Raw genomic sequence first — 72,089 nt, 5'->3', positions numbered from 1 at the left:
CCCACAAAATATTCGTACATACATAACATAGATTTGACATCCATACTTAGATTTGGCATCCATACCTATTGACATACAAAAGTCACACAAAAGAGCAATGAGTAGTTTCATCGCTATCCACGAATGTCATGCATAAGTCATGCAAAAGAGTGTAATGTTATAGGATTATAAGCAAATATCAGTCGCCTTTCCCCAAAAGACACATGCAATATTGATATATACAATCTTATGGAGCAGAAAGGAACAAATCGATCTTATAAACATCTCTAAATAAAGCCTCAGCTACCTTAACACGGTCACTAAGATTTAGACCAGGCATCTCTTAAAGTTTGTCAAGTGCTTGTCATCGAAGGACCTCCACCTCTTTCTCATCCTTATGCCAGGAAGAAATTCGTCGAAGCTCATTGGTTTGCATACTCATAAACTTCACCATATTAACAAAATCTGTTGAACTAGATTGCTTCCTCTTGCTCCTTTAGAGGATGATCCTACTCCATCGATCTTACTCGTAGGTGTGGTTGGTGACTCCTCCCCCAATATATTTTCACTTACTATTAGATTTGGGCCTTCAAACTCATCAAATTGGAATTGCATGTTTAGATCCGTCTCGTTTAAATCAAATGTTATGTTAGTAGGTGTCTCCACACCTACTCCAGTAGTCCGATCTTTTGCAAATATTACTGCTAACTCCTCAAAATGGGAGAAAGCCTTCTATCGTAAACCTTTCACATTATGGTGACTTTGCATGTTAATCATAAGAAATATATAGTTATTACATATAAGTAAAATTTTTTTAATTTAATATTTCACAAACACGTCCTTACCTTTACCCACTCATAAAAAATGTGTTGTTCAACATTGACACACTTTAACTCCTCATTCCATCCAAATCCACTACATGTTGGACCCAACATTTTAACTATTGCTTTGTATTGTCTCTTTAGAACCTTTATTCTAGACTCAAGGCGTGGGATTGCTCTTAGTTTGCATCCTGAAATTTTCTCACTCATAATCTTTTCCAATTGTTGCAAATACCCGGCCTAAACGTGCCATTATTAGCTCACCAACCTCCATTTTGTACAAGTTCTGTTAGAGACTCCACAAGTTTACTATCCTCAAACTTGCTCCACACATGCTTGTTGTTTTTCCTACCGCTTTCTGACATATCTGCATGCATATGTGTATTAGAAATTAATGTTTACTATTTTATGGAATATACAATATCATAGAAATGCGATAACGATGTTTTTCCATTGTATAATGAGTAGTCAAAATGCCTAAACAAAATTTACTCAACAAAAGCAAATTAGAACTATATCTATAATCTACTTTGTCATTCACTGAACATTTTTTGAGTTAGATCATCTCTTCAAGAGTTCCATTAAGCCAATGTTTCAACAAAGTTTATTTGATCGTTGCCCAATGAATCGGTTTCACGGGGTAGTTCATCCATTTTCTCCAATAATGGATCTATGCTCATTTCTCTACCGATGAGGTTGTAGAGTAGATAACACGTCATTATTGTCTGACACTGTATTTTAACTGGATAGAAAGATTTTCCCCTAAGAATGGCCCATCTCCCTTTAACACACCATATGCCCTCTCAATCACATTCCTAGTCGAGGAATGTTTCATGTTAAAATATTCTTTAGGGTTAGTTGGTTGATTCCCTTCTCACCATTCAGTAAGATGGTAACGTTGTCTTCTATTTGGAGTCAAGAATCCTCAGTATTAGGATACCCAACATCACATAGATAGTAATATCTTGTTCCAAGTAAAGCAATCTTATGAGATTTTCAATTATGATAGAATAGGTATGAAATGGTAAATATATATACCCCTTGGAACATTCAATCCATTAGGTCTTGAGATTGCATCCCTTAGAACTCTAGAATCAGTTGTAGACCCTTCCCACCTAGGGTGGACATAGATAAACTCTCCGTCTTTAAAGCATACTCCTAGTACGTTGGTTGCAATCTCACCTTTTCTTGTCTTGTACCTTAAGGGATATGTAACACCTACATTCAACTTAATGTAGGTGTCATCCAATGCCCCTAGACAATTTTAAGATGAAAAGTTGATAGGTTTGGTCAATTTACTAATGCCTATAAAATAAATGGCTTCAATGCTAACAACATAGGAAAAGTCAAATAAGTTTTTGCTTGAAACCATTTCCAACGCTCATCAGAACATGATGACACAATTGACTATGGTTTCTTTAATAACACCTCGTGAAGCCTAAGGACGGCTTGGAAGACTAAGTGAAAATATCTAGATACTGTCTCACCCGACGTTACAAATTGTTTACGTAATACTCTATTTTTAACATCATGAGCTATAATATGCATAAATATAACAACCATCTCCTCCACATCAACCAATTGTGTTTCTCTAAAGCCACTAATTGTCCTTAGCATGTGACACAAAATTGTGAAACACCTTCTATCCATTCCTGTGCTCTCATAGCATGTTGTGCCATCTTTGTTAATTAAACGAAAAAATTTTAGCTGCCTAATTTGATGTCTATAGAAGGGTGATTGATTGTTTGATATCCGTTGTTGATTAGAACATAATATTGTTAATAATCGACATTGATTGGTGAGAAAGAATGTAAGAATGGCAACTGTTGAACGAGAAATTTTGGACCAATCACAAACTGCCACGTCATTTACTAAATTAATGACAAAATTCCAGATAATTGAATTTTGGACTAATTAGAAGTCGCCATGTGTCCCAAATGAAAGTCAAAGACAAATTTCGATGATGCAATGTGGTTTCATCATGACTGTTGAATCATATAAGATTAATTTGACCTAATTTGATATTATTGTATGGGTTAAAGTAGCCAAAAAAAAAGGGCTGAATTTGATCGAAATGTCAAATCAAACCCAAATCCAACTAATTGGGCCCAAAGACTAGGTACATGGACCAACCAAACCCAAGCCCATGAAGCACACCTATGAACTCTATAAATAGAGAAGCTTTACTCATTTGGAGAGGTCGGCAATTCTACACTCCAGAGAGCTTAGGGAATTCTCTACAATCAGAAGACTCCTTGACTTCTGAAGCTGACCATGCTTGAAGACTAAAGTCCTTTGGAGATACAAGCATTCTGAAGACCAAAGTCCTTTAAAGATACAAGCATTCTGACCACGCTTGAAGACTGAAGTCCTTTGAAGATACAAGCATTCTGAAGGCTAAAAAAGATACAAGCATTCTGAATACGCTTGAAGACTGAAGTCCTTTGAAGATACAAGCATTCTAAAGGCTGAAAAAGATACAAGCATTCTGAACACGCTTGAAGACTGAAGTCCTTTGAAGAGACAAGCATTCTTCCAAGACTCGAAGCTCAAGAACATTCACACGCCCCGCTTCTATACATTAAGCATATGCATTCAACCGAGAGAGAATCATAGGATCAAGTACTAGAGATCAAACCACATCGCATCAAATCAACATCAACATCAACACCAACTCAAGTTCAACTCTACGAAACAAGTATCTTCGGAAGCCTCGTGCGAACACTAATCCTCCAAGAAGATCAACAAGCCCGAAGGCCGATCATCCAAGAAGATCAACAAGCCCAAAGGCCGATCATTCAGAAGATCAACAAACCCAAAAGGTCAATCATCCAAGAAGATTAACAAACCAAAAGGCCGATCATCGAAGAAATCAATAAGCCCAAAGGTCGATCATCCAAGAAGATCATCAAGTCCAAAGGTCGGTCATCCAAGAAGATCAACAAGTCCAAAGGCCGATCATCCAAGAAGATCAACCAGCTTAAAGACTATAGTTTATTTTGAAAGCATCAAAATATTATGTATTAGAGATTGTTACTCACTTTCCACAAAATTAATACAAATACAAAGTTCAAGTTCCACGAAATAAATTTTGGTTGAAATCTCGTGCGAACAAATTGGCACGTCCAGTGGGACGTCTCTACCTCTCATCTCTCTCTCGTCATCCAAGTCAACAAATCTATAAATGGCACCAAAGAAAGTTGTATCCAAAGCTACCTTCGCAAGCGATACTTACATAAGCTCTGTCATCACGGAAAAACTAATGGAATCTACTAAATGTGAGATCGTTATTAGAGAAAATCCCTTGTCGACGGCTATGTTTCTGTTACTGATCCATCAGATAAAGAATCGTACTTTGATGTAGTATCTGTCATGGTGACTGACGTAACGGCTGAGTCAGCCATGGCAAAGATGGAAAGAAAGATAAATTTCCTAACAAAAGTTGCTGGAGAGCAAGATCATGAAATCGCTGCTTTCAGAGATCAAATACAGGCTCGATAAACCGCTGAGTCGAGTCAATCTCCAACTACAAAAGCCAATGACAAAGGAAAGATTGTCTTGCAGAAAGACCAGCCGCAACAATCTACCTCTGTTGCCACCCTGTCAATTCAACAGCTATAGGATATGATTACAAACTCCATACATGTTCAATACGGAAGACCATCACAGTCCTCCTTTATGTACTCCAAGCCGTACACCAAGAGAATCGATAACCTAAGAATGCCAGCTGGGTATCAACCTCCAAAGTTCCAACAGTTCGATGGAAAGGGCAATCCAAAATAACATGTTGCACACTTTATTGAAACCTGCGAAAATGCAGGAACCAAAGGAGACCAGCTAGTCAAGCAGTTCATCCGTACCTTGAAAGGAAATGCTTTCGATTGATTTGGAGCCAGAAGTGATTGACAGTTGGGAACAGCTAGAAAGGGAGTTTCTAAACCGATTCTACAGTATAAGGCCCACTGTAAGCATGATGGAGCTAACGAACACCAAACAGTGGAAGGGAGAGAAATTCATCGATTGCAAAGATAGACTCATTGAATTATCTGCAGTAGAGATGTGCACTCAAGGCATACATTGAGAGCTTTTGTATGTCCTACAAGGGATAAAACCTCGTACATTTTAGGAATTGACAATACGCACTCATGATATGGAGCTGAGCATCACCAACAGGGGAACTAAAGATTTCCTAGTCCCAGAAGAGAGAAAATACAAGAATGAATCCAAGGGCACCGAGAAGATCATGGATAGTGCCACAAAAGAATCTATGGTCGTTCATGTGACCCCGTAGAAATTTTCCTCCAAAGGAAAACAAATAAAATTTGAAAGAAGGCACAATAAGGGCGAGAAGCGTCGTCCAACTCTTAAAGAAAGACAAGAGAAATTTTATCCATTCCCTGACTCTTATGTAGTAGATATGTTGGAAAAACTGCTAGAGAAGCAACTTATTCAGCCGTCGGAATGCAAGCGACAGGAACAAGCAGGAAAAGTAGATGATCCTAACTACTGCAAGTACCATCAGGTCGTTAGTCACCTAGTTGAAAGGTGCTTCGTGTTGAAGGAACGAATTCTGAAGTTGGCTCGTGAAAAGAAGATTGAGTTAGGTTTGGATGAAATAGCTTAGACAAATCACGCTATAGTAGCGGCAATTTCAAGTGTTTCAACATTGAATATGTCCCATGCTCAAAGACAAAGCCTGATCCAGTTCGGAGCCTTCGAGCCTATAGTTGTTTGGTTTCAGCAAGAGATTCAAACAGCAAATTCCAAAAAGAAAGATGAGCTCATTGGAGATGGCAACGAAGGGTGGATAGTTGTGACTCGTCAAAAAAGAAGACAACCAAACTCCACCCAAAAAAAGTCACATTTCTATCAAAGCTATAGAAAAAGAAACAAGACTCATAAAAAAAAGGTAAAAAGATGACACGGTAGCCTAAGCCTGCTAAGAAAGAAGATAAGAACTTTTCTCAATTCCGACAGCCAGCAACTTCAGCAGAATTTCTCCCAATAAGCTTACTCAATAATCATCCAGAGAAAGTATTATAAGTTATTGCATATCACATTGTCGGCATAGTGGAAGTCGTCATATAACTGTCGAAGAAGTCAACGACTCAGAAGAAATGAAGTAAAAAACTTCTGTCTTTGATCATATTAAGCCTTCAAGTGCTCGATCTTCAGTCTTTTAAAGATTGAGTATGGCCACGGTAGGAGAAGAATACCAATGTCCAAGAACTACTTCTACTCGAACTTCAGCCTTCAAAAGGCTAAGTATATCCACATCAAAGAAAGATCGACCTTCAGCATCTGCTTTTGATCATCTCAAGACAACAAACGATCAACATAAAGGAAGGATGAAAATCTTAAAGGCGACGTCATTCCATGAAGAAAACAACAATGAAAATATTCACAGTCGTGTCCCTTCATGCATGAAGAGGAAATTTTTTATTGACATAAGTATAGAAGGTTCCTTGATAGTGAAGTCAAAACTCATCATATTCCTACAAATGAAGAGGGTGATCAAAACCATGATGAAATAAGAGCTTCTAAAGTTTAAATGAAAAAGCTCCTCATCGTAGGAGCCTAAACTACATGATGCTCCTAGCCCGCATGAGCTTAAAATGTGACCCTCCCCCTCCCAAAAAAAAAAAAAAAAATCTTTGTTTGAACTACAATATGACTTGATCCCTATCATTATGAAGGGTATGTAGGTAGTTTGAAAGAAACTTCAAGTTCAATCCAGTTAAAAAAAAAAAAGACTTGAACTACATCTTCATAATTTGATCTCTTTCTTTAAGGGTATGAGGGCAACTTAAAGAAAATTAAGTTTAGTTCATCAGAAAGTGTACCACAACCACCTAAGTATAATACTACAAGATTGAATCGTCCCCGTAAAAGAATGACACTCCAGATTGAAGATGTTCATCCCTATTGGGGGCAACACAACGGAATAAAGAAGTCCATCCCTCGTAAGGAGCTAGCACAGTAAATAAAAGGCATACACTTGGAATGCGCTTCGCTTCCTCTTCTAAATCAAACCTGGATGCTCCTCCATCTTCAAGTTCAGAGGCTTCGTCGATGCTCTTCAATCTTCAAGTTCAAAGGCTTCATCGATGCTCCTCCATCTTCAAGTTCAGAGGTTTCATCGATGCTTCATTTTCATGCTCAAGTTTGGAGGCTTTGCAATGCCATCTTCATACTCAAAGTCGCGAAGTTGAGCTTAATGCGAAGATTCATCAATGCTTCGTCAAACTCAAGTGCAGAGGATTCGTCGATTCTTCAAGCTCAAGTGCAGAGGATTCACCGATGCTTCATCAAACTCAAATACGGAGGATTTGCCGATGCTTTGTCAAACTCAAATGGGAAGGTCTCATCAATGCTTCTCCATCTTCAAGTTTAAGATCAGTATGCATGGCCCCACTTCCACCTTCAAGTTCAAGATCGGTGTGCATAGTTCTGCTTCCATCTTCAAGTTTAAGATTGGTGAGCATGGCTCCACTTCCATCTTCAAGTTCAAGGTTGGTGTGCATGGCTTTGCTCCATCTTCAAGTTCAAGGTCGACGTGCATGGCTTCGCTCCATCTTCAAGTTCAAGGTTGGTGTGCATGGCTCCACTCCATCTTCAAGTTCAAGGTCAGTGTGCATGGCCCCGCTTCATCTTCAAGTACATGGTCGGTGTGCATCACTCGGCTCCATCTTCAATGTCCCCATCTACAAAATCATGACGCATCTTCGCTTCATTTCTAAGGTCTGGCGTGCTTCACTTCATCTCCACAATTCTGGCGTGGTTTCGCTTCATCTCCACAAGTCTGGCGTGGCTTCGCTTCATCTCCATAAGTCTGGTGTGGCTTCGCAAAGTGTAGCTTCGCTTCATCTCCAAAATTTAAGTGCAGCTTCGCTTCACCTCCAAAATTCAAGTGTGGCTTCGCTTCATCTCCAAAATTAAAATGCGGCTTCGCTTGGAAGAAAAAAAAGGAAGTTAAAAAAAACAAAACAAAAAAGATCAAAAGAAAGAAAAAAAAAAAGAAAAGAAAAGAAAGAAAGAACAAAAAAGAAAGGAAAATTGAAAAAGAAAAAAAGAAAAAGAAAAAAACATGTGGAAAAAAAAGAAGAAAAGTGTTGAAAAAAAGAAAAAGAAAAGAAAAAGCAAAAAAAAAAAAAAACTTCTTAAAAAAATGAAGAAAACATTGAAAGAAGAAGAGGGAAATGAGAGAAAGAGAAAGGAAAGATTAGAAGAAGAGGAGGGGATGAGGATAATGGTGGGGTCTAGGATCCTATTTATAGAGGTTCCTCCTAGGTTCCATAACAAATTAGGAAATCCAAATCAAATAAATATTTGACTCAAAATATTATATTTTTTTATTAGATTTTCTAATTTGTTTCTATCCTAATTTCAAATTAAATTAAACAAATTCCCTATCTAATTTGATTTTATTAGATTTTGTCCTAAATTTACCTCCAACTAAGATTTGGACATATTCCAAATTTTATTCAAAATCAAATTGTTGATTAAATTGTAAATAAAATTTCAAATTAAAATTTGGGCATATTCCAAATTTTATCCCAAATTTAAATCACCAAATCACCCGACTTTTATCCTCATGCTCAAGCCAAGTTATTAAGCGTCTTCCAAATTTTATATCAAATTCACCCAAATTTAGGTTCTTATCCTATTTCCAAATCAAAATATGGGAAAGATCTAAAATTCATCCCAAATTAAAATTTGGTCATATTCCAAATTTTATTACAAATTCAATTATCATATTGAGTTTTTATCTTCAATCAAAATAAGTTGGAAAAAAAAAAATCTCAATTAATCTCTCATCAAAATTTGGGCATATTCCAAATTTTATCCTAAGTTCAAATCATGAAATTTAGCCTTTACCCTCGAAACAAAATTAAATTAGAGGATAAAGTCTAAAATTTATCTCAAATTAAAATTTGGTCATATTCTAAATTTTATTCCAAATTCAAATTATCCAATGTTGAGCTTTTTTTCTCCAAATCAAATTAAATTTAGGATAAAATTCAAAGTTTTTCGTAAATTAAAAATTTGGGCATATTCCAAATTTTATCCCAAATACAAGTTAAACTTACATTAAATTCATAGTTTGACTAACAGATCAGTTGAGATCAAATTTAAGAATAGATATATTTGGATTTTGATTCCAACCTTACATTTTTCGAGATTCATCCACCCATATATGTGCATAAATCTCGAAATGGGCATTTGTTGAATGAGAAATTTTGTTGAAGACAAATTTCGATGATGCAACGTGGTTTCATCATGACCGTTGAATCATATAAGATTAATTTGACCTAATTTGATATTATTGTATGGGTTAAAGTAGCAAAAAAAGGGGTTGAATTTGACAAAAATGTCAAATCAAGCCCAAATCCAACTAATTGGGCCCAAAGGTCAGGTACATGGACCAACCAAGCCCATGAAGCGCACCTATGAACTCTATAAATAGAGAAGCTCTCCTCATTTGGAGAGGTCGACAATTCTACACTCCAGAGAGCTTAGAGAGAATTCTCTACACTCTTTGACTCTTGAAGCTGACCATGCTTGAAAATTGAAGTTCTTTGGAGATACAAGTATCCTGAAGACCGAAGTCCTTTGAAGATACAAGTATTTTGACCACACTTGAAGACTGAAGTCCTTTGAAGATACAAAAAGGCTGGAAAAAATACAAGTATTCGAAGTCCTTTGAAGAGACAAGCATTCTTCCAAGACTCAAAGCTCAAGAACATCCACACGCCCCGCTTCTATACATCAAGCGTAAAGCGTATGCATTCAAAGAAAATAAGCCCAAAGGTCGATCATCCAAGAAGATCATCAAGTCCAAAGGCCGATCATCCTCATCCAAGAAGATCAACAAGCCCAAAGATCGATAGACTACAACTTATTTTGAAAGCAACAAAATATTATGTATTAGAGATTGTACTCACTTTCTACAAAATTCCACGAAATAAATTTAGCTTGAAATCTCGTGCGAATAGCAACCAACTCAAAATCATCCATTTTTAAGGAGGTATGTTGCTTTTTAACTACATGAATCATTATAAATTTTCATATTAAAAATAAAGTAGTCCAAAATGATAGATGCAATCCTTCAATTGAGCACACAAACATGTTTTGTCTACATAGTATGTACATTACGTTCGTGGTTCTATCTAAACAACTACCAATCTAACTAAAAAAATAATATAAAATAAGATCTTGTTCTCATGTTCTAAATTAAAAATCAAGGTACTTCTATTATAGAAATTATGTATTTTTTCGTAAGTTTATAGCACAAAATTAATTTCAACCAAATGTTCAAAAAAAAAAAAAACTTGAAAATTTATTTTTGACAAAATAAAAAATAAATATTTTTAAGATTTACAATTTTTTGTACCGTTGCCGATATATTTTAAATTTATAAATCTATAATACAAACTTAATATATAATTAATCTATATTTTTCACATTCCAATTTCAATTTAGAAACAAAAATGAAAGTTGCTTTTGCTATAATGTACACTGGTGCATTTAAGCTTAGAAAATACTTTAATAACTGGTTAAATTGGCTAACCAAACAACACTTGTGATAATTGATATTTTCTAATTTAATAGTAGAAATTAGATACATAATACCTTACACATGATTTAAATTAAACACTTATGCCAAACAAATGAGAGTTAAAATTACTTTACTGAGAAGAAAAATTATTTTAAAAAATTATTTTAAAAAACAATAAATAAAAATAAAAAAATAGACAAAGTACATCTAATATATATAAATATGTTTAAAATAAGAAATCAAAAAAAAATATATATATCATAATGTGTTTTTCTAACCTCCAAATCTAAGACATATCTATATATTTTTTTCTCTTTCGATTCTAAATATGTAAAAAAGATTTATATTCATGGTTTTAAATTAGATAAAAACAGCGCTATACTATTTCGAACAAAATAACTAGACGATATGATTGTTAACAAATGAAAAACTTAACCATCCAAAACAAATAACACTCAAATATTATAAAATAGATCTGTACTGAAACAATTAAAAATAAAAATGGGTAACAGTATAAGACATTACAAACATTATTTTGGTGATTATCAAACCTCAACAAAAGGTTCAACCCTACAAATAAAGAAAAACAAATACATAAACCTTAATACAAATCTAGATTAAATATAAAGATCAGGAAGAGAACCATGCCTTAGGATGAAACCTAAATTCTTCTATAGTGGGTGTGGTTGCAATCAAATACCTAAAAAATCAAAACAACAAAGTGAATAAATAGAAGACATTCAAATTGTCAATCAACAGAAATGGAAAAGATTGAAGAAGAGGTGAGTTCAGATTCATTCGTGATGTTATTATATAGAAGAAAAAAAGAGGGGTGGTTAGTGGGGATCTTTGATAATAAATTGAAATGACAATGTAGTTGGGTAAAACTAAAAACAAACCAGGGTTGAAGCAAAACTAAACTAAACAAGGAAGAAACTAGATAATTATTAACCATCAATAAATGACCAACTACAAATAATATATACAATAATAACTAAGGAGGAAACATTTTCTTTGAAAAAAGAAAAAAAAATCTATAAAAACATATTTGCAATTTTATTTTTGAAAAAAAAAAAAAGAACATAGACTATATTTTCATTAATGAATACAAATTGATTTTAAAAGACAAAAAAAGAAATCTAAAGGAGAACATAGTTTCATTAAGAACCCTAAATCAAACAGAAATTAGTGAGAAAAAAAATTAAAATAAGAGGGGATGAAAAAAAAGATTCTAGTAACCAATTTTTTAAAAAAGATATAAGTTTTAGATATGGATAAATTCTAAATCATCCTAGATCATCCAAATTATTTACAAAAAAAAACATAAAACCAATTTTGAAACAAAAAAGGATGATGATGCATGAGAGATTAGATGAAGAAAAAGTAAAAAATAAAATATAAATAAACAAATAACTCACCTTAAAAATTGGTCGTAAATAACTATGGGCCAATGAATACAAGATGGAGAAGATGCAGAAGCAAATAGGTCGGATAAACCAAAAACACGTCTTCTTAGACGGAAAAGAGAGGATGGAAAAGCGAGAAGATGGAAAACTTCTGAGACGATGGAAAAGAGACGATGAAAAAGAGAGAAGATGTAAAAGAGAGAGGAAAATAATAAAATTTTGAAGCCCACAATTAATTCTAATGAGACCCATCAATGCTTTAAAATTTTCCTTTTTCTAAAAAAAACCACATGTCAATATTTAATGGAAAAACGCACAAATACGGACACAAATACGATATACGTTAATTTCTAAAAAACTAAGATACGGATACGTTGTATATATATATATATATAATGTCTAATTGATTACTATAATACATATTTTAAGTTAGATGATTATTGAGTGACTATGAAGTTGAGGATGAAGGAGACTAAATAATGAGAGAGTAGGGAAGACGTTTCAGGTTTTTTTTAAGTAATTTTAAAATGGTTGAAATCACTTTTTTCATTTTCAAAATCACCATGAAACTTATTTAATTCTTCAAAACTAATTTTGATGATATAAAAATTGCATTTAAAAGTGTAAAATTGAAAATTAAATTAATTTTAAGTAATTAAAATTGTGTTTTCGAGTGACTTTAAAAATGAAAAAAAAAAAATTTAATGATTTTAAAATCACTCCTAAACATGCACTAAAATAAAATGGGTTGTAGGTTGGGTTTTTAAATGGTTGAACTTAAATTTGAAACAAAAATTGACCCACGCATCTGAAAATTAAAAATAAAAATAAAAAAATCAGATGCGTATCTGCACAATTAGAAGTAAATGTACTTCCTAGGAAAAACGTTATCTTATTGTTGTAGCCCTGGATTCTCCCTAAAACCTCCCTCAAAATTGCCTATTTCCCAGTTTAATAAAACCAAGCTTCAAACACAGTTTGGGCTTAAGAAGCCAAACTGGCCCACTTAGGAGTATAGTAACTGAAGCTACAACTGGAGCCATTGTTTCACTAGTAGCACCACACAATGAAAAAAAATTCAGTGAGTGAAGTGATTGGTTTGTGCAGAGGTTTAAGAACAAAACGACCATCAATTCTCCTCCATGTTTTTTTTTTTTCTAATTTGAAACTATACAAAACAATAGTCCATCCTCCCATTCATCGGTTTCCATGAGCTCCTCAGGTACTTGTTTGTGAACTGTGATAAATTTGCTAGGCCACATCATATAATTCTTGCAGCAGTAATTTAGAGCATGAGCCTTATAATTTTAATGAGGCTATAAAAGATGTTGGATGAAGAAAAGTCATGCATAAGGAAATTAGTGAAGGGATCGAATCCTAGTGGAAGAGTTTGATCACCTTTTGCTTTTATTCTTTTAGATGAAAAAATTCAGAGAAATAAAAACTAAAATACAGAACAATCAACATGTTGTATTATCAAAGTTACACATAAAATAGGGGAAAAAAATACTTTTGAAGAACTATTCTTTCCAACAATTTGCAGTAATCTCCTCTATGAATCTCCTCTGTGTAGTCTTCCTTACTATGACTCTTTGGACAAAGATCTATTTATGGGAGTCTCCTTGAAACAGTGATTGAATTGGGAGAAAGAGATAAACACATGACAACTTTCTTTGTGTTTTTGGGAGAATGGAGAGAAGAGAAATATGTTTATAAAATGAGGGTTCTCTCTCTACTGTATATAAAGTTCCTTTTATATGGTCAAATTAGGTTAAACTTAATTTTATTTAATTAATTATTAAATAATTCATTGTTTGAATCATATTCAAATTTTATTATTCTCCCATAACCTATAACCTTAATATGAATCTCATTCATATTAAATTATTAATTATTTTAATATCACATATTAAAATAATTAATTATTTGAATCATATTCAGATGCATTAATTTCTACATTATATAGTTTTAATCTGAATCTAACTCATAATTTATTATATAATAATATATCTAAATACATTACTATTAATATTAGTTGTATCTAATACAATAAATATTTTTTTTCTTTAATTCATCACATTAATTTAAACGCTTCAAATTATTCTTTCAATACATTGATTCTTGTTGGTTTATTATGAGCTACCTTATGGATCTACAAATTTATTGGTCCATTATGAGCTACCAATGGGACCTTATGAATCTATAGATTATAAGTTCCAATGATATGATATTAATTAATTACCCTCAATTAATTAACTATGGGGCAAACCATTATAGACCCATAGATGCACTCTTATGCACTGTAGGACAAATTGTGTCTATGGATATAATCACTATCGATCCTTCACGAGTTATTCGTAATTACAGTTAGGTCAAATGTACCATAAGAGATGTCCTTAAGTACCATAAGAGATGTCCATTTAATTTATGGGCCCCAATGAATCCCCAAATACACGGGAATGGGGGAAGGAGTGGATATTTTTCCTTATTTACAAATTGGGGTAGGGGACGGGAAATATATTTCTCGTTGTCGGCCCTACCCCTTGAGTCCTCTCCCTGCCCGACTATTAGTCTAAACTAAATTTTTATAATATATTATATACATATCTATATTTATTTATTTAAATTAATATTCATATAAAGAATACATATATATGTAACAACAACAAAAAACAAAAAAAAAAAAAAAAAAAAAAAAACCAACAATTTTTTACCCACATAGTCGCAACCCCCATATCTTCTCTCATTTTGCCTCTCCCCACGTCTCACCAACCGAGCGCCCATCGGCCAACGTCGTCAGCTATAGGTAGTATAGTTCGCCGGCTTTTGAAGGTTTTGAAGAGATTCAGAGATGGAAAAGCGTATTTGGGAGATCTTTTTGTTGGAAATTACTTGTTTCTCAGGTTAATTCAAGCTTCATCAAATGTCCGAAGAACATCACCGATTTCCTCTTTAAAATTTCCCTCAAACTTATCCTTCCCAAGCTTTACCTAATTAGTATATTGTTTCCCCCCTTTTAAGCTTTTTTTTCCTTCTTTATCTCTCTTAAATTGTTGTGTTTGATGGGAATTCTCTAGTTTTGAATGTTAATAATCAATAACTGACCACATATCTTCCCTGATATCACCTAAAAGTTTTTATATATCTTCTCCTTTTAAGCTTTTGATCCTATTGTTTTAGCTTGTACTTTAAACTTTTTAAATCATTGCCCATATATGTATTATTAGCTGAACCTGATTTAAAGTTAGTTTGAATATTAGATTGAAATCAAATAAAAGAATTTTTAGAAAATACGAATAATTTTTCCCACGGGGAACCCGATCCCTGCGGGGAATCTCCATTTCGTTCCCCGTGGGGAAATTCATGAGAATGGGAAAGCCTTCCCCGTCTCTGGCCCGTCCCATGAACATCCCTAAGTACCACTGATCCCTAAGTCTCTCTCAAGGTAGTGAGAAGGAACTACTCATCTACTTTCCCTATACTCGAAGGAGTAAGTTCCATCTTGTGAAATTATGTTTTCAGCTCCCTATTTGACCAAGTCCCTAAAATGGAAGACATATTAAGCTCGTGGCTCAGACCACTCTCACCCATGCAAATTAAAAGACGAGTCCTCAGAGACAGGAGTCATAACTCTCTTAGGATTAAGATCGAGTCACATATGATCATCCTATGAAATATTAATCTCTTCAATTAACAGATTTACAAAGAGAAATTAATTATTTCGTGTTGCGATCCATTCTTGTCCAAACTCTTTATATAGGATACTCTGACTTACATGCTTCCACATGAACTATTTGGATCAAACCGCTTATAATAAATACAAAGTGGGTTGTATCCATAGTATCACCAGAATAAGGCACTTAATCTCATCCATATACTATAGACCCTTTAGGTTATTACTTAAACATGATCCACTTGTATGTCAATCACATATTGTTTAAGATTACATATAATAACCTTGGATTTTTACTATAATGGATAAATGATTATTGCATATTTAATAAGAATTGTTTTCAAATATAGTAAAATGAGTAAACTTATTTGCAAATATAGTAAAATATCACTATCTATAAGTGATAGATATTGATAGACATCTATTAATGTCAGTGATAGACACTAATAGATATCTATCATTGTTTATCACTAATAGATATTGATATTTTGCTATATTTGAAAATATTCTTGACAGTTTTGTCATTTAAAATAATTACCCATTTAATAATTAAATTAAATAGTATATTAAATAACTAGTTAACTACGAGACTTTAGGGCACGAATACTTAGGTAAAATAAAATAGAGGTAAGTAAACTTCTCTATGTATTCCAATATATTTTGATTTAAAGTGAGCACTCATTTATAATAGGACGAGAAAGTTTTACAAAACAAATTAAACATAAAAATATGAGAGTATAACAAGAATTGAAAAGTTGCTTCAACAGAATAATGGATCTAATACACCTAACTCAAACCCTCTGAAAAGAAGCTTGGATTTTCGAAAGATAAGGGTATCCAGATGAAGAAAAAGGGAAAAAGGAAGAAACAGTCTCCTGCTACTAAAAGTAAGATGAAAGTTGCAAAAGAAAAATGTTTCCATTGTAACATCTACGGACATTGGAAGTGCAACTGCCTTAAATATCTTACGGAAAAGAAAGCTGAGAAGGCAAGTCGAGGTAAATTCGATTTACTTGTAATAGAAAAATGTTTAGTGGAAAGTTCTCACTTAACTTGGATATTGAATTCAGGTGCCGCTAATCAAATTTGCACTTTCTTATAGAAAACTAGTTCTTGGAAGCAACTATCAGAAAATAAAATGACTTTCAAGGTGGAAACAGGTGAAGTCATTTCAGTAGAAGCAGTGGGATACATCAAGTTATTTTTTGGAGATTCTTACATTTTACTTGAAAATGTATATTATGTACCTAAAATGAAAATGAACTTAATATCTGAATCTTGTTTGCTGGAACATATGTATAAAGTTACTTTTGATATAAATGAAGTGTTCGTTAGTTCAAAAGATGTATAAATGTGTACAGCTACACTTAAAAATAACTTGTATGTGTTAAAACCAACTGAGGCAAAAGCCATTTTGAATATAGGGATGTTTAAAATGGCAGAAACTCAAAATAAGAAAAGAAAGATTTCTCCTAATGTCTATCTTTGGCACTTAAGACTTGGTCACATAAATCTCAATAGGATTGAGAGATTGGTTTAAAATGGTCATCTAAATCAGTTAGAAGACAGATATTTGCCTCCATTTGAATCATGTCTTGAGGAAAAAATGATTAAAAGATCTCTTTTAGAAAAAGGTCTTAGAGCCAAAGAACCTCTACAACTTATACATTCAGACCTTTGTGGTCCAAGGAATGTTAAAGCTCAGGGAGGATCTGAATATTATGTCAATTTCATTGATGATTATTTTAGATATGGCTATGTTTACCTAATGCATCATAAGTTTGAGACTCTTGAAAAGTTCAAAGAATATAAGACTGAGGTTGAGAATCTATTTAGTAAAAGGATAAAAACACTTTGATCAGATCGGGGTGGTGAATATATGGATTTACAATTTCAGAACTCTTTAGTAGAACATAGAATTCAATCCTAACTCACAGTACTTGGTATACCACAACAGTATGGTATAGCAGAAAGGAGAAATTGAACCTTGTTGGACGTGGTTCATTCAATGATGAGTTACGCCCAGTTACCTCAGGCTTTTTAAGGGTATGCAGTACAAGTTGCTATACACATACTGAACATGATTCCTTCAAAAAGTGTTTCAGAAACACCGTATGAGTTATGGAGAGGATGTAAAGGTAGTTTACGTCACTTCAGGATTTAGGGATGTCCAGCACACGTGTTGGCGCAAAACCCTAAGAAGTTGGAATGACGTTAAAAAATATGTCTATTTGCAGGATACCCTAAAGAAACAAAAGGTGATCTATTTTATGATCCTCAAGAAGATAAGGTATTTGTATCGATAAATGCTACATTCTTAGAAGAGGATCACAATCATCAACCTCACAGTAAACTAGTATTAGATGAGATGTCCAGAGTATCTACAGATAAATCGCAAGAGTTGTTGATCAAGTTGGTCCTTCAACAAGAATTGTTACTCCATCACATCCTTCTCATGAGATGAGAATTCCTAGACGTAGTGGGAAGGTTGTTCAACAGCCTGACCGCTATATGGATTTAAGAGAAACTCATGTCTGAAAGATCTCAAAACGAGAGTTCCATGAGCGTGTTCAGATCGCTCCGATCTCATTGTGACCGAAATACAAATGATATACATTCTACATATACAGTTATGCACATAAATCTAATTATCAACATAACAAAATAAATAACAGGGAAAGGATTCCATACCAGTTGAAGACTGTCTTCGAACTTTAGAACCCCAACGTAGCGGATCCCTCCAATAGATCTACTAACACCCAGCAGGAATGTCGACTGCAACAGCACGACCAACGCAAACACGAACGCTGTAGCGGGGACGACACCACCACTAATGAACCCCGGGTATTCTCTGAGTGAAAACCCAAAGGGTAGGCTTTGGTGAATTTAGTAGAGGACGGAGGACAACGAGTCGTGTAGACGATAAGCAAATGGGAGATAAAACAGTGCTATCGTATAGTTGAAGTGCTTATCGCATAAAGGAGTTACACGATCATGTAGGAAAAGCTGAACGATCGTTTAGGAAAAACATATACGATCGTTTAGATAAATCGTGAGGTAGGCGATCGTTTAGATGGAGAAACAACTATCATATAGGCTCTCGGGCGATCGTTTCACGAATTCTTTTGGGCGGTCGAAGAAATATTGAATGCACACTCCAAAATGAAAACTCTTTTCATTTTTAACCCGTCGGTTACCATAACTGAAGCTGCCCACTACCCACGTCCGAACGTGAAAAAAATGGATTAATTATCGTATAATTAATCAATTAATTAATTAATAAATAAATCATATTATATTTATATCCTATAGTTTGATATCACATATCTACTATAGTATTTTTCTCTCTACTTGATATAAATCATATTTATATCTAATTTCCTCCGAATAATGTATCTCATAACATTTGGCCAATTATATCATATATAATTAACCAATCCAATTATATCATATATAATTGAACTTCCTCTGTTCAATTTGAACATTCAAACTAACCCAAACACTAGTTCTTGACTTTATCCAAGCTACCTAGGGGACCTAATGGACCTGTAACTCGAAGCTCCAACAGTACGTGAATAGCTAACTAAACTCTTTAGTCACGAGATCCACCATCCGTTAACTGTCAGTGATTCCACTAAAGACCAATAGTTGAACTCTTCTTACCACAGATATATTTTTTGTCCATCAAATATAACCAATCATGAGTACGATGATCCTTCACAGATGCTCGCAAGTATAGTTGGACCAATTTACCGTTTTGTCCCTGTAGTTACATCTCACTCCTTAAGTACCACCGATGCCTTTAATGAACAATACAATATAGTCCAACTATGTGTGAACACCTCTCGGCCAAAGAAGGTGTGTGGTGTCACATCCTTCAAGCCTCGGAATCAACCCTTAAAGAAGCCATCTATTCTACTTACCCCTACTCGGGGAAGGAGTGAATTCCATCTTTATAGTTGAGTTCTCATCTCCCAAATCAGACGAATCCCCAAAATGGTAGGTTTGAATCGGCGACCTAGCCACTCGCACCCATACAAATCAAAAGGACCGCCCTCAATGGCAAGAGTTCCCAACTCACTCAGGATTGAGGTCACGTTAATTGGTCATCCTAGTGAAGTGAAGTCTCTGTCATAACGGTGTTATATAACGAGATGTTAACACTTCGTGGTCAGGTCTATATACAAACTCTTTGTATAGGACGCCCTCGCTCGCATGTCCCCAACACGAATGATCAGGATCAGAATCATCTGTGACAAGTCATTAACGCTTGTGACCATTCTATAAAGCGGGCCGCGTCCATAGCGTTACAAGGATAAAGTTTCCTTCCTTTATCCATTTACTACAGACCATTTTGGTTATCACTCAAGACATGATCCTCTTGTATGTCACCACATACATGCTTGAGTCACATACAGATAACCAGGGATTTTATGTTTATTGGTTTGTGGTAAAGAAAATAAAAGAATTAATCGAGCAAAATACAAGATGGGAAGTAAATATCATATATTAACAACACAAGTATTCATATATACTGTTTACAAACTACAGGACACGAGACTTTTAGGCATCAACCCCAATAATGTCATCATACCTGATGACAGCTTAGAGGATCCATTGACCTTTAAACAGGTAATAGAAGATGTAGACAGAGATCAATGGATAGAGCCTTTGAGCTAGAAATGAAGTCGATGTACTTCAATTCTATTTGAAAACTTATAGATCAACCAAATGGGATAAAACCTATTGGTTGCGAGTAGATCTACAAGAGAAAACAAGGCCAAACCGGTAAGGTGCAAACCTACAAAGCCAAACTCATGGCAAAAGATTTTTCCTAAAGAGAAAGGGTAGACTATGAAGAAACATTCTCTCCTATTGCCATGATTAGGCTATGAAGAAATATTCTCTCCTATTGCCATGATTAAATTGATTAGAATACTTTTATTCATTGCTGCTTACTATGATTATGATATTTGGCAAATGAATGTCAAGACAGCCTTTTTGAATGGTCATCTTTACGAAAGTATTTACATGTCTTAACCAGAAGGGTTCATTGAACAGGATCAAGAGCGAAAAGTTTGCAAGCTTAATATATCTATTTATGGATTAAAACAGGCATCTCGATCCTAGAATATAAGGTTTGACACTGCAATAAAATCTTATAGCTTTAAATAGAATGTTGACAAACTTTGTGTTTATAAGAAGATAGTCAACAAGACTATAGCTTTCTTGGTCCTTTATGTTGATGATATCCTACTTATTGGGAATGAGACATGATTCTTTGCTGACGTAAAGAGATGGCTAGCATCGCAATTTCAAATGAAAGATTTTGGAGATGCTCAATATGTTCTTGGAATCTAAATTGTTCAGAATTACAAGAACAGAACGGTAGCACTATCTCAAGTATCTTATATTGACAAGATGTTGTCAAGATATAACATGCAAAATTCCAAAAAGGGTATGTTACCTTTTAGACACATAATTCATTTGTCTAAAGAACAGTGTCCTAAGATACCTCAAGAAGTTGAGGAAATGAAAAGAATTCATTATGCATCAGCAGTCGGAAGCTTAATGTACGTTATGTTATGTACACGTCCCGACATATGCTTTGTAGTTGGAATCGTTAGCAGGTTTCAATCCAACCCTAGACATAACCATTGGACTGTTGTTAAGAATATCCTCAAGTATCTTCGGAGAACAAGGGACTATATATTTGTGTATGATCCTAAGGATTTGATCCTTACGGGATACACTGATTCTAATTGTCAAACTGATGTAGATTCTAGGAAATCTACTTCAGGATCAGTATTCACTCTTAACACAGGAGCAATAGTGTGGAGAAGCATCAAGGTATTTATAACGCTTATAAATTTAACCTATGTGTTATGCTTCATGCAATGTCCGGTCATTACTATACACAACTTTTATATACCAGTAACAACCAACACATGCTTTCTATACACCCTTATACTATAACAATTATAATATAAAGATGATGCATGTCAATGCTTTTATGCATGCATAAATATAACTCTTATATTATATGATGCATGAGCATGCTCTTATGTAATTTAAATCATGCTTCTCTAATCATAACATTTATAATAAAGAGATGAGCATGACAAATGCAAACCTAAGGTGGGATTTTTCTATATGTGTATACCATATGACATATAAATTAAATCATACATCTCATTATAAACTCACAGATTAATGGATCGGAATGAATTGCCTCAAAAACCGGAATGAAAAATTCTATCCATTACATTTTTCCACCGAGCAAACTGGTTCACAAGCGAACCGGGTCTTGAACCGCCGGGCGAAGCTCTTATCGTGTAGTAAACGACTCCAGATAAACAAGCATGCAGCACAGTAGATGATAACGTGTGGAGGCTAAACAATCCCTTAGACAAGAACGAGGTTGCGAAGCTTGATCGTCTAGACGATCGCTTAACACGTGATAGGTAAACGATTTACCATGTGAATTACTTCGTGATCGTATAGTTAGTAACAAAGCGATGAAGTTTGTTGAGCTATATAATTGTCTAGTGCATGCGCGTTAAATGACACCTGAGCATCTAATACTTTGCGATCGTCTACCCTACGCCTGTACGACTCGACCGATGCTTGGTCGTCTTCATCCTCGAAGAACAGTAACCCTTGCTATGAAGCTTCTTCACGAACGACTCAAAACTCAAACTAACTTTGAAATTTCAGATTCGATAGCAATTAATTATGCCCAATAATGTAGGGGCCTTTACAATTAACTAGAAATGTAAAAGAATTTAACAAACCGAGGTTTCATCCCAGAAAACTCCATTAATCAACACATCAACAAATGATTTAATACTTAAAATAGAGAGTAGATACGATTTTACCCACCGAGAATGTAAATGCAATTCTTTGCAGCAATGAATTTGGAATATCAGAAACCTGGCTCTGATACCAATTGTAGGAACTCTTATACAAGAGTACCTCTGAGCGGAAGTGGATCTTTCCAAAACTTTGTGACAGAATTTCCATATTTAAATTCACACATACAGATATGCATTAAACAACTAAACTACTGGTATGATTTCAGATACATACACAAGAGAACGAGGACTTACCAGTTGAAGACTCTCTTCATAACAAAACTCGTTCTCTCCATGAACGGACTCCTTGTGCTCTCACTAGAACAATAAAAAATCGTTCAACAACACCCTGGTCGTCGACCACGAACGGTTTCGCACAAACAGTAGGAAATGGGGATGACACTACCACTCGGAGCCCTCAGTATTCTCGGAGTGAGAATCCAAAGGGTGAGCTTTGTTCGGTTTGGTAGAGGTGAGGAGGAAAAGAGATCATGTAGAACGATCAAGCAAGTGAGAGAAGACAACGAATATCGTATAGTCAGGATGCTTGATCGTTTAGGCAAGGTATACGATCGTGTAGGAAAAGCTAGGCGATCATCTATACGATCATTTAGAAGGTTGGGGCGCTAAGCGGTTGTTTAGGTAAATGTGGACGATCGTTTAGAAAAAGCGCGCATGGGTGTACAATCGTTTAGTAAATGATGCGCTATCTATAGGCTCTGAATTACTATGCGATCGATTGCTAATCACACCATGAGAAATTATGCGTCTATTTCATGCAAAATGAAAACCATTTTCATTTTATTCTTCAGTTACGAAAACTGAATTGAACTTCCTACTAACGCATGATTTCAGAGAAAACATCAGGCAATTATCTCATAACTGTCCAATTAATAAAATAATAAATATAATAATATTATATTCATAACCTATAGTTTGATATCATATATCAACCATAGTGTTTTCTCCTCTACTTGATATAAATCATATTTATATCTAATTTCCTCCAAATTAAAGTATCTCATACATTTAGTCAATCATATCATATATAATTAATCAGTTCAATTATATCATATATAATCGAACTCCCTCTTGTTAATTTGAACATTTCAAACTGACCCAAAAACTAATTCCTAACTTGAATCCAAGCTATCAAGGGACCTTATGAACCTATGGCTCGAAGCTCCAACAGTACATAAATAGCTGACTAAACTCTTTAGCCACGAGATTCACCATCCGTTAACTGCCAGATATTTCACTAGAGACCGACAGCTGAACTCTTCTTACCACAGATATATTTATGTGTCCATCGGATATAACCAATCATCATTACGATAACCTTTCACAAATACTCATAAGTACAGTTGGGCCAATTTATCGTTTTGCCCCTGTAGTTACAGCTTACTTCTTAAGTACCACTGATCCCTCTAATGAACAATATAATATAGTTCTACTATGTGTGGACACCTCTCTGGCCATGAGAAGGTGTGTGGTGCCACATCGTTCAAGCTCTAGGATCAGCCCTTAAGGGAGCAATCTTTTACTTACCCCTGCTTCGGGGAAAGAGTGAATTCCATCTGGTGTAGCTGAGTTCCTAGCTCCTAAATCAGACGAATCCTCAAAGTGGTAGGTTTGAGTCGGCGACCTGGCCACTCGTACTCACGCAAATAAAAGGATTGCCCTGAATAGTAGAAGTTCCCAACTCACTCAGGATTGAGGTCATGTTACCTATGGTCATCCTAGTGAAGTGAAGTCTCTGTCATGAACGGCATTATATAACGAGACATTAACACTTCGTGGTAAAGTCTTATGCAAACTCTTTGTATAGAACGCCCTCGCTCGCATGTCCCCACACGAATGATCAGGATCAGACCATCTGTGGCAAGTCACAACACTTGTAACCATTCCATAAAGCGGGCGCATCCGTAACGTTACCAGGATAAGGTTTACCTCATATATCCATATACTACAAATCATTTTGGTTATCACTTAAGACATGATCCACTTGTATGTCACCATATACATGCTTAAGTTACATAATGACAACTAGGGATTTTAGTTTATTGGTTTGTGGTAAAGCAAATAAAACATCCAATGTACAAAGTCAAGAAATGAAGTAAATATCATGTATTATACATCACAAACGTTCGTACAAACTGTTTACAAACTACAGGATACGAGACTTTAGGGCATCATCCCCAACAGAATATGTAATTGTATGTGAAGTAGCTAAAGAAGCAGTATAGCTCAAAAAGTTTCTGATGGATTTGGAAGTGGTTCCAAATATGCATCTGCCAATCACCCTGTTTTGTGATAACAGTGGAGCAGTTGCTAATTCAAAGGAACCTAGGAGCCACAAACGAGGAAAACACATCGAGTTAAAGTACCATCTCAACAGGGAGATAGTACACAGACGAGACGTGATTGTCACGAAAATAGCCTTTGAAGATAATCTTACTGATCCATTTATAAAGGCCCTCACAACTAAAGTGTTCGTTGGTCATCTGGTTGGACTAGGACTATGAGCTTCATAAATCTAGGGCAAGTGGGAGAATGTCAAGGGTATATAGATGCCCTAGTTTATTGTATTTTCTCTTTTCTCAACATTTTATATTTGTATATATCTGTAACCCACTGAAGTTTTAGTCCAGGTGGGAGATTGTTGGAAATGTCTTAAAACTCACAGTTCGTAATCATGGAAATATATTCTATTTATCAATAAAACTATTATTGAATAATTTATTCAATAAAAGTGTTGTTGAAATTAAAATTGCATTATGTTATAAAATCCAAAAAATGAATCCATGGCTATAGTATGAATACTGTAACTTTATGTGAGACATACAAGAGGATCAAGTTATAGTATATAGCCAAAAAGGTCTATAAGTATATGGATGAGACTGGGTAACTTTAAAACTGACTATTTCAATTCGATAAACTATGGTAACTTGATCTTAATCCTGAGCTAACTATGAACTCCTGTTTATTTCGGATTATCCTTTGATCTGCATAGGTGTGAGTAGTTCAACAGCACTGCTCAACAAGCCTCCCACTTTGAGGATAAAACTAGGTAGATAGTTTGGGACATAGTCCTGCAAGATGGAATTCCCTCTTACCCGTTTTAGGGTTAGCAAATAAGTTGTAGTACTGATTCCTGGTCTTGAACAAAGGGATCTCGCCCTCTCATGGCTGAGAGGGACATGGTTTATTAGTTGGACTATAAACCAATTGTTCAATAAAGAATCGGTGGAAGTTTAAGAGCAAGATGTATTTATAGGAGTAAAACGGTAATTTTGACCTAGCTGTAAAAATGAACGACCTTTGAAGGATCAACTTATCATGGTTAAATCAAGTGAACAGAAATATATCTACAGTGAGGGGAGTGTAACTATCAAGCTATAGTGGTATGTCTTGATGGTTAACGAATATTGATTAATTCGTTTAAAGAGTTTAGCCAATTAATCTCAAATCATTGGAGCTCATGATCTGTAGGTCCATAGGTCCCTCTACTAGCTCGTAAAAGATTAAACCTTGGATTAGAATATTGAGCAATTTTGAAGCGTTCAAAATTCGAAATTAGAGTTTGAATTTGAAATGTTCAAATTCAATTTAGGGTTTGGATAATTATATTCGATATAATTAAACGTCTAAATTTATCGAAATTAAACGTAATTGGAGAGTTTAAAATATTTAAATATTGATTTAAATGTTGATTACATGAATGAGATTCATGTTTCAATTAGGTGTTTTATTAATTTAATATTTGATATTAAATTATTATTTAATTAATTAAATTAAATTAGTAAATCATTTTTTAATATTGAAATTCAATTTTAGAATTGAATTATGCTTTTTATTTAATTTGGTTTTATTGTAAAATTAAATTAATTAAAAAATAAATTAAAAAAGGTTTTTTAAAAATGAAAGTGGATTTCTCCGATTTTTGCTTTCAATTAGTGGATTAATCTCAATTTCAACACCTTTCCCACTCATTTAGTACTAATTGAAGTGTCAATTAGCTGAATGTTTGAGTGCTGGTATGCTAGAACTTGTTAAATACTTCATCATTCAGAATTTTGAAGGAGATGCATGCTAAATTAATTGAAAATTATGAGAATTTCGGAAATTCTCTCTAACCCTCTCCAATCCTTACTTCTATACCTTTCAATTTAGAGTTTCCACCACTCAATCCAAGGCTGAGAATAATAGAGAATCTCCTCTTGATGGTATAAGGATTTAGAGATCAGTTTCATGGAGTTCAGCAAGAACCAAGAAGAAATCAACAAAGGTATACACTATGAAATCCTCTTTTGTTAAAAACTTATTTTTAAGCATATTTTTTTACTCAAATTAAGTGTAATTAGAGTGCTTAATGATTATGTTTGCTTTCATTTTATGCATGTTTATCCTATCACAAAAGTGCCATAGAGTTATCGTAAAATACATTTGGCAGCTGTATATTGACACTGTTCACAGTGTATGTGATATCAAGACGAGAAAAAGTAAGATACTGTAAAGAACCAACAAGTTGTCAATATAAAGTGACATTAGAGAATAAAGGCGCGGAAGCATGAAGATCCATAGTAGTGGATATAGGGGTGAGACACTACTTAACAACTGACATGGCAGAAATATTAAGAAAATAATGTAGATATTTGGCCTGTTTGACAAAGATACCATAAGGAATATTCATAATTTCAAAGCCAAGAAAATAACTGAGCTTCCCCAGGTCAAAAATATGAAACTCAGAGGATAAATCATGCTTCAATTGGCTAATATAGGTTGAATCTGGTCCCATGATGACAATATCATCCATATATAGTAAGAGATAAGTTAAGGAGGTTCCCACAGATCGAACAAACAAGGAATTGTCAGGGGAGGGCATGACAAAGCCAAGATAAGTAGGAGGCAAAACGATCATACCATGCTCAGGGTGCTTGCTTATGGTTGTACAAACTTTCATGTAGTAAACAAACATGAGTTAAGTAGTTAGGGTCGACAAACCTATTAATTGAGATGTATAAATCTCTTCTTGTAATTGACCATGAAAAATGAATTCTTAACATCTAACTGATGTAAAGGCCATGCATAGGTTGGTTTTTTTAACAACAAGACTAAAAGTTTCAGCAAAGTCAAAGCCAGGGATATGATGGTAGCCTTTGGCAACTAGTCTTGCTTTATAGCGAGCAACAACCACCAGTATTGTACTTTGTTCGGAACATCCATTTAAAACCAACAACATTCATTTATGGGGTTCAAGGTACGAGAGACTAAGTACCTTGTTTCTTGAAAGGCAGTAAATTCATCAGCCATTACAGAGCACCAATAAGGGAATTTGAAGCTTTAGTATAAAAGTCTGGATCCATAAAAGTACCAATGTTGGCATTAAAGTTAAGAATGTGAGGCTAAAATATTCTAGACTTGGCTCGAGTTTGCATGGTGTAAGCATTGGACAGGACATGGGGATCAGGTGGTATAAGTAGAAGGGAGGTTAGAGGTGAAGGAAATCGAATCCGAGGATTTCCATGAGCAGCGGAATAGATCATTCCAAATTACAATCATGTATGAAAATTACAATTACAGTCGTATACAGAAATTACAACATGAACAACAAGAAATCAAGGAGAAAAGCTATGAACGTTTGTCGACTCCTCTCCACGCTCCTTGCTCACGAACGCTTGAACAACACGACTGCTCTACAGCACGAACACTGCGTACTTGTCCTCTGCCATCACCTCGATCACGAACACCCCACAACACGAAAAGCCTCCATAGAACCTCGACGATGTCGAGTTAAGTATGACACCACCAAGAAGGTTACCTTGGTATTATCGGTGTGAGAATCCAGAGGGTGGGCTCTGTGTGGACTTGGTATGAGACAGATGAAGGAGGAAACACTGATCGTGTACATGATTGGGCAAGTGGGAGATGGCTGAGACCTATCATATAGGTCGATGCCCAATCGTTTAGCAAAAGGTAAGCGATCGTCTAGCAAAAGTTAAGCGATCGTTTAGCTTATAGCTTAGTACCGTATTTGTCGCTTACAAACACTACACGATTGTTTACTAAAACAAGTTGTCGTTTAGTAAATTTGTATTTACTTGACAAGCTTTCATGAGATTACTTTTTCCGAGAGAAAAACTCAAAATTACTTTTGCCAAAAACTTTTCAGTACTTACTAAAATTAGGAAAATAATTTTTCTTTTATCTCACGGTTATCATGAACCACCAATAACCTCCCACTCAATTGGTTATTAGAGAAAAAGATTTAATTATCCAATAATTAATATTATTATAAATATAAATGATAACCAACTTATCATACTATATTTATAACCTATAGTTTGAATATTTCATCTCATGAAACATATAAACCATAGTTTTTTTTCTATTCCATGGTACTCAATGTAAATCTTATTTACATTAATCCTCCACTAGATGTATCTCATACATCATACCGATTATATCATATATAATCAAAATACCTCTTGTCAAATTTGAACATTTCAAATCAACAGCAAGAACTGATCCTCAACTGAATCCATTGAGATACCAAGGGGACCTTATGGACCTGTAGCTCGAAGCTCCAACGGTACGTGAATAACTAACTAAACTCTTTAGTCATAGGATCCACCATCCGTTAACTGCTAGACACTTCATTAAAGACCGACAGCTGAACTCTCTTTACCACAGATATATTATGTGTTCATCGTAACCAATCAGAAGTGTAATAACCCTTTACAGATTGCTCGTAAGTACAGTTGGGCCAATAACTGTTATGCCCCTATAGTTACATCTAACTCCTTAAGTACCACTGATTCTTCTAATGAACATAAGTCATAGTCCTACTATGACTGAGTCCTCTCTTCCAAAGAGAAGTTGTGGCCACTATGTTCAAGCCCTAGAATCAGCCCTCAAGGAAGCAATCTCTCTACTTATCCCTACTTCGGGAAAGAAGTGAATTCTATCTTGTAGATTGAGTTCCTAGTTCTTAGATCAGACAAGTCCCCAAAAAGGTAGGCATGTTGAGTTGGCAATTTGGCCACTCTCACCCATACTAGTCAAAGGACCGCCTTCTAAGGCAGGAGTTCCCAAAATACTCAAGATTGAGGTCGTTTCACCTATGGTCGTTTAGGTGAGATGTAAGTCTCTAGTATAAACGGTGTTATATACAGAGTCTAGTCACCTCGTGGTCCAGGTCTTATACAAACTCTTTGTATAGGACACCTCACTCGCATGTCTCCACATGAATGGTCAAGATCTACCATCTGTAGGAGTTTACAACACTTACAAATCTCTACAAAGCGGTTCATATCCGTAGTGTCACCAGGATCAGGTATTCCACCTTAATCCTTATACTACAGACCTATTTAAGTTGTCACTTAAGGCATGACCCACTTATATATCACATATACATACTTAAGTTCACATAAGATGTAACGACCCGACCCCCTAGGACTTAAGTTAGGCCATTACTAAATACATGCATGCATGGAACTCAAAATAGGTAAGTTCAAAAGTCTTTCATTAAATTCAAATACTAAAACAATATTAGGGTACCCATAAATCATAAAGAACAATAAATAAGTCTTAAAAACAATTCTTAAAAGTAAGTTTTAAGCATCAAAACTAAAAGTTAAGAGGAACATGAAAAGAACTTTAAATCTCATGAGCGGAAGCATAAAAACTAGTTTCAGTGGCTCGATCATGAATTCCGCTTGTCCATCGTCGGTGCATCTCTACCCTTACCTGAAACAACAACATGAGAAAGAATAAGTATAAAATCTCAGTAAGTAACCCCACTACTGGGGTCAGGCTGGGCATCTATGTCCTCTAGATACCCACCTCTGGTGAAACATATAAATTGCTCTAGTCCTCATGGGACACATATACACATGAAACAAGAAGGGGGACTGAGTCCTATCCTATTGTAGTTAAGTATGTCCACTATCTCTAGTAAGTCCTGTAGGACCCACAACCTCTGGTGAATCCCGAAGGAAACACAATCTCTTACATACGCATGGTTATGCATACACCTCTTTCGTATGCACATAACCCACTTAATGTGTACCTCTTTCATACACATGGTTACATATACACCTCTTTCGTATACACATAACCTACTGAATATATACCTCTTTTGTATATCTAGTTATGTATACACCTCTTTCGTATACACATAACTCACTGAATATGTACCTCTTTCGTACATCTAGTTATGTATACACCTCTTTCTTATACAAATAAAAGATTGAATATGTACCTCTTTCGTACATCTAGTTATGTATACACCTCTTTCGTATACACATAATCCACAGAGTATGTACCTCTTTCGTACATCTAGTTAGTATTACACCTCTTTCGTACACCCCAGTACCCTCTAGGTATGTATCACTTTCATACACACCAACCCTAGTACGTCTCTTTCATGTACTAGCGCCTTTAGACGTGCATCACTTTCATGTAGTCACATAGTCTAGAAACGAAAAGAGATTGCATCTAGAAACGAAAAGAGATTGCATCTAACTTCATATTACATATAACATTCACCTAATCATGCATCCTCTAAAATCTCCTGATCAAGGTCAGGCTAGTTAACCTCAACATACGTAATTAATCTAGTATTAATGGATCCACCCTAGTACATCACTTTCATGTACTAACTCATGTAACAATCAACATTTGAAATTTCATAATACATATAACTTATGCACTTTCATAATAAATCACATCAATAAGCACATCAACAAAATACTCCAATTTTCACCTAACTTTAAGACATTTCCGTAGTGGTGTCACTTAACTCATAATTTAGAGTCATGCCCAGTTGTCCTTTTAATATATTTCATAAAATTCTAAATCATGCTCATACTTTAGTGTGCTTCAGTCATATTATAACATATTCATATATCTTTTCTAAACAATCTATTAAATCTCATAACAGTCAAAATTATTCTTGTAACTAGTCTTACAATCCTCAACATCAACAGATCAAATATAACCATATGGAATCACATACCATCTCATGCTAGCATTCAAGTGTCTATGTGCATAAATAAATAATTCAGATCTCGTACCAGAACATACTTTGATCATATTATACCATCAGTCTATCATGCTATCATCCTTCCATAACATTCATTTATCATGCTAGCATACATCTAATGTCTGGCTCATGGGCAGTTTCAGTAGTAAGATTACTTACCTCAAATTATGCCTAATTGGCAAGCAATTTAATCTTTCTCCTCTTTTAGATGAATCTTGAATCAAGCCCCAAAGTATAGCTTGTTCCAAAACTGCCTTCGATCTCTCAAACAAATGCCTCAATCAAAACGTTGCTTGGTCCAAAATTAGTTTCGAATTTAAGTTCGTTTGTGAACCCAATTTAATCCTTCGCAATGCCTGACAACACACTTACCTTAAAATAAAAACAAAAAAGGAAATAAATATAATTACATTTAATTTCTTTCCGTTTTATACTATTAAATTCCTTTCCGTTTTAAAAGAAAATTAATTCCTACCATTAATTTTCAAATTGAATTTCAAATTAAATAATTTCACGCCAACAATTAAATTCTCGCACTTACACTTGAAGTCTAAAATTCCAAAAATGCACTCCAACTAATAACAATTATTGAAATTCCAAATAATAAAGTTACTAAAATTACATTATTACTAAAAAAAATGTGCGGGGTATTACATAAGATAACTAAGGAGCTTTGTTTATTAGATATGAGCAAATGCCAGAATTAAATAACAATAATTTTATTCATCAAACAATGTGTATCTTTACAAAACAACGAGACTTTGGAAGAATTAGGACACCAATCCCAACAAGGGGTTGGGTTGTAGTAAAGGACTCAGGGATAGGGGAGGTTGGTGGAGATATAGTAGGAGATGTAAGTGGTGATGATGGTGTATTTCATGGAGGTAGGGATGCAGAAGAGGAAGATAATTATGGGAGATATGTTTCTGTTGATGTAATAGTAGAACCCTGCAAATTAAACTCAATAGCAGATGGTATATAATTAGTAACAGGACAAATAGGAGAAGGAGAAAGAGAACAGGAAGATTGTGTGGTGGCAACGTTCTTAAGGTTATGAAGAAGAAGAGGGGATTGTGTCTAAAACTTAAACAAGAAAGAAGGTGATGAAGTATCAAAGGGAAATATAGTTTCATGAAAGAGAACATGGCGAGAGACAATTGACTTTTAAGACTATATATTGTAGCAAACATAGCCATTAAAGTAAAGGGTATAACCAAGAAAAACATACTGAGAAGTTTTGGGTTCAAATTTGTTTTGATTATAAGGTTTTAACAAATGATAGCAAGCACAACAAAAAAACCTTTAGATGCGGTAAATCAAGAGTAGTTGAAAATAATTTTCGAAAAATAACATTATATTAATGGATGGAATGGACATACGATTAATAAGACGTACTGTAGTAGAAAAGGTATAAGGCTAAAAAGAGGAACAAACGAATGAAAACGAAGAGACATGGCAATTTCAACAACATGTCTATGCTTATGTTCTGCAACCCTATTTTTGTTCAGGTATATATGAACAAGATTTTTTATGAAGCACTCCTTTAGAGTTAGAGTTAAACAAATTTTGGATTGAATTATTACAAAATTCACCCCTACCATCAAAACGAAATATTTTAAGTCGCAGGAAAGTAAAATTTTCAACAAATGGAAGAAATTTGTGCAAAATAATACTAACATCATATTTGTAAGTTATCAGGAATAACCAAGTGAATTTAATAAAGTCATCAATAAAACTGACACAGTAATGATAATGTTTATTGGAAATAATAGGAGTAGGTTCCCAAGCATCAATATGAACTAATTGAAGTGGTGCAAAGAAAACAGAATAAGACATGAGAAAAGACAACTTCTTCATTTTTGAACGTAAGCAACTAACACATGAACATGTTGAAATTGATTGACTGAATGACAAACCAAGATGAGATAAAGAATTACGCAATATTTTAGGAGATAAATGAACTTCTCTGTATATTTTAATATATTCTGATGTAAAGTGAGCACCCATTTATAGTAAGGTGAGAAAGATTTACAAAACAAATTATACATAAAAATAGGAAGAGTATAGGAAGAATTGAAAAGTTGTTTCAACAGAATACCAGATAAGATGATGGAAGTCTTGCCCCCATGCAAGGAAGTGCTTGGATCCAAATGGATACATAAAATCAAATACCATCCAGATGAAAAGATTGAAAGACTCGAGGCTGATCTTGTAAATCAAACTAGTGTCAAATGAGTCTAAGGACTATTTATAACAATTATTCTAACTTTCGAGACGAAGTGCCTATTATAAAACTTATCAAATAGACAACTATTTGGAAACCTCAAGATAAAAAGTGTATTGAAAAGCTTTGTTTTTTTTCAATCTCAAACTGAATTAAGATTTCAATAATATGTCTTTTATAAAGTCATAAATATTAATTTCATCTTAATAAAAAAAACAAAGGAATAATAAAGCATACAATTATCGTGTGGGTTAGTTTGAAATTCCAAAATTAAATAAAGCCCAAATAAATCCCAACTATCCTACTTCTCTTAATATAACGAGTTAAAAGACTCATGACATGTGAAATGTTAGAGAAAATGGTATACAAGAATGGAATATAATAGCAAATTGATTATACTTCAATTATAATATTTAAACTCAAACATAAACTAGATAGTGTAATAAGAATTAGATATGGAAATAACCAAAGACTTGAAATAACATCAAGATCTTTGGAGATCCAAATCATAGTCAAGACAGCTTCTGATAAGCGCTATCTTGAAAACAATTATTTGCTCTGCACGGACTGCAAGTAGAATACAACAATTGCCTCAATAAGATACAATGACTAATTCTAATAGAATTGCATCTCGAACTACTCGGATCTCGCAGAACTCTTGGATACTTGCTCTCAACTCAAGATAAGATCAAAAAAAAGAAAGAAAGAGAAAGAAATGAGAGAACTCTTCTATTTGAAGTGAGATGCTACAAATGAAGAAACAAGATAAGAACAATAGGCTAGTAACTTAGTAACTCTTCAAAATACAAAATAAAATCATAAAATATAAAAATTGAAACATTTGTCAAATTTAACTCAATTGAGTTGTTATTTAACCTAAAATCAAACATAACTCATTCAAATTTAAGAAACTATAAATTTAACTTTCATACATGTTAAATCTATACCTGAAACATTATCTTAATTTGTAATGCCTAAAAGGATTTTTTTTGTTTAAATGATGTTTTTTTAAAATATAATGACAAAAAAGGGGTTAGAGGGAAACTTTTTCTAAGAACAGGTGTTTGGGAAAACTATTGAAAAAATTAAGGTAGTGAAATCGTGTACCGGGTACACGATTGCCATGTGGCAAACTCGTATACCCGGTACATGAGTACCATTTAATCCAGTCAGCACCACGTCGGCTGACTGGTTGACCAGTCAGACACAAACTCGTGGACCCGATTAGAACATGTTCCTTCTTTCAAGCTCAAAACTTGGGTGTGCTATCCTTTATAAGGAGAAATCATACTTATGTCAGTTTGTACTTCAAAAGTTTGACTTTCCCTGTCAATGGATGTCACCGTATGTGCAGATGTTCGTTTTTCCCACCTCTTAAGTTTTTTTAGGGCATATTCTGTATATATGTCTCCACGATTGAGTGCTTCACTGATTTCTTGTCTCCGACATTCAAAATACAGTATTGTGCGATAAAATGTTAGCCTAACCAAAGAAGTAATTGGTAACATTCTAGCACCTTTGAAAATACCGTTCATGCATTCAGCTGCATTGCTTGTCATCCACCCATAGCGGTACCCACCGTCGTGTGGCTGAGTCCATTTTTCCAAGTCAATGTCTGAAAAATATTCAAGACATTCAGGGTGCAATTGTTTCAATTCTTTCATGAACCGAATGAACTTACGCCTTTGGTGTTGATTTTCTGCCTTAAACACCAAATTTTTTAGTTGCTTTGATTTGTATTTCATATTGAAATTACTGGCAACATGGCGAAGACAATATCGATGGGACGCTCTGGGTTCACTCCAACCAATTTTTTCATTATTAATTGCAGCAAGAATGCCCTTATGTCTATCAGAAATCAAGCAAATACCCTCTCTTTGGGTAACATATTCACGCAATACCCACAAAAACTATGACCAACTGGACAAATTTTCACCTTCGACGATGGCAAAAGCAAGGGAAAATATATGTTCGTTTGCATCAATAGATAAGGTTGTCAATAATTTTTCCTTATACTTTCCGTAGAGATGTGTTCCATCATGGCCTACAATGGTTGAACCCTTCTCTTGCAGGACCAAAGGACCAAAAAACTCGTCCAAAAATAGTTGTACTTAACCAATCTGTTCATGTTCCTGGATTGTAATGAACAAGAGCACTCAACCAATACGGAAGCTCCGAATATGATTTCTCCCAATCACCAAACACAGCAATCAACGCTTTTTCTCTTGGCTTGCCACACCCGTCTATAATTAACATTATAGCCATATTGTTTTTTAATGGCTTCTTGGAGTAGGGCCACAGGTAGAGATCGCCACGGGGTAGGGGCCGGGGCGGGGATTTTCATTCCCCATCCCCGTCCCCGCTCCCCATTTCATTTCCCATCCCCGTGAAATTCCCCACGAGGATCGGGGTGGGGATTCTCCGCAGGGAATTCCAGGGGATCGGGTTCCCTGCGGGGAATTTTTTTCTGTTACATTTTTTTTATATAAAAAACCAATTAATTTAAATCACTAATGTGAACAAATTTTAATTAAATAATTAACTTTATCACTACATTGTTTATTATGGTTAGTTTTATCTGACAATTTGAATTTAAAGATAAATTACTCAAATTTTGGTCTACAAAAATGATGCTTGGTTTTATGATGTGGAAATGTGGATGAAATGCGATGGTGAAATTGTGTTGAGCACTTAAGTTTCCTCAGCGGAATTCAAGTGTAAATTCCACTGAGTTTCCTGGTAAGTCCAGGGTCGAACTCATGGACTTGTGAAAATAGGTTGCGGTAGTAATTTTTAGGAAAACTTTGCGATAACCAAATAAATAAATAGTTGTTGAGGTTGTCGTTTGCGTCAAATGAAAAAAAATAAACAAATGCGGCGAAGTTTGAAAAGAGAGTTGAAAAACGGAAAATGCGATGAATATGCAGTGAATAGGTTGAGAAGGGTTTCAGCTAACACTTCCTAGGATGCGTTCATGCCTTGCAATCATGCAACATGCATACAACAGTAAACCACCTTTCGGTGCGAATGCCACGGCTTCTAAGGCTAGAACGCATGCAATATATGTGATAAGTCTATAGGACCTACACATAAGCCTCTATTCTTATTTATGCGATGACAACATGACACACACACAAATAAGGCGACCACATAATATCATTCCTATCTCTGGATGCATGCGATGCAAGTTGGCAAACAGAGCTTATCTCTAAGTCCCTATCTCTTGTTTATGCAGTTCTAATCTTGCTCTCTCGAGTCTAGATTCTAACCCAGCTCTTTTGAGTCTTAGGTTCTTTCTTCAGACTCTTTCTCGAGTAGCTCTAAAGGGGTATTTGGCATAGCATAACACAAGATAATCGCAAGCAATGAACTTCCTAGGTCATGTTAGCTTAGTTCTTCTCAACCCATTCGACTAGTTTAGCTACTCATGCATACTAGAAAAGTGAACAGATGTAGAATAAGAACTTCCATTGTATAAATGTAAAGATGAAGTACAAAACAACAATGCAAGAATAGAATAAAGAGCTTGGTAGCAATCTCTTGCTACCCAGGATTTTACACTATTTTTCTACTCGTGTTCAAAAGATAATCTCGCTCTCGCGAGAGTCGGCCTGCTCTCTACTTCTACGCCTCAAGATTCTCTCTCGAGTTGCCTTGAGCGATCTCCGGCGTCTTTACTCTTCTCGTGCTCCACCTTAAAATAAAAAGGAAAAACTATGGACAACGATGAACTGAGCTCTCAAATTCGTGAACAAGTGAACTGGTTAACTGATGGAACCCCCATTCTGAAGGAATGGTTTTAATTCCCTGACTGATGCGCCGAATATTTGTCACCGAAAAGTTGAATGTACTTGTTATCGTTAGCGGCTGTCAGCTAAATTCGGATTCGACCGACATCAGTTTTCTATCCCATCGCAATTAATTATGCCTTTCACCCAGATGCGCTTACCAAGTTGCACTGACCAGGTTGCGGTAATCCTTCTTGGACAAATATTTGTGAACACAATCACCGCAAATCCTTGTGGTGATGCTGCGCTCGACCAATGATTTCCTATGATCGCAATTTTCGCCTTGCGTCAACGCATATTCTGCATAAAAATACAAAAATCAACAGTTCCTATGCGATGAACGCATGCGACCGCAATATTATAAATTTGATGCTTTTTGGATGCAATTTAACATGTTTTATCAACGCAAGCCAGCATTGTTTAAGAACTTGACACTATGATAACGTGCATTTCTGCCCGTTATCAAAAAGCTAATTGATTTTTTAGTAGAAATAAATAAATATAAATCAAATTATTCACATATATAATCTCAATTTAAACATATTCATTATCTTTCCCAATAAATAATCAAATTTGAAATTTAAATGTAATATTTATACAGTAATAATAATAATAACATAACATTAGATAACTATACTAAATAAATATGTAAAAGTTAATCGGGGCAGGGACGGGGAATGCATTCCCATCCCCGTCCCCGTTTAGCTCACAAGGAATTTTTTTCTCCCACTCCTTCCCTCATTTTTCGCATAATCGGGGAATCCCTGCCCTGTCCCCGTGGGGAAATTGGACATCTCTAGCCACAGGTACTCCAAGATCAGCTCTAACTAAATTTTAAATTTCAATACTCATAAAATTTGAATCAAGCTGTGAATGATCCTATGTCAATTTTGAAAACAAACATGAGTGTTCTCTTTGAAGTTTGGTGATTTCGAACATCCCATGAGTTTTACGGCGACATGCCCGTAACCTCCAAGTACAACCGTCACTCCATGATTTACATTTAACATACAAAAGATCTTGATTTGATTCCACTACAACAATTTCATAGTGTTCTGTCACACAATATTTCTTTACAACAAGCTATAAATCTTCTTTGGTATTAAATAACATTTCTTTTTGTATTAAATTATAGTTATCTACACCTATATTCCTTTCTTCCAAAGTAGACCTTAGTTCACACATTGAATTTGTCATTTCCCAATCTATTTGAGAGAACATTTCCGACGGTACCAACTCAAGATCATGTTCCCCACTACTGTCGTTTCTAAATAATTCATCAACTTCAACGTCAATGTCACTATCTCCATCATTTTCAAGTTCAAGAATAACTAAATTTCAGGACGCATCGACATATTTATTATGATTTTTTCAACCGTTATAGTTGACAAAAAAAAAATATATGTTAATATGTCAACCCAACAAAATCCAATTTCTAAGTTAACTAAATATTATACATTTAAATCAGTTCAAATCTAAGATTCATAAACTATATATTTAAATCAGCCCAAATTTAAGATTCATAAACTATATATTTAAATCAGCCCAAATATAAGATTCCATAAAATATACATTTAAATCAGCCCAAATCTAAGATCTATAAACTATACATTTAAATCAGTCCAAACAAAAACAAAACAATATATCCTTGAATCATACATTTAATTCAACCCAAATGCAAACAAAGTAATATATCCATGAATCATACGTTTAATTCAACCCAAATGTGTGTGTATATATATATATATATATTTGAACCAATCTTCATTTTTATAAACATATACATATATTTCTACATTTAACTCAACAAATACATAATCATACAACGAATTAATCATAAAAAAATAAATAAACAAACATAATAATCCAGAAAAATAGCCCAACAAAATCTAATTTCTAAGTTCATAAACTACATTAGACAAAATCAGCCCAACAAATAGATAAATATATACATATATTTCTAGATTCAACCCAACAAATAAATCTTGGATCCATAAACTACACAAAGTTCAGCCCAAATGCAAACAAAATGGTATATATAGGAAGATTACATATTGAAAAACAACTAGAGAAAGAATTTTACCATAGAAGATAGAAGCAAAATGAGGAAGATTTCGAACAATTTTGGACCGACGAGCAAATGGAGGCGTTTGGATGCACAAGACAGAAGCAAAATGAGGAAGTTTTCTGAATTTTGGATAGAGAAATGCAACAAAAGAAGGAAAAATAAGGCAGAAAGCTCGAGTGGGACGGAGAAGGAAAAAGGTCGGATGAGGAAGAAGAAGGGACGCGGCGGATTTAATGGAGAGGAAGTTGTGTACCGGGTACATGACTTAAGGTAATCGTGTACCGGGTACACCATTATCTCAGTCAACCCTGCATGACTGCCACGGCAAACTGCACGTGCTAGATGGACAAGAACTCGTGTACCAGATACACGATTTAGAGCTAATCGTGTACCCGATACACGATTAAGGTATAATCGTATATCCGGTACACGATTTAAAAACCTATTTTTGGGAATACTTTCCCTCCAGCCCTATTTTTGTCATTATATTTTTAAAAAAATCTCCTAAAAGGCTAAAACAATATATATATATATATATAATGAAAAACTATCGATATCTTTGGTGCCTAAAACTTTTGTATATAGATATATCTTATTTTAGATTAATTTAGATTGAGAATAAAGTGCAAATTTATATGTACCTTGCCTCTTGTTTTGTTTGTTTGTTTTTATATATATATATATATATGACTAAATTATAAAAAATATTTTTTAACTTTACATTTTTTATCAAAAATTTTAAGGAACTTTCAAAAAGCAAGAAAGTGTTAAAATAAATCATCAAAAGACCAAAGAATTGTCTACTTTGCCAAGCTTAAAATCAACCACATCAGTCATGTAATTAATTGCTAGCTTCAAAACCAAATATTTTAATGATAATAAACTCAAGTTGTTATACTGATGATTTTTTAGTATCTCAAAGTATTTTCTTGTAGAACTCGAAAAGATGCATCTTGAATTGTTCAAATCGGAGTTGAAACGAAAAAGATATGGGTAAAAGAACATTGGTAGTAAAACTCAATATAACCGATGACGTGGAGACATGACAAGCGTCGACCAACCGTAAGATACCATATGGTAGATTGTTGAAGAGATGAAAAGAAAAATAAAAAGAGAAGGAGAAAAGTGAGATCACTCACAATCAAATGAGATTGCAACATATGGCATCCCAAATCTTTTAATTAAAAAAAATTTCCCGCTCAAAAACCATTCCCAATTTTTTTTCCTTTCCAACCATCCATTCTTTTTACCCTCAATCCAATAGTTGATATTAGATCCTTCAATTTTTATAATTAATCACCCTTCATCCTCTAGCCACCCCTTGAAAAAAAAAAAATCCAAGCGTGTCAAATTATTAGAGTGTAATCTGTTAGAGAAAATTAGTAGAGTGTCAAAACTAAGCATGTGAACCTTACCTATTTAGAGATGATTTTTTTCATTTTATTATTAAAACCAGTGTTTTATAGCAAGGTGCGGGTACACCTTGGATTGTGAGAAAAAAATTGGTTGGATCTTGAATTAGCGAAAACGATTCAGGTTTCTCTTTAGCCTAGGTGAAAAAAAGAAGATCGTCCAAGTTTTGTTCTCAACCGCAAGATAACTTTTCTCAGTAAAATATCCAAGAAGAAGTCTTGGAGACTGGATGTAGACAAATTGTCGAACCACTATATATTCTGGCGTCTTCTTTTCCCTAAACTCCTTTCATTTTTTCACTTGGTTTCTTTTTTGATTTTTAGATTGCATGTTAAGATTGATTTGTTGATTTGCATAATTAAGATATTAGCTATTAACTTGAATTTGTTGCTTAAGGTTATTTTCTTAAATTAAAATTCAAGTTTAGTTGTCATATTTAGATTAATTTGAATTTCAAAGTTAAAATTAGTAGACAACCCTATTCACCCCCTCTAGTGTTGCCATTACATTTTACATTAATGTCTAATTTAAACCACATCTTCTTAGCATAAGATTCAGCTACAAACTTAATTATAAGTGATCAAGAGATTAAAAGGATTAAGCAGATAATAATTGTGATATAAAAATTTAGTAAATTGAATTAAAGACCCTTTGAATAAGTGAACCTCCAATTCTTAAACACTAAAACCTCCAAATCAAATTGATTTCAACCTCAAGGGTTAGATTTGATATGGTTTGTCGTTGAATTAAAACTCTTGTGTCAAATAACAAGTTTCTCGACTCAATATTTAAACATTCTTTAAGATAGAATGATCAATTCCACCTGAATGTTCTTAGAACGCAACTCAACACATAAATTGCAAAATTCAAGTTCTCCTAGCTAAACTTGAAATAAATACAAAGGCTAGAAATTGACTAATCGTGATTTGTCAAAACAACTTGATGACAAGGCTTTAGTTGGTCTCTAATGAAAATCTCATTGTCACATCGTAGTTCATAGTAAATTGACAAAAATATCCCTACTTATTATGTCATTAAAAGACAATTGAAAATAATAAAACTACATTAAAATTATTAAATTAAAATATAAATAATAATGTGTGATTCTGGATAGTTTAAATCAAATTGCACAAATAAAAGCCAAGCATTAAAATGACAATCAATTAACTAAACCGTATAATCCAATGGCTACAACAATTTCTAAGAACTATGTATTTAGCAAATATTCATATAGTCACATAATAACATCAGTTTCTTGTCTAAAATTCAATGACAATCAATGTTGGGTGTATTTCCATGATCTCAACCTTAAAAAATCCATTTCCTAAGTTCCAAAATTATCTTATAAACTCCACCCATGATATTTTGTGTAGGTAAAATTCTCTCGGAAGAATTTTCGTCCAAACGATGCATAGATTATATTTATAAGATTTATCCATGCAACATTGAGATACTAAGACTAACATCTCAATGTTGCATCTAGTACATGAAAACAAAAGAAAATTGTTGTTCTGTCGAGGCATTGTATATGTCGTCTTCGACTTATGGACGAAAAATTTAAGAGTCATGTGTGTTTCATGTTGCAAGTCTATAATGTTGCATTTCTCATTTCTAATACATCAAGATGCTTAAATGTAGGGTTATTGATTAATTAGTTTTATCTATAAAAGGAGATCATATGAAAAATGTAACCGATTCTTTCATTTCTTTGGGTTACTGGCCATCCATCGAGAGTTTCGGATTTAATATCAATATTTTAGCAACAAATCCAATAAATCTAAGCGTAGTGCTTGGTAAACTTCATATGGCTTTGATGTACTTTTATCTTCAACAAGCGGCTCAACATTCAATGCGGATCGAAGCATATATTTGCCAAGTTGGTTAAATGCTGTTAATGAGAAGAGTAATTCCTTATTGGTCGAGTTGCTTCGCCCCTCTCCCTATCGGTCTACCATGCTGATTGCAAGGATGGACCCGATGAAGTATCTCTTTGGAAAGCCAGCCTTCATGGGTCAACAATCTCGCGATCTCCGAAACGTTTTCCTTCCTCGTCGAAGGTCAAGGAAGTTGGTGACTTGATGACAGGGGAGCCGGCGACTGAAGCCCCGGTGAACGGCAACCTTTTTGGTTTGCCCAATCAATCCTATGTCCTCCGAGTCGCACGACGTTTTAACCGAAAGAACTTCTTGCGCAATTCGCACATTCATGCCCATAATAGAATCTGTAGCTTGAGCTGCTGGGTGAATATCCCTTGCTATTGAATCTGCTCCAGTTATCTCATCTATAGAAGATTTTTCCAGGCCTGTTCAGACATACAGTTCCAGCGGAAGACATTGAAGCCAGGAAGTTCGATGTGAAGATAGCTAGGCTCTTTATTTGTCATCTGATGTGCTTCACGTGGTCGCCCTACTAGCCGCCTATCCTAGATCTTCCCATTTTCAAGAAGATCCCGCTCGAATTTGGCAAGAATCTCATTTTATGGTAGTACGAAGGGGACTTTAGGGCTTGTTGGAGGTTCTAAGCATAACAAATCATTTTTTGTTTGGTCAGGGGAGAAAGAGTTTAGGAAACCAAGCATGGTTTAAGTGAAAATTAATACACATTCAAGGAGTTATACACGAGTTTGGTTTTCTTGGTTTGAAGCGATGGTCACATCTTGATGCTGCCAGGCAACACCTTAACGATGTGATGTTATTTGTTTGGTTCTAATGATCTTCTGGATTCTAATTCTCTTTTCTCAATTTCTGATATTCTAAGTTCTATTAATCTTATGTTTCTCAATATTTCCTTTAATTGCTTTTTCACTCTAAGTGCTAGATTTATACAAAATAAAAAAAATATGTGCGTGAAATGATTAATTAAGTAAAGGATTTGAATACTTAGCTGAAGCAAGTGAGCGCCTAGTGTTAGTGTTTTCATTTTGGAAAGAACATAAAAAATAGAGAAATAAATAGAAGGATAAATAACCCAAGCATGTTGCTTGAAAAATACAGAGAGGAAGGAAGGATGTACGCTTACCCTTGAAGAATTTCCCTTCTTCACGTTTTCCTGTCCATGGTCACGAACTCTCCCTCCACCTATCTCTACGAACAGAGCATTGAACATAACTTCTCTTGGACACCACCACCAAAGCATTCCTTGCTATTTTCAAGGAAAGAACCAAAAAGGAGTTGTGGACTCTTCTGGGAATTTTCGTGAAGGAATTGAGATTTCTTTGAGAGAATTCTTTTGAGAGAAAGAAGAATACAGAGAGTTTTTCAAATCTGTAAGCTTTTCATGTAATTCTTTTAACTCTCCCTATGATGTTCTGTTTTTTAAAGAAGTGCGGGGAGTTATTCAAAATAACTCCCTTCAGCTTGTAGAATAACTCCCATATTAAATTTAATATAATTAAATTAAAACTTTATATTATATCATATATAATATAATCATCACATGTTTGAATCACATTCAAATTATATTCTCTCACATAATCTATAGCTTTAATATGAATTATATTCATATTAATTTTAACCTATAGTTATATATGAATCTCATTCATAAAATTAATATTTGAATCATATTCAAATATATTTCTCTCTCATGAAACTTTATATTATAATGTATCCATATACATTATATTAGTTGCATCTCATACAATTAATCTCCTTAATTAATTTGAACATTTCGAATTAATCCAAAAATAACTGATTCTTATTTAACCCTTATTGAGCTAGCAAGAGAATCTTATGGACCTACATATTAGAAACTCCAATAGTATGAGATTAATTAATTAAACTCTTTAATTAAATTAATCAACATTCATTAATCGTTGGTCACTCCACTAAAGACTGACAACTACACTCTTTGCACTGTAGATATATTTCTGTGTCCATGAATATAACCAATCAATAATAAGTAGTCCCTTCACAAATTGGTCGTAACTACCGCTGGGTCAAAATTATTATTTTCCCCTATAGTTACATCTAACTCCTTAAGTACCATCGATCCCTCTAATGAACAATTAGTTATAGTTCAACTATAAACTAAACTCCCTCGCTGGTTAGTGAGAGGGTGATATGTCTCATTGTTCAAGACCCAGAATCAGCCCTTAAAGGAGCAATTCATCTACTTTCCCTCAAGACGAGAAGGAGTAAATTTCATCTTGTGTAGTTGTGTTTCTATTTCCCCACTTGGATGAATCCCCAAAATAGTAAACATATTACGTCAATGAATCTGGTAACTCTTACGCATACAGATCAAAGGACCGCTCTTATAAGTAGGAGTTTACAACTCATTTAGCATTAAGGTTAATTTACCTATGGTCATCCTAGTGAAATGTAAGTCTCTTTAAGTAACGGTGTTATAAAGAGAGACTAATAATTTCGTGATCTAGTCTTATACAAACTCTTTATATAAGATAGTCACACTCACATATCTCCACATGAATGATTGGATCAGATCACTTGTAATACTTTACAACAATTATAACAATTATAAAGTGGGTCGTATTCATAATATCACTAGGATAAGGTACTCGGTCTTATTCATATACTATAGACCATTTAAGTTATTAGTTAAACATGATCCACTTGTTTGTTAATACATACATGTTTGAACTACATTAAATGACCTAGGATTATCTTATTATATTGGAATTAGGTTAATGCAAACTAAATGTCAAATAAAATAACACTTAATTTTATTAAATAAAAAATTTGTGTCCAAATAATTTACAAACTACAAAACTCACAAGATTTAGGGCATCAATCCCAACATTGGGTACTCAAACTGTCAATAAATAATCCATAGAAATAGCTCACAAACATGCCCTAACATGCCCTTCAACCTAGCTCCATCACCTTACTTGTCTCGTCCCTAAAGACTAACACAAATCCTTTTAGCATGTTTTATCCTCATTCACATGGTTCATATAGAAAAAAAATCCTAGCTAGAAGTTGCCCAACATAGGATTTTTCTAAGCCATACATGATTACTTTTGGAGTTATAACGATTGAACTATTAGAAAGGGAGGTGCACTTTGTTGTCATAGGTATTAACTGTCAATTTTCTAAAGTCTTTCTTAAGCATACTTACATGTCTTCAGAATAGCCCTCATTCAAATGTGGTCTCAATTCATTCATGTATTCCTTCTCTAGAGCGTCACATGCCCACTAACTTTTGTCTTGGTTTGTCCTCGAACTATCTCGTATTAGGAGATATTCTACCATAAAACCATACGTAATTCCCCAAGCCCATACTCAGACCAAGATTAGAATTTTGAATTCAACACACACTCTCGTCATTCTCCTGCATCTTCTACAACCTGTCCCCATCACCATACTTATCTCGAATAGCTAGAAAGTATGTGCATGTGGACAAAACATACTAAAGGACTTGTGTTGGTAAGTAGGGACAATTCTCACTCTTGCAAGTAGCTCAATATAAGTAAGGTGATATGGCCAGATTGCAGGGGAATAAGATGAATATTAGGGCTAGTTTTGAATCTTAAGCTTAGAGGCATTAGTAGGGGTGTTCATGAAATGGGTTGGGTTGGATTGAAAGACTTTTTAGATCCAACCCAATTGTTCGAGCTATAAATTTCTTCAACGCAAATAACTCTAATTAAAAAATGAATCCAACCCAACCCAACCATAAAATATTTGGGTTGGGTTGGTTCAGGTTAATCGGGTCATTTGTTTAAAATTTTGTTCTAAAAAGAAGCACAACGTAAATATGTAAAAAAATTATTTACTTATTTTCATATATTGAATTAAGATTAACCACTCAATTTCAATTTAAATAGTGAAAATTTTCTTTCTAAAATGCAAAGAAACTACTTTTAAGAGTTGTTAAAGAATAAATTATTAAAAAAAATATTGAAATTAAATAAAATTAAAATTAATATATGTATAAAATTTTCATTTATTTGAACCAAACCCAACCCAAATGAGTTGATAACCCAACCCAAACCGCGCGGGTTGGGTTGGGTTGATTGGTTTTTTCAGGTCATCAGATTTTTTGAACACCCCCTAGACATTACAATACCATGTTAATATTGGTATTTTAGGGAAGATATCCACCTTGGCTCGTTATAGTTTACCTAGAATTATATTTTTAAGTGAGATCTCTTGCCATAATTTTACATGAACAAGAGTGCCCAAAAGATTATATAGCAATTATTTTCTAAACTTAAAAATGAAAACATTTTTTAAACGTAAGAATCAAATACAAATAGTAGAACCTAAACCCCAAATAATACAATTTTGACATAATTTTTATCCATGAAGGACCAAGAACAAGATAATTGGGAATACTAAAGATAAAAAGATTAACCTTTTTTCATAAAAAAAAATAAAAAATAAAAACTACTATCTTGCTAATACTATTAAGAAGATCCTAAAAAAGGGTTAAACTATCCACAAACTACCTTATCTGAAAAAGAATCTTACAGTTAAGCTCCCAACCATTGGAAAAGAAAAAAAATAATAATAATAGAAAAATAAACAGAAAAATAAAAAGGGGAGATGAAGAGAAAAAGAAAAAATAAAAAGACAAAAAAACCATCATCATCTTTTTAAAGGAATCTACGGCGGCGATGTGTTCCAAAATTATCATCTCCGATTTAGGGTTTTTACCCAAAATCCACCAGACATATATAAATCCTTGAAGCATCGAAAACCCTTTTTTCTTTCTTCAGTGCAGTTTCAGCTGCCCTCCGATTGAAACCCTCTGAATACCAAATCTCCGTCTTCTTCTCCACCGTCGGATCCCGGGTTCCGACCATCTATCCCTTCTTTTACCTTCCCTCTCCTCCACTATCATTTCGCCTTCACAACAACCCTAAAAAACAAACAAACTCTTGTTGTTCTTACCTGTTCTGTTTTACCCCCAACAAAAATTCTTACAAAAAAAAAAAAATTCTTCGTCGTCTTTCCTACTATCAATTTCATTCCGTCGTTCTGTAGGATTATCTTGGTGTTACTGCTCCATTCTGAATAATAGAGGAGAGGGAAGCGAGTCAAAGATCAAAAAAATCTAAAAAATTTTTGAAAAAAAGAAAAGAAAAGAAAAGACAAGAAACCCAGCGACTTTTTCTCTCACCATGGCTCAGGTTCCACCTCAACCTCAAGTTCCCAACTCCGGTGCCGATCCGGCGGCCAATGGAGGGGCAAATCAGCATGTGACGACGTCGTTGTATGTTGGGGATCTTGACGTCAACGTCACCGATTCCCAGCTTTATGATCTTTTTAATCAGGTGGGGCAGGTGGTTTCTGTTAGGGTTTGCAGGGATTTGACCACCCGCCGATCGCTTGGTTATGGTTATGTCAATTACAGCAACCCAGTGGATGGTTTGTCAAACCCTTCAATTTTTAGTTCCTAAATTCCTGTACATTTTGTCCTCTGAATATATGTGTTGCCATGTTTGAGTCTCTGCTTGAGTTTTCTGTTTTGTATAATCCCCTTAGCATTTTAGGAATTATGACCTCTTGTTGTTGCTTGCTTCGTTTTGGGAAGAACAACGCATGTCTGTTTTACTGGGCTTGGTAAATGTCTTAATTTCATTCACATGTGAGGAAACGTTGCTGTATAGTCTTTCATTTAATATTCTTGATGGTGTAGGATTCTTGTAGTTAGGAAGAAATGCGTGGCTGAATATGTATCGTTGTATTGTTTCTACTTAATTTCCATTTTTTATCATGTATTTTCTGTTTTCCTTACTGGATTTTTAATTTGGGCCATTTTGAAGTTATTCTCGTTTTGTAATGTTGGGTGCAGAATGAATTAATGTTTTATGTTTATTTGGTTTAATCAATGCTATCATGTCCTTAGCTTCTGCTTGATTATGTTTTCTTTTGTATCTGTCTGAAGAATTATGTCTTATTGTATCTTTTTCTCTTTCTTTTCTTTACCAAACTTCATGACAGCTTCAAGGGCATTAGATGTGCTAAACTTCACCCCTTTGAATGGGAATCCCATTAGGGTCATGTATTCACATCGTGACCCTAGCGTGCGGAAAAGTGGGTCTGGAAATATTTTTATCAAGGTAAGTACTGTAGCAAGATCTTTTTTTCTTATCTCAATGGCTTGGTTGTTAGATGTTTTGACTTAATGCTGCTCTTAAATGATAGAACTTGGACAAGGCAATTGATCACAAAGCGTTGCACGATACTTTTTCTGCATTTGGAAGCATTCTATCTTGCAAGGTTGCTACAGATTCATCTGGCCAATCTAAAGGCTTTGGTTTTGTGCAATTTGACACTGAGGAAGCTGCCTTAAAAGCTATAGAAAAGTTGAATGGTATGCTGCTAAATGACAAGCAGGTGTTTGTGGGACCTTTCGTTCGCAAGCAAGAAAGAGAAAGTGTCAGTGAGAAAACAAAATTTAATAATGTTTTCGTTAAGAATCTAGCAGAAACTACAACTGAAGAAGATTTGAAAAATATGTTTGGGGAGTTTGGACCAATCACCAGTGTTGTGGTGATGAGGGATGGGGAAGGAAAATCAAAATGCTTTGGCTTTGTAAATTTTGAGAATGCGGATGATGCTGCTAGATCTGTTGAAGCACTTAATGGAAAGAAGGTTGATGGGAAAGAGTGGTACGTTGGAAAAGCCCAGAAGAAATCTGAAAGGGAGGTTGAACTGAAAAATCGATTTGAGCAGAGTGTAAAAGAAGCCGCTGACAAGTATCAAGGTGCAAACTTATATGTTAAGAATTTAGATGATAGCATTGACGATGATAAACTGAAGGAGTTATTCACTGGGTTTGGAACCATTACCTCATGCAAGGTTGTAAGGCCTAAATATGTTTTGTAGTCTTAAATCCTCCAGTTGAGTGTTAACAAATGTCTTGATCCTTTACATACCTGCAGGTTATGCGTGACCCCAATGGAATCAGTAGAGGATCTGGCTTTGTTGCATTTTCTACTCCTGAAGAGGCTGCAAGAGCTGTGAGTTACATTATTGTGCACAAGAACATTGTTTAGATTATTCTTGATATATGGTTGATTGGCATATTACAGTTAATTCATGGAACTCTTCTTATCTGTTTCTGTAATCTGATAGCTTGCAGAGATGAATGGAAGAATGATTGTGAGCAAACCTCTTTATGTTGCACTCGCACAGAGGAAGGAAGATAGAAGAGCTAGGTTGCAGGTATGTCTGCTAATTATTATGTTTCGATTGTGGATGGTGCTATTCTTTCTTTTTTTATACATTAACGGTGTGTTTATATTCATTTATGCATTTCCTCTTTTGTTTGACATTGACCGTATTTTATGTGTGAAAATCAGGCACAATTTTCCCAAATGCAGCCAATGGCAATGGCATCTTCAGTTGCTCCTCGTGGCATGCCAATGTATCCTCCAGGTGGTCCAGGTATCGGACAACAAATATTCTATGGACAAGCTCCACCTACTATTATTTCCTCACAGGTGACTTTCTTCTCTCCAAAAGAAAAAAAAATCTAGATCGTTGTGGTTTGCATGTAAAATGATTATTTTTTCTATATATGTTCGATTGAAGATGTTGTAAATTCTATATAAAATGGTTTGCAATTAAATCATTCTGTGAATTTTTTCAGCCTGGCTTTGGTTATCAACAGCAACTCATGCCTGGAATGAGGCCTGGTGGAGGTCCCATGCCAAATTTCTTTGTACCAATGGTTCAGCAGGGCCAGCAAGGGCAAAGATCTGGAGGCAGGCGTGCTGGGGCCATTCAGCAAACCCAGCAGCCTGTTCCTCTGATGCAGCAGCAGGTTGGTATTGTTTTTTCTGCCTTCTTTTTTCCTCTTTGCCCATGATTGCTCGTTCTAAGCAAGACACTAACGCCATATATTTGTTAACCTGAAAGATGCTACCAAGAGGACGTGTCTACCGTTATCCTCCTGGACGTGGACTGCCTGATCTTCCCATGCCTGGTGTTGCTGGAGGCATGTTCTCTGTTCCATATGAGATGGGTGGAATGCCACCGCGAGATGCTGTCCACCCTCAACCAGTTCCTGTGGGTGCTTTGGCTTCTGCTCTTGCAAATGCAACTCCAGACCAGCAGAGAACGGTAGGGTTTAGGATCAATTTGTCATCAAAATTTCCCTCTTTAATTTTAGATAGTGATATATTTTGGTGAGGTGTATGTGAGGACGATTTACCCGTGGTAATTTGGCTTTCAATGCACGCTTACTGCAAAATGCATAACATAGGAACTACATAGTAAATGATACAATTTTGCCTCATTTTGAGGCTGTTGATATAATAACAGAGCATTTTGCTGTAGTTAGCTTGTCTTTATGTGTTCTATCATGTCATAACTGCCTGTTTTATTTTCTTCAGATGCTGGGGGAGAACCTTTATCCACTTGTGGAACAGCTAGAGCCTGATAATCCGGCCAAGGTAACAGGAATGCTATTGGAAATGGACCAAACTGAGGTTCTGCACTTGCTCGAGTCGCCTGAAGCTCTGAAAGCAAAGGTGGCGGAGGCAATGGAGGTTTTAAGAAGCGTTGCTCAGCAGACCGGTAATGCAGCTGATCAATTGGCTTCACTATCCCTGACTGACAACCTTGATTCCTAATCTGAATCTTGCAACAACCCCTTCTGTTTTTTTCATGAGCCACAAACTTGGTGCTTTTTATTGACACTTTGAGATGCGAAGTTCAACTATTTTTGTTCGAACCGAGTGATGATTTCTATATTACTGGCAATGATTGTGGGAACCTATGCTTAAGTTTTGTTGTGAAGCGTTTTGCTATCATTAACACACTTCAAATGTGCTATGGAAGTTACCTTTTATGAGTTTTGGTTTGATTGAAATTGAATGTTTGAATTCTCTTATGATTTGTAATGTTTCTAAACTAATATGGAAGAAGGAATGATGCTAGTTGAGACGTGTTTTAAGTTAATAATGTCATCGACTAAAATTTTGTTTAGTGAATTGAATTTTCAGTTAAAGTTATATTTAATACTCAGCACATAGGTTCATATTTTTAGACATTTTCATAACTTTTACTTGTTCATGAGTATGATGTAAGAGGTGAATTGATATTTTTATTATATCGTAAAGAAGCCTATGTAAACATATAAACTTGATTAAATGTATAAAATGTCTATCTATTAATTTAAATATTTTTTTTTTGACTTCACGTCTTGATCATTTACAACAAATCTGACCTCTTCATAAAAGATAATGGAGAGAATACTATTTGGAAAAAGGATTTTTTAATATCAAAGAATGGCCTTACAAAATCACAAAAGTATGCACAACGGGAGGGGATATAACAAAAATACGAAACATTAATTGATATGCTTAAAACAATGTGCTTTATAAAAACTTGAATTTCATATAGAACTCACCTCATTAATGAGATTGGTAATCTCCAGTGAATCAGAATCAATCTCTAATTGTTTGATCGCTTTCAGACTCTTCAAGATGACTTCAACATCCAGCAAATTAATATCAACCCTCTTCTGAATAAATTTGCAACCACTCGAGACCTTCATGTTCACGGACAATCCAATTAAGCCCTCTTTACCCTCATGTATGGCCACGTCACATCCACATTGAGTTTCCAACAACCAACTGATGGGGACACCAACGATAATGATGAGAGTAACTGGAAGAGGTAAAACAATTGGAGGATCCAACTCATCATAAGACCTCGTCCAACTCAACCAAATGTTTCTCAATCAATCTTCAAGGGATTCAATTTCAGGGACTCCTTTCGTGAAGCAGCTCTCATTACGAAAGTTCCATAAGCACCATAGAATTATCAACATGTGATTGATCTCTTTTCCAAAATTTGAACCTCTCCATAGGTCTCAACCCTTGCTAACACCAAACAACCCAACATAAGAAATCAAGAACAAATCCCAAATAAATCGAGAAAACTTACACTCCCACGTAATGTAGCTAATAGATTCTGCACGAGCACGGTAAAAAGGACAAAGAGAGTTACTATAAATTTTTTAGAATATAAGTTCTTGAGGTGGAGATAAGATTGTTAAAAATTCTCCATCATACTGTTTGACTTTATATTGACCCTAACTCCTCACAAATCCTTCTAAGTCTTGAGGGCTCTACAGAGTTAGACCAAGTGTATAATTCTAATTCTTGAACTTACGAAGTTTTAAAAATTACCATTAAAGAGTTTTTTCTTTTCTTTTCTTTTTTCCTTCAAAAGGATGGAAAATAATGTGTTGTTAGTTTATGTGTAAATTAATCATTCATATCAATTAAAGTTGCCATAAATTTCTGTGAATATTTCAAATTTTACCGCGTCATCAATCATTCTGATGAATTTCTTTTTGTGACATTAATTTAAACAATCAGTTTCAAGAGTTAAAAAGTATAAACTTCTAACCAAAGTTGATGCGTACTTTATAAAATCAAAGCTAAAATTTAGTGGAAGCCATTGGTTGTACCTTGTACGGCATTCAACATTCCTACTACGTTTTGCATCTTTGAACTCAACAAGAGGTAAGACTAAATCGAGCTCATATTGTTCCAATTTTTTCAATATCGTTTCAAATAGAATAACAATATTCACTTGCACTCTCCAATTAGAAAATGTTCTAAATTTAAACTGGGGTCATTTAAACGAGCAAACAAGTTTGAAGTTCTAACGAATGAAGTTAGTAAACCTCCCACAATTTAGTCTCCACCTGCTCAAGTAGAAAAAGAAAAACTGCTTACACCGACTGCAAAAGGGATTCGTATATCATAAAAAAAGCCCTGTATTTGAAACTTATAGACATAACATCCACACATTTCCATTCATTTGCCTTTCTAGCTACGATGTTAAGAGATAGCATATGCACATACCAAAAATACTGACTATAGCCCAGTTTGGGGCCTCAAAAACCATCTAAAACAGCCGAGTCATTAAGATAAATATACACCACCTCAGTTACCACCAACACGTCTCAGCCGCAATCCTTCACCAGCCACTGCTGCATGGCCGGTGCCCAGCAGATGTGCATTTTGTGTCTCGAATGGAGTCCCCACATCGATTTGCTTCTCTTCAGAGTCTTCACCGAAGTTATGGAGTCGACGACCAATGAGATAACGATCATCCCGAATGGAATTGTGAAGGTTGGTGAACCAAACATGAAATCTCTTGGCACAGAAATACAACATGCTAACACAAAGGCATCCAATCCAAGCAAATCGATAAACAGCCGAGTTGACGATCAGCGGGTACCCAAATACTGGAAATACTCCTCTAGCCAGTACATATGGTACGCATAGTGCTGTCAGTAGCTTCATTATAATTGGCACAACTATTTCCCGGAGAACCCAAAGACCTTGCAGCCTGGAGAAGCCATCTTCTCTAACTCTTTCAAACTTTACTCTCCAGCTGTCATCCATCAATGGTATCATATGATCTAACATTACCTGTTCAAGTAGGGAAAGTGGAATTGTAAATTTCAAATGAAGGTAAAATTTGGAATACATTTTGTAGGATTAAAATATGACAGGTTTTGCAACCAGAACAGGAAATTTCAGATTTTGTATTTTGTATTTTGATTTTTTTTTTTTTTTTTTTTTTTGTGGGTGGGGATACTTACCAGTCTAGTCCAGATCTTAAGGAAAATTAAGCCCAATGCCCAGTCCTGGTACAAGAGGAAAACTGGGCTTTCATCCACTGGAACTCGCATAGGCACAATGACCAGAAGCTCGAATAACAAGCCAATCAATACTGGAATGAGAAAGATCTGAAAGCCAAAACTAGGTCAGATTCAATGTAATCAAGAAATTCTCACAAGTTCAACCAAAATTATATGATAGTAATCTTCCATTGCATTTTCCGTCTATATTTATTACTGCCAATCTTACCCAAATTGACAGAAGTGCAGAACTCTTGACGACAATGGCGAACCATTTCCATATCTGGCCCAGCAAAACTGTCACCCTCCTTGCTCTGACATATTCAATGGAATATCTGGCACCAGCTATCACTGTCCAAATAACGTAGCTCCCGATGACAAAAGCATACATATCTATGTAGAGAATAAATATACAAGTTAGCATTTCTCTTTAAAGTATTAAAAATTAACATAATGTTGAAATTACTGTAGAGAGTCGCACCATTGCACTTGATACCATGTGTGATGGGAAGAAGCGGAATGGCATTGAAAAGTGCCCGTCCAAGTGAAGTTGGTACCACTATCAATGCTGAGTTGAAGACAAGAAGTGTCATCCATGCTACAACCAACAAAAGGACAATGCGGAGAGCAAAGCTATACCTCCTAAAATGCAAAAAACTAAATCTTAGACGTTTGGACATGCCTGAAATAGCTCATAAAATTAGATAATACACCAAATATGCATGACATATAAAACCCAACCACAAGAACGGTTAAAAAAAGTACACTAAAAATTGACAATGGCTTCACCATGGTTTTAAGTAGAAATGAAATGAACACACCACAAACAGAAGAGAGAGAAAGAGAGAGGAGAAAAACTGCAATTACAGTGCCCTGCTCTCTTACAATTATGATGTTCATGCTTGGAGCAAAGAATATGAACTTACTCTGAATCTGTCTGCTCTTCGTTATCATACCCCTCATTACTCAAATTCCCAGATGCAGGAACAACTTGATTTGGGTCGTTAGCTGCAGCATGAGCCACCAAAGCCTGATCCTGTCCACCTAGATGTACCACCTGCAGTTCTTCTTGCAACCCAGGCTCTCCATTCCCATTTTCCTGGCCAACGTTTTCGTCAGTTCTCGGAAGTAAATAATCTGTTAACCCAAGGGCCCAACCAACTACAGTAAACCAGCAGTGAAGAAGGGATTTGATTGTTGTTCTCAATTTAAAATGCTCAATAGCAAAAGGAATGCAGATTTGAAACAGAAGCATGTCAGCTGGAATCTCTGTGAAGGGGTCCGATACCCTGCCACAAAAATGGCCAAGAAAACAAGAACACTGCCAATGAATTCCAAGTTCAATGTACAACTACAGCTTACAAATAGGTATGCTCTGCTATTATGAAAAATCTTACGATATATCAAGAGGAAAAATGGAGGGCACCATCCTCATAGCAAGTTTGACAGGTAAGAACACCAGCATCACAATTAAACTTCCATACACTGCGACAGAAAGAAGAACCCTGCGAGCATGCTTGTGCATAGGATCGTCGATTAAATCTCGGAAAGGGTTATAATTTGGGTCAGCTGGATCACGAAGAAAGTACAAAACTCCACTGCGCAAAACCTATAGAATTGTTGACAAGATCATTAGTACTGTATAACCATTATTGATGAACAAATTAAACCAAAATCAGAAAAATAAAGAATACATACCCCTCGAAGAAGATTGACAAATATGCTTATTTGTAGCATATATACAATGCCAACAGCCCAGTGAACCAATGAGCTTGCTAGAGGAGAAATTGAAAAGAACTGAACACGCTGAGCCATTGACTTTCCAAACATCCTTACAGTACAAATGTCAAGCCACCAACCACACATCAAGGGGAATACCCCGAGTTCTATGACCAATAGGAAAGCAACCTTAACCATGGTCATCAAATGCCTCATTGCTGCCATGAACTGCCTAAGGAGAGAAGGAATGGCCTCGGCTACAGATGCAATGCCATAGAGCCTCCCCATAGTCAAAGGCTCTCCTCGTGTGTATCGAATCAAAGCAATAGTCCCAAGATAGAAGAAAACTAAAGAAAATATAAATATGTAGCCTACAGCAAGAGTTGTAACATCAGATAGCCTCGATGCTCCAGTGACTGCCCCTTTCAAAAGATCCACCGAAAGTGGAGCAGTTATGTTGTTTGAGACATTGTTTAGTGTACTGGAGTCGACTTTCAACATTTCTGCAACCTGATCAAGTAGACCACTTTCTTTACCATCTGATGACAAATTTGCAACAGCTGTCAAAGCATTTTTCAATGTAATATTTGCCAACGAGAGAGCTGACTCCGTAAGTGGCATCACTGTTGAGAAAACTGGAGCACTGGCTGAAGAGAAAAGCCATGATACATAATGAAGTATGATCCGACCTAGTGAAAAGGGCACAAAGATAACAACACCAAGAAATATCATATTGCTGGCTAAAACCTGCAAAGAAGTGGAATTGGATATTACGACAAGGGAATGCTTAATTCTTAATTCAATGAAAAAATATGAGAGAAATGAATAACGTTGTAATTTATCTGGATGAGGGAGGACAAGATATCACTTCCAAAAAAAAAAAAAACTCTGGGCTAAATATACATATGAAATAGTACCGAAACAGTTAAACGTAACTGTTCATTGACCAGTTATCTAAAGAAAGAAGTTGCAGTACACTTAACCGTAAATGCGTTCTCAACTAAGTGAAACACAGGACCCTGCATGCCAACAAGCTCATCAAAGGGAACATCTTCTGCACCATCAGCATCATCCACATCAAACATCTGTTCAACATGAGCTTCAAGACGAGCAGCCTGCATCTCCCATCGAGCAGCAACATTTTCAGCATTTCGTCTAATCATTTGACCTGCTCCTGCAAGTACTGGGGCTCCACCTGCATCTTCACCATTTGCGTCACCACCAAAGTTTCTATTAGCTTGTCCTGGAGGTCTCCTTACAGCACGAGCTCCATTTCTATCTGCATCATCTTCTCGCTCGCCATCCTGACCTCCAAGTTCCCGTAAATGCCTGAAGTAATCTCTCAAGGAGGTAGCTCCAAGAAATATAAATACAATGCTAGCAGAAAGTAGGAAGCCATGAAGACAATCAGTAAGAACAACGGTAGCAGACAAGTGACTCAAGAATAATCTCTGAGCTTCACCAAAACTTCTCACAAAAGCCAACCGCCATATCCAAAACGTAATGAAAGGTATGATGAGGAGCCAAACAGAGAGCACAAAACTCAGACGTAAAAAGAATTGCAGGACATGGCAAGCTTTCATTGCTATTCCAAAAATAAATTCCTGAAAAGGTAGCCTTGATGGAGCATTCTCGGCATAAACAGGGGAGAAGGAAAATGCATGTTTGCAAACCTGTCAAACATGAAAACACATGTAAATTGACATGAGAAAGGGAGATATAAAATTTATTCCTGAAATATATAAACCGAGAACGACAGTTCTGAATCTTCTGATGTAGATACAAAATATGCAAAAGAGAAATGAAAAACCCATAAAAATCAGCTGACCACTTCAACGAAACCGAGTACTTATACAATTAGATTTAAAAATTTAATATCATACTTCTCATGTACCCTAGCTGTTCTATATACCGCACCCTGGCAAAACATCATCAAACAACAATTAAAGTTCCAAATGTGTTTTTCTTCTTTGTTATAGCGAAGGGAACACCAACTATTAAGCACATTTTCCCTAGAAAATGAACCATAAAAAGGGGTATCAATCAATCTTTCAGTCTTTTGGGAGAACTAAAAAATATTTACCCACCCATACACAGAACGAAAACCTTTCTAAAGCATGTGAACTAACTATCTTAAAATTGCACCAGTTCACAAATTGCTCTTTCACACACGATCAAATAACTTCCTTTGGGATTCAAGTCGATTTTTCACAGGTCTAAATCTTTTCCAACTTCATTCAGTAACTCCTCACTGCCATCCCCAATAATCTCTTCCTGAACAAGAAATCCCAAAAGTTTCTCCAAGAAGATAATTCAAAAAGTCCCCAAAACGGACACAAGAAACGCTACTGAATCAAAGAAGCAACTAAACAAGAAACAGACGTGAAGAAAAGAAAATGAACCTCGCACTGACGGGCGTTGCTGTGATTCAGCCATTGAAGAAGACAGTCCTGGTGAACAAACTTGATGCTGCCGCTGCAAGCGCAAGGATAACTTAGCGGGTTATCCGCATCTCTAGGGTTCCTACAGATCCGGCAGACGTCCTCTTCCTCTTCATCGTCATCATACTTAGGCCCAGGAAAAGACGTAGACAAGTTCGCCTCGTTCCCTGGTACAGAATCCGGCGACGAAGATGGTGCTTGAACTCCATCAACAGAGGCGGCATCATTGGCAACATCTCTGTCGATCGAAGGCGCAGCCGCCGGCGCAATCTCCATTGTTAGGTGATGATGTAAACCAGGGCACGAATTACCACCGCGAGTCGCCGAACTAAGGCAGTTTAAAGGTCGTCGGAGCCGATGACGTACTTCTTCCCCCGTATTCCGCAGAGCAACGCAAAAAGGGAGAAGAAGAAAGTCTGGAAGAGGTGAAGGTTGGTTTATTCCAATCTTGCCCTCATAACATAGGGTGTTATTACGCTTTTACCCCTGATGGACTATTTAATTTCAGACTTGGTCGGTTAAGTAAAACTACGCCGTGCCTTCCTTTTTTCTTCTTGAACTACGTCGTTTAGTTGGTCAGTCCTTAGAAATGAAAGTCAAACTTAATATCCTCATTCCTTTGACTTTAATATTTTGAGTTTAAAGTTGAGTTTACATCGTACCTTCTAATTTTGAAAATTTTCAATTTTATACTTCAAATTTAAATTTTATTGTAAAAAATACTCTTTGAATTAATAAATTGTTCTTAAGATTTTTTTTAAATGAATGACAATTAGAAGGTGTATGTGATATTATTTACATATAGAAGATTAAAATCATTGTTATTGTTTATTTAAGAAATACATTTCAAATTATTTACATAATCAATTTTTATACATCAACTAACATAAAAATTTATCAAAATGAGCATAACTCAAATGGCATAAGTATGCGTCAATGATCAAAAGGTCTGTCATTCAGATTCCCCACTAGCCCACCCTACTAAAAAAATCTGACATGAAAATTTACGTGAATGTTGTTGTTAAAGGAATCAAATTCCTCAATGGAAGCGTATGAACATGTGTGCTTTCAGAATTCGTTTTGATAATCGTGAAAAAACATAGAAACATACAAAATACAAGATAAACATAAAACTCATAAGCATGATATTTAGGGAAAGACGATGACTTACCCTTGAAGACCTTCTTCAATACTTCCTTCTCCATGTCACGAACACTTCATATCAGGAACATCTCACTCGAATTTTTTGGCACGAACTTCAACAGGATACCACCACGGGACCTTCCTTGCTATTCTCCAGAATAAGAATCAATGATGTGTGGGCTCCTTGATTTTGGTAAGGGAAAGAGTAATTGAGATAGGGATTAGTTGAGAGAATTTTGCAGAAAGAGTTCTTTTTCCAAGAACAATACTTCTTCTTCTTCTTCTTCTTCTTCTTCTTCTTCTTCTTCTTCTTCTTCTTCTTCTTCTTCTTCTTCTTCTTCTTCTCTTCTCTTCTTATTTTTGGTTATTATGCAAAAACACTAATTGATGAGTTAAATGTGAGAGAGGGATGGAGGAGAAGTTACAGCTCCTCTCGATAGAAATAATCCCTTTTAGGAGTTTTTTAAATTTATTTAATTTGAATATATATCAAATCTTATTTAATATATAATTAAACTAATAATATTAGTTACTTAATAATTAAATATCACATATTTAACTTCATTTAAATCATATTCAAATCATATCCTATCATATAACTTATAGTTTTCGCATAACTTATAGTTTTAATATGAATCTCATCCATATTAATCTAAATCCATAGTTTTAATATTAATCTAATTCATATTAATTTTAACATATAATTTTACATGAATCTTGTTCATATAAATAATATTCGAATCTTATTCAAATATTTATTTCTCTCATATATAGTATTAATTATAAATCATATTTATAATTGACTATATATTAAAATGTGTCTATATACAATGTATTGATTGTATCCTATAAAACTAATTTCCTTATTTATTTTGAAAAAATCAAATTAATTTATTCTTAATTTTACCCTTAGTGAGCTAGCAAAGACCCTTATAGACCTACTGAAGGAGTAATCTAACATGCAGTGGAACAAATCAGAATTAATAAGCACTTTAACTACTCTTAATTTGAGTTTTAAACATGTTATTCAAGTGACATTCAAAAAGGGTTTGAAGATAACATTACCTTTGAAGACTAACTCCACGAATTCAGCTGAGATACTTTGAAATTGAGCTTGAAACTTCAACATGACCACCACCAAGATCTTCTCTATTAGACTCAAGAAGGAATATGTGGTGGAAACACTCAAAATTAGCTGAATTGGAGTGAAATTTTGGATGGGTTTTAGAGGGTTTTCACATTCACAGTATTTCAGCTTATTTCCAAAAAGCTTACCTCCAAATTTCTGCATGCTACTCCATTATATCAGTGATTTTCATGCAGGTGAACTAGTTTGCATGGAGGGCAACTCCTCCTTGGAGCTTGGATTGGAGGTGGAATTAGGTGACAAATCACCCAAATGGTTAGTGGATTTTTCCAAAAATTGGAAAAATACACTAACCCTAAAAATTGATTTTTAAAACTAAAAATTGAAATTAAATAAAACAATTTTATTTAATTATTAGTTTTATATAATTAATTCAAAATTAATTATTTACTAAAACTAATTTCAATTTTCATTTTTTTATAATTAAAAATGTATTAATTTGATATCTCAATATTAAATTAATAAAATATCAATTTCACCTTCAATTTCATATTTAAATCATAATTTAAATATTAATTTATTCTCCAATTTCGTTAATTTCAACTAAATTAAACGATTTTAATTGTATCAAATACAATCAATTGAAAACCTTAAAACTGAATTTGAACATTTCAAATTCATAACCCTAATGGACCTACAGATCATGAGCTCCAACGATTTGTAATTAATTGGTTGAAATTTTTAATCCAAATTAATTACTATTCGTTAACAATCAAGATATACCACTATAGCTCGATAGTTGCACTCTCCTCACTGTAGATATATTTCTATCCATTTCGACTATAACTAGTAAGTTGATCTTTCAATATGAGATATTTTATTTGATATTTTGTAGCATTAAACCCACAAACCATAAATTAACATCCAAGGTTATTATCTGTAGCTTAAACATGTATATCATATTTAAGTGATAACCTAAATGGTCTGTAGTAGATCAATAAGGCTAGATATCTTATCCTAGTGACACTACGAGTACGACCCACTTTGTAGATATTACAATTGTTGTAAAGTGCTACAAATAATCTGATCCTAATCATTCATGTGGAGACATATGAGCAGGGATTCTATACAAAGAAGTTTGTATAAGATCGGACCACAAAATGACTAGTCTCATTATATAATGCCGTTCATAATTAAGATTTATATTTCACTAGGATGACCATAGGTGACATGATCTGAATCCTGAGTGAGTTGTGAACTCCTACCTATAAGGACGGTCCTTTGATTTGTGTGGGTGAGAATGACTAGATCGCTGACTCAATAAACTTATCATTTTGGGGATTCACCTGATTTGGGAGTTGGAAACATAGCTACACAAACGAAATTCACTCCTTCTCCAATGTCGGGGTAAGTAGATAAATTGCTCCCTTAACGGTTGATTCTGGGACTTGAACAATATGACACCACACCCTCTCCTAGCCCAAGAGGGGTTTGGTCTTAGTTGAACTATGACTTATTGTTCATTATAGGGATTAGTGGTACTTAAGGCTAGATGTAACTATAGGGGAAAAACGATAATTTTGGCATAGCTAATGGATGTTGAATGGATATATCCAATGGATGTCGGCGTCGAGCAATTTGTGGGTCATCGCACTATTGACTGGTTATATCCAATGGACACAAAAATATATCTATAGTGCGATATATCTATAGTGCGAAGAGTGCAACTGTCGGTCTTTAGTGGAGTGCTTGACAGTTAATGGATGTTGAATGTTGAAGAATTTAATTAAAGGAGTTTAATTAATTATTTAAGTACCATTGAATCTTCAAGTTACAGGTCCATGAGGTCCCATCTGTAGCTCAACAAGAATTAAATGAGAATCAGTTTTGGATTAATTTGAATTGTTCAAATTAAATGAGGGAATTAATTATATGTGATATAATTAGTTTAATTTAAGTATATATGATATAATTAATATAATATATTTGATACATTATAATATAAGGTTTATTTGAGAGGAAATAAACATTGGAATGTGATTCAAATATTAATTATGTGAATTGGATTCATATAATTAATTTTAATATAAATGGGATTTATATCAAATACCATACATTAATGAGATAATAAAAACTATAGGTTATATTGTATTTGATACAATATTAAACTATAGGTTATATGTTATATTTGATATAACATATAGTTTAATATATGATAAGGCGATTATCATATATATATATATATATTAAAATAAATTAGTTGAATTATTTTATTAAATAAATTTTGTTTTTTAAATTAGTTTTTTGAAATTAATTTATGGGAAGGAGTTGTAATTCCCTTCCTCTTTTTCTCTCTGATAGAAGAACGTGAAGGTTAGTTTTTTCACGTCTTCATCTTCTTCACAAAAAACTGAACCAACGTGAGTTCTCTGTAATTTTCTCCCAAACCTTCTCCTCTCAAATTTTTTTTCCCTCTCTTTCAAAACCTAAGAGCCCACACCTCCTTACAGATTCTCATCCCAAAAGAGGATATAGAAGGCTCCAATTGGTGGTGGCCATCTTGGAACGTGTCTATTCGTGACAAATTCAGAGAAGGAGTTTTTCGTGAAAACTGTGAGTTCTTCAAAGGTAAGGTTTTCTAGAAATCCTATATTTCCTTTTTCTCTAAATTTATTAAACATGCTGTAAATTACTATTTTTTACATAATTTTTGTTTATGTGATTTGTGTTCTGTGAAAAACCAAAAATTAGGACGATCCACATTTTCGCTCAAGGCCTTCACAGCTTCCTTCAAGCTAGATCATGGGTGGTTACCTGAGAAAAGTGGACAAGTGGGTAGTTGCTCAAGTAGTGGGCAGTTACCAAGTAGTGGAAGTGTGAAGTAATACTCGAGATGCGGGTAGTTACTTGTTAGTGGGTCATGATCGTGGGTAGTTTTCTAAAAGGTAGGGTAGTTACTTGATCATAGAGAGTGGGGTCCTATTTGTAAGGGAAGTGGGCAGTTGGCACCCTCACTAACCCACTCGCCCCATATTTCTCTCCCAACCTTCTCTCATCTAGGCCTATAAAAGGGAGAGTTTAGTGAATGTCCAAACCATATCCTTTGTGGTAGAAAGGCTTATGAGTGCACTTGTATTCCTTTGAGTCTTGTAAGCTACAAGAGAGTTATAGTCTGTGGTTATTCGTTTATCATTAAAATTATTATAGGTGACATTGTCATTTGATAAATGTCAAAAAGTGCATGTTTTGATCATCTATTTTATAGATTTTCTCAAGTAAAAGAGTTACTTTATATGATGTTTTGACCCTAAAATGAGCAAAATGAGTAAACGCATGTTATTTGACAACTTTAAGTTAGTTTAGTCTGATTTGGACCTATTTTATGAGCTTTTTACAATTTTTTCCACATTTTTTAGGAAATGTTAGTGATGCACCCACATCAACCACTCGTGTACTCACATCATGTCCTAGATCGAGTCGGGGCATGTTCCAATCATTCAATCCTTACTAGTTTTGCAGTCTTCAACCGTTTTGCAGCCTCGAAATCGCCTAAGGTCATTAATGTTAGGATTTATGTCCTAAATCTAGTAGTCTATAAATATTTTGTCAACAAATTATTAATAAATAAAGTATTATTTAATTTTCAAATAAGCGTTATTTATTATTTGCATAACTCAAAATCTAATAAACTAAGATCTAAGGTTATTTAATGTAACTTAAACAGTATGTGGTTGACATACAAGTGAATTATGTTCAAGTAATAACATAAAAGGTCTATAGTATGTGGATAAGGTTAGGTGCATCCTAGTAACACTATGGATATGACCCACTTTGTAAATGTTATAAATATTGTAAGTGTTACAAAATAATTTGATTCAAATCGTGCATGTCAAGACATGTAAGTGAGAGTATCCTATGCAATGAGTTTATATAAGATCGGACCACGAAATATATCATATCTCTTTTTAACATCGTTAATTGAAGAAATTAATATTTCAAACGATAACCATGTAACTCGATCTTAATCCTGAGTGAGTTACGAACTCATTCTCATGAGGGTCATTCTTTGATTTGTATGAGTGAGAGTGGTCTTAGTTGTCGACTCAATATGTCTACCATTTTGGAAACGATACCGAGTGAGGAGTTGGAAAAATAGCATCACATGAAGGAACTCACTCCTTCCCACCTTTAGGAAAAGTAGATAGGTTGTTCCCTTAAGTGTTAACTCCAAGACTTGAACAATGAGGCTTCATCCTCTCCCTGGCCCCAGAGGAACTTTTGTTTATGATTGGACCATAAACAAATTGTTCATGGTAGGATCAATGGTATTTGAGGAGTAAGATGTGACTACATGGGTAAAATGGTGATTTAACCTAGCTATAGTTACGAATATCCTGCGAAGAATTGACAAATAAAATAGTAAAATCAATGGACACATAAATATACTACAGTTCATAAGAGTCAAACTATGCGTCTTTAGTGGAGTGCCTCATAGTTAATGAATGTTGATTAATTTAATTAAAGAGTTTAATTACTTAATCTCATATCATTGGAGCTTATAACTATAGGTCTATTAGGTCCCTTTGCTAGCTCAAAAATGGATTAAACAAGGTTTTAAAGTTGAAAATTTTGAAGCGTTCAAATTAATTATTAAGAGAATTTATGTTAATTGCATATAATGCAATTAATTTTATATGTATTATAATATAAAGTTTATTTTGAATAAGATTCAAATTAAACTATATAAGATGAGAGTATTAATATTTGAATAAGAATAAAATATTAATTTAATATGAATTGAATTTATTGAAGGAGAAATTTTGGACCAATCACAAGTTGCCACGTCATTTACTAAATTAATGACCATATTCCTAATCATCAAATTTGGGACCAATTAGGAGTGAAGTTGTGTCTTAAATTGAAGTTGAAAACAAAGTCCAATGACGCCATGTGGTTTCATCGTGACCGTTGAATAAGATAATATTAATTTTGACCAATTTGATATTATTATTTGGGTTAAAATTCAACTATGCCCAAAAATAGGTTGAATTTGACCCGAATGTCAAATCAGACCCAAATCCAATTAATTTCGCCCAAAGGCCAGGCCCAACAACAAATGTGGCCCAAGCCCAACTTTAGCCCAAACCCAATTTGAGCCCAATAAAGTAATTAGGCCCAAGCCCATGTAAGACCCATGAGAAACCTCTGTATATAGAGGTCTTATCTCTTCATTTGAGAGAGGAGGTTGGAAGAATTGAAGGCAAAAGCTCTCCGAGGATTTGAAGTCTGAAGCAGATCAGAAGACATTAAAGTTCTGAAGATCAGAAGACATATTAATGCTCTAAAGATTTAAGCTCCCAAGATCCAAGACTCAAACTCTCAAGTGTTGAAGACCGAAGCTTCTTAAGCTTCAAAGACTGAAGTTCTCAAATTCTGAAGAATTGAAGATATGGACTATTTAAAGTTTTGAAGATTAGAAGATTTCAACAAACTGACCATATCTTCATAATCTACAAGCTGAAGATTCAATCTCCTCAAACCCAAGGGCCAAGCCCAAGCCTACATATGAACCCTATAAATAGAGAAACTCTCCTCATTTAGAGGGAGCAGAAATTCTACATTCCAGAGAGTCTAAAGAGAATTTTCTCAACAACCAGAGGACTCCTTGACTCCTAAAGTTGACCACACTTGAAGACTGAAGTCCTTCGAAGATACAAGCATTCTTCCAAGACTTCAACTCCAAGATCATCATGCATTTCGCTTTCTTAAATCAAGTGTACGCATTCGACTGAGAGAATCAGAGGATCAAATACTACAGATCGAACCACATCGCATCAAATCAACATCAACATCGACACCAACTCAAGTTCAACCCTATGAAACAAGTTTCTCTGAAAGCCTCGTGCAAACACTAATCCTCCAAGAAGATTAACAAGCCCAAAGGCCGATCGTCCAAGAAGATCATCAAGCCCAAAGGCTGATCATCCAAGAAGATCAACAAGCCCAAAGGCCGATCATCCAAGAAGATCATCACGCCCAAAGGCCGATCATCTAAGAAGATCAACAAGCCCAAAGGCCGATCATCCAAGAAGATCAATAAGCCTAAAGATCGATCATCCAAGAAGATCAATAAGCCCAAAGGTCGATCATCCAAGAAGATCAACAAGTCCAAAGGCCGATTAGATCAACAAGCCCAAAGGCCAATCATTCAAGAAGATCAACCAGCTTAAAGATTATAGCTTATTTTGAAAGCATCAAAATAAGAGATTGTACTCACTTTTCACAAAATTAATACAAATACAAAGTTCAAGTTCCACGAAATAAATTTCTCTTGAAATCTCGTGCGAATAGAATTCATATTTAAATTATAGGTTAAAATTAATGTGAATTAGGATTCATATTAAAAACTATAGGTTATGAGATTTTATATACATTAGAATATGATTCATACGTACATTAAGTTAAGGGTATGATATTTAATAATTGGATTAATTAAATTAGGATTTAGTTAATATTTGGTTTAATTTAGTTAAATAAATATATAGAAGGTCTGCATTTTGAAAAGACTAGTTTTATAGAAAATTAAACAACCCCTCTATAGTTGCAGGGGAGTGGATAATGGGGTGAAGGGAGTTTCAACTCCACCCACTTATTAAATATATAGAAGGTCTGCATTTTGAAAAAACTAGTTTTATAGAAAAGAAAAAGAACTCTCTCTCACAAAAAAACTCTCTAAAAAACATCACAGAGAAAAAAGTTATGTCTTTTTCCTTCTTGTCCAAAAGGTTCCCACACTTGTCTAAAGAGAATAGCAGAGAAGGCTTGTGGTAGTATCTTGCTCTAGTATCAAGTTCGTGACCCTACTATTTATTCAAGATCGGGAGAAGATCTTTGAAAAGGTTCTACAAAAGTAAATTAATTTTCATCTCTCCTTGATAAACAACATGCTTAATTTGTTTTTATTAATTTTGCAAAATATTTTCTTCCAATTCAAAAACAAAAGTGATAAAACGCTTATGCAAAGGGATTCAATCCCTTCAATTCAAGTTATGAATTTCAATCATCAAGCAACCTTCTTGGCTTATAAATTATGATGGGATCCTAAAAAATCATCAATCTCCATTTTTTTAAAAAAAAAAAACTCTTCAAGAATGGAAGACCTCTGAAGAGACGTCTTTAGATCAATCTTACTCGTGAGAACGTCTATTGAGTGAGGATTCATTCTTGAAAAAGGTCGAATCCATCCTAGAGAGTCAATTAGAGTGTGGTTTTTTATTCAAGGAGTTATTATACCATTTTTCCAACTTTACTTTATCTATTTCTTGTTTTTTTTTTTTTTAGAATAGGTGATATTATTATACAACAACAAGGAGAATCCCAGAGCCCGAGATCAAGGCATCAAAGCAACAAAACACAAGTAAAGACAGGGTAACTAAACCAGAACAAAGCCAACAGGATAAGACCAGAACAAAACCAACACATAGACGCAAACTCGCAAACCACCAGGAAGAAAGGCAGAGAAAATAACCCAAAACCCCACAAACTAGGGGCTACAGCAAAACAGAGAACAATGTGAAATTCAAAAGGAAAAAACATCCATACACACACTAGATAAGACTAAGAAGGTCAACCCATCAGGAAGTAGCACAAGCACGAACCGTAGAGACCATAAGGTGAACAAGAGCAGACACTGACCTCGACCGACCTCCATGCAACCGTCGATTACGCTCCTGCTAGATGTAGTATATGGACGCACACCAAAAAACACGAAACAACTTACTACGCACCCCCTTACCCGACCCCACTCGGTACAACCAACTCAACTCTACATCCCAACTAGCCACTTGATGCGTCGAACCCAACTGACGCAACACACTAGACCACATCTCTCTCCTAAACCCACACTCAAAAAATAAATGATCCCGCGACTCCACACAGAAGACACTCCCCCTGATAACATACCCCAACTTCTCAACCAATCCCGCGTACCCAATCTGTCCCTCACTGCTAACCACGCACAGAAGAAGTGATGCGGAATACCACCCCCCGCCCACAAAATACCAGCCCAAGACACCCTAGGACGACGAGGACGTATACTCTCCCAAGCATCCGACCACCAAACAAACTAGATGTTTGAATCTATCTCTACTTCGCAAGATAGCCCTCAAGCACCAAGACCTCCCAACCTCACTCCGAACAGCCTACAATGACCGCCCACATAAAACATACTCCTCCACCCACGCCACCCATAGTGACCCCGATTTAATTAAGAGAAGAGAAGCACATCACATTACTCTTGTTGTTTTCCTTACTCTTTATCATTTATTCTTTAAATTGACACTAATAACCCAATGGCATCTAAATTAATGAAATCTTTGTTTCCACCTATTTGTGGACAAATTTTCTAAGGGATTCGATCATGTAGATATCTTAAGATAATTTGACTTGAGCCAATGCAAGCACATCACATTGCATCTAGGGGTGTTTATGGGTTGAGTTGGTTGGACAAAACAATTTTTAGACTCAATTCAACTGTTCGAGTTGTAAGTTTTTCCATTCAAATAACCCTTATTAAATAAATAATCAACCCAACCCAACCCAACCCAACCACAAACATTTGAATTAACCCAAATAAATACTTGGTTAGTTTATTAAAATTTTTGTTCTAAAAATAAGTAAAACGTTAATATGTAAAAATTTTGTTTAATTATTTTTATATATTGAATTAAGATTAACAACTCAATTTTATTTATATTATGAAGAAATTATTTTCAAAGTTCTAAAAAATTATTTTAGTAGTTGTTGAAGAATAAGCTATCCAAGAAAATCATGAAATAAAACCGAATAAAAATAAACATAAGTATATATAATTGTATCTTAAGTAAGAAAACGTACTTTTTGAAGTAATAGTAGGAAAATTTTCACAAATAGCAAAAATGTCAAACTAAGCAAAAAAAAAAAGAAAAAAAAAAATCACATAGTATCAATGATAGACTTTTATCAGTTTCTATCACTGATAGACACGAATAGACTTCTTTCAGCCTCTATCAACCTCTATAAAAGAAGATTAAATTTTGTTATTTTGTGTAAATAGTTTCACTTAATTTTGTTGGTTCATGTTATTTTAGGTAAACCCATGAACCAACCCAAAATATAAATTTTTCATTTATTTAAACTGAAACAAACTCAAATGAGTTGATAATTCAACCCAAATCGTAGGATTTTTTTGGGTCATGTTAGTGGAATTTTATTGCTATGAACGTTAGAACATAAGGGAAACTCACAAAAGAATATGAGACCAATAGCCTAGACATAGGTTGTCATGTAACGTTAAACATAAGGTACACATAGGACTTAATATTGCATGAATTAACCTAAGATTCAGTTAACTACATAAATATAGGATTACCTACTTAGACTCCTAAAAGAACTTGTGAAACAAGACCGAATAAGAGTAGTTCTCTGTTCATAGTTGGTCAATGTTGACTTGATGCGGCTTCATATCTCAGGACATATTACTTGCAGGTTGGAACTTGACCTCTAATTCCTGTTATCATCTACTATTTACAACCACCAATCACAAAACTCACTTATATATTTTCATTGGTTACCCCCAGTTTCACATTGTAAGTATTGTCTTAAAAAGAATTGAGTTGAGTACTAGTCTCGTGGGATACAATACTTAGATTACATCCTAATTTACTATTTATGACAATGTATGCTTGCAATAGACTTTACATATATATAACCATATCACTCATACACATTTTGGCCGTTACCATCATGCTTATGTTTCTCTCCTTCTCTTCTTATAGTAGTCGTAAGCGTGTGGATCAAGATCAAACACCCTTGTTTGAGCGATCATTTCTGAGTATTCTATAGGTATTTATTGGGCAAATTAGAAGGTTGAACTAAGAAAAACCTCCTTCGACCACACGGGTTAAGGGTAAAAAATTCATCATAAAATTGGACCCCGTGACACCTTGTTTGGTAATTTTTTTATTTTTTTTTTTAATTTTTAAATTAAGCTTATAACACTCATTTTACTTCTAAATCTTTTACTTTGTCATCTACATTTTATCAATATTTTAAAAAATCAAGTCAAATTTTGAAAGCTAAAAAAAGTACATAGTTTTTAAAAACTTAATTTTAATTTGGCTAAAAATTTAACTCTTATACCTAAAAAAGATGTAAATCATGGTAAAAAAATGGAGAGAAAATAGTTCAAAAACAAAAAATTAAAAATTAAAGAGTTACCAAAGAGGCTAATTAATCACAATGAAATATGAATAGAAGTTTAAGTTGGGAAATTTAGGCATCAGATCAAATTTTAAGTCAAAACTCTAAAACTAAAATTTGAAGACTTAAAATTAAATAAAAATGGATAAAGTTCAAAGACCACAGTCATTTTAAAATATTTATTAAAAAAACAATTCAAATATTATTTTGAATTTGAGAAGACATTTCTGACTATATATGTTTAAAGACCACAACCACAATAGGCTTTCTGGGTTGCATTTGACTCACTGAGAGCTGAGCATGTGTGGGATGTACCCTGTTTACTACTTTTCTAAGGTCAACTTCGGCCAAGCACCGTGCCACCTTGCTTTTCTGAGCATTATCTTGCTTTGGGTTTTCTCCTTTGCCCAATATCATTAATGCCCCTTGATCCAAAATAGTCCATAACAAATTATATATGTAGAAATACATATGAAATAGTGACGATCATTGTGTAGTGGGTATTTATACAATTAAAATAATAACAATAGTTGTCTAAATGATGACATGTTTCGCTGTATACAGAAAACTAATGACATACATAATGTAAAAATCTAAAAGTAAAAAGATGAGAAAAAGTGCATGTAGCTAGTTTCACCTATAAAAAATATGACAATACCAACGTATAAGGATGAGTTGCATGCAAACATTGAATATTGATGTAACAACTACCCACCTTGAATAACTTCAACACAAAAGCTTCACTTTGAAACCCCCTATCATGGGCAAAATCCTCATTTTGAATCCTTTAAATATGTAGAACTTGATTTCAAGCTAGTAAATGGCATATTTTGCGTACCTTTTGCTATTGATTTAGTTAAGTTTCATGTACAAAATCGATCTTAAATATGTTACTATAATCCCGAGAGGTCCCAAATCAATCAAAATAGGTCAATGCATGTTCATAAGTGGTTTTAAGTAAGTTTAGGGTATTTTGGAAGGAATTAGGCCATTTTTATGTTCATTTGAAGCTTTCTGTAGTCTTGTAGGAAAACACCCATATGCAAAATGT

General features: G+C 34.6%; 2 protein-coding genes across 2 annotated transcripts; one reads left to right on the top strand and one right to left on the bottom strand.

Moving 5' to 3' along the window:
* Positions 1-47,915: 47,915 nt before the first annotated feature.
* Positions 47,916-51,621, top strand: LOC120077753 (polyadenylate-binding protein 2). The gene is made up of 9 exons (XM_039031752.1): positions 47,916-48,162; positions 48,739-48,857; positions 48,943-49,599; positions 49,683-49,760; positions 49,876-49,965; positions 50,103-50,243; positions 50,393-50,566; positions 50,662-50,865; positions 51,138-51,621. Exons 1-9 carry the CDS (start codon positions 47,916-47,918, stop codon positions 51,375-51,377), a joined length of 1,950 nt encoding a protein of 649 aa, XP_038887680.1. The 3' UTR covers positions 51,378-51,621.
* A 1,852-nt stretch (positions 51,622-53,473) lies between these two features.
* LOC120077730 (probable E3 ubiquitin ligase SUD1) lies at positions 53,474-58,845 on the bottom strand. The gene is made up of 9 exons (XM_039031701.1): positions 58,531-58,845; positions 57,112-57,801; positions 56,108-56,875; positions 55,807-56,018; positions 55,336-55,698; positions 54,891-55,051; positions 54,639-54,802; positions 54,371-54,517; positions 53,474-54,197 (listed from the first exon to the last, which is right to left on the bottom strand). The coding sequence occupies exons 1-9, from the start codon at positions 58,843-58,845 to the stop codon at positions 53,706-53,708; spliced, it is 3,312 nt and encodes a 1,103-aa protein (XP_038887629.1). The 3' UTR covers positions 53,474-53,705.
* Positions 58,846-72,089: the final 13,244 nt, after the last annotated feature.

This window comes from Benincasa hispida, chromosome 5, assembly GCF_009727055.1.
Source record: "Benincasa hispida cultivar B227 chromosome 5, ASM972705v1, whole genome shotgun sequence".
Lineage (NCBI taxonomy): Eukaryota > Viridiplantae > Streptophyta > Magnoliopsida > Cucurbitales > Cucurbitaceae > Benincasa > Benincasa hispida.
The sequence above is the reverse complement of the archived record's forward strand: the minus strand, read 5'-3'. Positions and strand labels throughout refer to the sequence as shown.

Coding starts and splice junctions, on each gene's coding strand:
- LOC120077730 (XM_039031701.1), bottom strand. CDS start 58,845: ATGGAGATTGCGCCGGCGGCTGCGCCTTCGATCGACAGAGATGTTGCC. Junction 56,876..57,111: donor TAGTTGAGAACGCATTTACG/GTTAAGTGTACT, acceptor ACTTCTTTGCAG/GTTTTAGCCAGCAATATGAT. Junction 54,518..54,638: donor CTGCACTTCTGTCAATTTGG/GTAAGATTGGCA, acceptor TTTGGCTTTCAG/ATCTTTCTCATTCCAGTATT.
- LOC120077753 (XM_039031752.1), top strand. CDS start 47,916: ATGGCTCAGGTTCCACCTCAACCTCAAGTTCCCAACTCCGGTGCCGAT. Junction 49,600..49,682: donor GAACCATTACCTCATGCAAG/GTTGTAAGGCCT, acceptor ACATACCTGCAG/GTTATGCGTGACCCCAATGG. Junction 49,761..49,875: donor CTGAAGAGGCTGCAAGAGCT/GTGAGTTACATT, acceptor GTAATCTGATAG/CTTGCAGAGATGAATGGAAG.